The 72089-nt window shown below is 49.4% G+C and overlaps 1 protein-coding gene across 1 annotated transcript; it reads left to right on the top strand.

Moving 5' to 3' along the window:
• Positions 1-10416: 10416 nt before the first annotated feature.
• LOC119951024 (CD209 antigen-like protein E) lies at positions 10417-50402 on the top strand. The gene is made up of 7 exons (XM_038774058.1): positions 10417-10576; positions 17186-17272; positions 25590-25709; positions 30564-30626; positions 36275-36417; positions 49417-49524; positions 50166-50402. Exons 1-7 carry the CDS (start codon positions 10519-10521, stop codon positions 50400-50402), a joined length of 816 nt encoding a protein of 271 aa, XP_038629986.1. The 5' UTR covers positions 10417-10518.
• The last annotated feature ends 21687 nt before the right edge of the window (positions 50403-72089 follow it).

Genomic DNA, 72089 nt, shown 5'->3' on the forward strand with positions numbered 1-72089 from the left:
TACAAAGAAACAAAGAAACGGAATCAAATCCACTACAAATGACTGATGTCACCAGCATCAATGCAACATCAGATCATTCTCACCATTCTCTAGACGAAACATTCAATGTAACAGATACCACAAAGGACACTCGCACCAATAACTGTGACAATTACTCAAATTATCCACACGGGACACTCATTGAGCACAACAAGAAAAACAAAAACCACAAGAAGCAGAGCAGAACAACAACAGCAAGAACAAAAGCAACATGAAGCGCAATAAAAACAACAAAAATCGCAAGAAGCACTGCAGAAACAAGAACAACAACAAAAACTACAAGAAGAACAACAAAAACAACAAGAAGCATAACAAAGACAACAACAAGCACAACAAGAACCAAGACAGAAACGACAAAAACAGCAACAAGAACGACAACGAAAACAACAAAGACAGAAACAACAACAATGAAACTACGACTTGTACAAAATGGTACAACTCTGCACATGAAGGACAATGCCACTGCACACTGCAAAACAATGACAAGACTACAAACATGCCATGGGATGGCAACGAATTTCACAAACTCACATCTGCTCCAGAACAAGCAAGCACACCAGCTTTCAAGGCACATGACACACTAAATCTATACCACAAGCACAGAAAAAAGTCCATGTCAGTCAACATCAGTGGTTCGACCATGTAAACACCTCGGAATGACGTATTGGTTACTTAAAATAACAAGAACACCGACAACATTCACAATGGAGTTCCAATAGCAATATCACCACGTCAACAACGAAAAAGAAAAAACTCAATGAACAAATTCATCAAGTTTGGACTCATAAATGTTTTTATTAAAATTGGACTCATAAATATAAATTGGCTTTGTAAAATATGCAATAGCACCATCACTTGTATAGATACACATATCGTAAGTAATCTAACTGTTTTGTACAATTTTCTTTAACAATGTACAGAAAATATGTAAAGAAAAATGGGGGATGTGGTGATTGTATATCAGTGTAGATGCAATACAACTGAGCAAGCACTAGAGGGAGCACGGGAGAGATATAAATACAGAGGAACAGGAAGTGAGGACAAACTTCACAGAACGGGAACTGGGAGCTAGACACACACTAGCAGCATCGAGGTAACTTTAAGTTAAGCTCTGAAGACAGAACGAACTCACAGTAAAGCATCTACTTCAACTTTGAGACCACAAGCTTTATTAAGACACAAGGAACAACACAGGGTTGAAAGATGGTGTGAGAGACAGAGAGCGAGAGAGTTTGAAAAATGGTTAGAGACAGAGAGGCAGAGTGAGAGTCTGAATGATGGTTTGAGAGAGGGCTAGAGAGACAAATTGAAAGATGATGTTACAGAGAAAGAGAGAGAGTTTGAAAGATAGTGAGAGACAGTGAGAAAGGCACATAGAGTTTGAAAGATGCTGTGAGAAGAGACAGAGAATGTTTGAAAGATGGTATGAACGAGTCAGAGAGAGAGAATGGTGTGAGAGAGACAGAGAGAGTCAGATTTTAAAAGATGGTGACAGTGAGAGACAGAGAGTAAGTTTGAAAGGTGATGTGTGTCATAATATCCACTCATGTATATCATGAGATGCAGACAGGCAGTGATTGAAACACAGGATAAACAATGAACACACACGACACAGAACAACCAATCACCAGACAGGACACCACCACTATAAAGCCCACATGGCATTCAGGCTCTCCCTCTCTCACAGGACACAGCTAGGGAGATAGTCGCAGTGCACAGGCCAATGAACATTATCACCATTTGATAGAGAGCTAGTCTGGTTAAGCCAGTAGGAGGTTATCAGTTAGGTTAATAGAGTGTCAACACACAGCAGATTATGTACAGCAATCAACAGGTTCAATAAAACAGTGTTGGACCATCTCCTATGTCAGAAGCCTGTTTCTCATTTTACTGCATCCAGTTGCAGTCGATGTTAGACCAACACAGATAACACATGTGGTGAATGCATTATGCCAATAATCCACCAGTGTATTTGTATCTGTGCTATTCTGTTGCCCTTGTGAGCTTCTCCTCTGGGCCATTGTATGGCATTATCCATAGGGGAACATGTTGGGGCCTGTATGGGCTCCACCCATGGCTCCTCCCCTTGAAGGGAGGTATAAAGAGCAGTCGACATGTAGGCGGTTCTCAGTTTTGGATCAGTCGCAGGCAGGCACTGTTGTAAGTTGATTAAAGCCACAGTTTACTTCTACTCTTGACTCGAGTGAATTGATGGTCGCATCAATTTAATCAACTTAAACGCAACTATGGAATCGGCCCTCAAACCTGACTGACTGGAACTCGATCCGCAGGCCACGGAGGTGAAAGAAATTTTTTCACACTGGCTCCGCTGCTTCAAGGCCTATCTCACAGCCTTCTCCACGCCTTCCGTCACCGACGAACAGAAGCTGAGCCTCCTCCACGCGTGGGTGATCCATTGAATCTCTGTTCAACTCGACGAGGCCTCCTCCTATGCAGACCCCCTCGCGATGCTTGGATGCCTCTATGTACGGCCCGTGAACGAGGTCTATGCTCGACACATCCTCACCATTCGGGGAATCGCTAGAAGACTACCTACGCGACCTCAAAGTCCTCGCATGGAGCTGCAACTACCAGGCCGTTATGGACACTCAACATATGGAACTCGCCGTCCGAGACATCTACGGGAGTCCGGACCAACTACGTGAGACAGCGCCTACTCGAAAAGGGGGCCCTGGACCTGGATCAGATGGTAAAGTTAGCCTCCTCTCTGGAAGTAGCATTCCAGAGCCTTAGCGTGTTCCCGGCTGACCATGCGACCCCCTTGTGGACCCCCAACCAAAGACTACCCCTGGCCTGTGCCGCGCGGCTGCCCGCCCACCATGGGGGGCTACCCTGCTATTTCTGCGGCCAGCCCCAACACCCCCAGCAGCGCTGCCCGGCCCGTAACGCAAACTGCAGCAGCTGCGGAAAAAAAGGACAGCTCGCCAAAGTTTGCCTGGCCAGGTCCAAGAACTCTAACTCACAGACCCGATCCTCAGACTCACAGGCCCGTAGACCCCGCAGTGTGGCAGCGCGTCTGGCGACTCTGCCCCTGCAGACGCGTCATCAGGCTCGTACTATCCGTGGGGGCAGCCATCTTCCAACCGTCACAGCATGTGCGACTCATGGGGGCCACCAAGTTGGCCATTCTCCCCCACGGGGCCGGTCACGTGAGATCCATGGGGGCCGCCATCTTCCTCACCGCCCGCCACACTCGACCAACGGGGGCCTCCATCTTGGTCGCCATCTGCTACGCCGCTCGACGCGTACGATCAACAAGTGCAGCCATCGTGGTGCAGCCCCAGCACCTCCGACCACGCCGACTACCCGTAATTCAGCACGGTCACCCTGGACCAGTCGCGACCCAGGCACCTCCGGAACTCTATGATGACCGTCCGGGTAAACGGGCACGAGACGCCTTGCCTTTTTGACTCCGGGGGCACATAGAGCTTCATTGGCCCGGACATGGTAAGGCGCTGCTCGCTCACAATTTTCCCTGCGCATCAAACCATCTCCCTCGCCTCTGGGTCGCACTCGGTGCAAATCCGAGGGTGCACTACCGCAACCCTAGCAATACAGGGAGCCGAGTACGGCAATTTTAAATTATATGTGCTCCCAGACCTCTGCGTTCCTCTCCTATTGGGACTAGATTTCCAATGCAACCTCAGGAGCCTAACCCTGAAGTTCAGGGGGCCCCTACCACACTCACCATATGCAGCCTCGCGACCCTAAAAGTCGACCCTCCCCCACTCTTCGCAAACCTCACCACCGACTGCACGCCAGTCACCACCAGAAGCAGGCGGTATAGCGTGCAGGACAGGACTTTTATCAGGTCCGAGGTCCAGCGACTCTTGCGGGAAGGGATCATCGAGGCCAGCAATAGCCCCTGGAGAGCTCTGGTGGTGGTCGTCAAGACCGGGAAAAAGCACCGGATGGTTGTAGATTACAGCCAAACAATAAACCGGTGCACCCACCTGGATGCGTACCCCCTTCCCCGGATCGCAGACATGGTAAACCAGATTGCACACTACCGGGTGTTCTCAACGGTGGATCTGAAGTCTGCGCACCACCAGCTCCCAATCCGCCCAGAGGACCGCCACTATACGGCTTTTGAGGCAGACGGCCGTCTTTTCCATTTCCTCCGGGTCCCATTCGGCGTCACGAACGGGGTCTCGGTCTTCCAATGAGCAATGGACCGAATGGTGGACCAGTACGGGCTGCGGGCCACATTTCCGTACTTGGGCAATGTGCGGCCATGATCAGCAGGACCACGACGCCAACATCCACAGATTTCTCCAAACTGCCCAAACCCTAAATCTCAGGTACAACAAGGAGAAATGCGTTTCCGCACAACCAGACTAGCCATCCTCGGCTACGTCGTGGAAAACGGGGTTCTCGGACCCGACCCTGACCGTATGCATCCCCCTCCTGCAACTCCCCCTCCCCCACTGCCCCAAGGCCCTGAAGAGGTGCCTAGTGGGTCCCCAACTATGCGGACAAAGCCCGCCCACTAATCAAGGCCACCATCTTCCCAATGGCAGCTGAGGCCCGCCAGGCCTTTAGCTGCATCAAGGCGGACATCGCCAATGCCGCGATGCACGCGATGGACAAGCCCGTCCCCTTCCAGGTGGAGAGCGACGTATCAGATGTCTCTCTCACCGCTACCCTCAACCAGGCAGGCAGGCCGGTAGCGTATTTTTCGCGCACCCTCACCACCTCTGAAATTCGACACTCCTCAGTCGAGAAGAAGGCCCAAGCCAGCGTGGAAGCAGTACTGCACTGGAGGCACTACCTCACTGGGAGGAGGTTTACCCTTGTCACCGACCAACGATATCCACTATATCAAGGCCCGCAACCTGCCTTACTCCACTGAGGAGGTCAGAGCCATGACCAGGGACTGCCAGATCTGTGCGGAGTGTAAACCGCACTTCTATCGACCAGATAAGGCCCACCTGGTAAAGGCATCCCGGCCCTTTGAGCGCCTCAGTATCGACTTCAAAGGGCCCCTCCCCTCCAATAACTGTAATGCATATTTCCTCAATATTACTGACGAGTTCTCCCGCTTCCCCTTTGCAATCCCCTGCCCCGCCATGACCGCTGCCACAGTCATTAAGGCCCTGCATAGTGTCTTCACCCTGTTTGGTTTCCCCAATTATGACCACAGTGACCGGGGTTCCTCGTTCATGAGCGACGAACTGCATCAGGACCTGCTCAGTAAGGTCATCGCCTCGAGCAGGACTACCAGTTATAACCCCAGGGGAAACGGACAGGTGGACAGGGCGAACGCGACGGTCTGGAAGACCGTCCTACTGACTCTGCGGTCCAGAAATCTCCCAGTTTCCCACTGGCAGGAGGTCCTCCCTGATGCGCTCCACTCTAAAAGGTCCCTACTTGCACGGCCACAAAGGAGACCCCTCATGACCGCCTATTTGTTTCCCCTAGAAGATCCACCTCAGGGGCCTCGCTTCCATCCTGGCTGAAGTCACCGGGGCCAGTCCTACTCAGAAAGCACGTCAGGAGCCATAAGTCCGATCCTCTGGTAGAGAGAGTCCAGCTCCTACACTCCAACCCCCAGTACGCTTATATCGAACACCCCGATGGCCGACAGGATACGGTCTCCCTCTGGGACCTGGCGCCCGCCGGTTCTTCCACCACCACCACCACCACCATATCCCGCCCAACCTACCATGACCAGCGCCCCCACTGCTATATGGCTCCCGCGCTCCCTCCCGCCCCCTTCACCGACCCACAGGAATGAAGCTCCAGAAGAGACGCTCCCAGAGTCCACGTCTGTACCCGTACCGGCGCCCTCACTACTGATGCCAGGACGAGTTCGACACCCGGGCCAGCAACAACGCCAGGGCTTCAGCGATCACAGCGCACAATCCGTGCGCCGGACCAGCTGAACTTACAAACCCGTCACCCCCGCCGGACTTCATTTTTTTAACAGGGTGTGAATGTGGTGAATGTATTATACCAATAATCCACCAGTGTATTTGTATCTGTGCTGTTGCCCTTGTATTTGTATCTGTGTTATGCTGTTGCCCTTGTGGGCTTCTTCTATGGGCCATTGTATGGCATTATCCATAGGGGAACATGTTGGGGCATGTATGGGCTCCGCCCATGGCTCCTCCCCTTGAAGGGAGGTATAAAGAGCAGTCGACCTGGAGGCGGTTCTCAGTATTGGTTCAGTCGCAGGCAGGCACTGTTCTAAGTTGATTAAAGCCACGGTTTACTTCTACTCTTGTCTCGAGTGAATTGATGGTCGCATCAACACATCAATGTGAGAGAGACATAGAGTGTTTGAAAGATGACGTGAGCGGGTCAGAGAGAGACACACAGAGAGAGTGTGCAAGATGGTGTGAGAGAGAGACACACAGAGAGAGAGACAGAGTTTGAAATATGGTGACACTGAGAGACAGGGAGACAGTCTGAAAGATGATGTGAGAGATTGTTGCTGGGAAACTGCTGGACACGGAGTCAGAACAACCACAGAGTTTGTATCAGAGGAAGTGTCATTGCGAAAAGGAACAAAGAGGCCGAAACAGCTTTGAAGAAGTTCTCACACTGGCACTGAGTAAGAGGAAAGAGTGAGACACATCTGAGAGAGAGAAAAAGAGACAGGACAGGACTGGAGGAGAGAGAGAGAGAGACAGAGAGAGTAAGAGAGAGACCCTCAGAGACAAACCAGGGAGCAGGACAGCAGCTACATCAATATGAGAAACATCAGCAAAGACACAACACCCTGTGCAGTTAAGACAAATCTTTCAATAGAGGGAGAGAGACAGAGAGAGAGCGTGAGCAGGAGAGAGGGACAAAGAATGGGGAGGGATAGAGAAACAGAGAGAGAAGGAGAGATGGAGAGAGACATGTGTGATATTATCGTAACTATAAGAACTGCAAGGGTCAATGAAGTGCTGAGATTAGCCACTAGAGGGAGCTACAGTTACAGCCTTGTGGGAGGAGTTTGTGCAGGAGTTATCTAGAGAGAGTCAAAAGTACAAATAGTGTGAGTGAGAGCAGATCATAGTTTATATCAGTATTAAGATTAGTTGTAGATGAGTGTAGTTTAAATGTTATCAAATCAACTGTGGATTTTTAGGAGTATGTGTTGAATCCAAATTAGTAGTGTTAATAAATTCACAGCTTTGTTCAAGTTAAGGCTATTTTGTGGTCTTTGTGAACACTACGCCAGCCATCCTGAAATAAGCAACACAAAGAACACCACATGGAACCATCAGTCTATTTCTATTAGCAAGCAACAATTAGATTAGGAAAGATTAGCATAAGGAGATTGAAGAAACTACTGAAGAAACAGTCCAGAAGCTACAAAACTCAGAAAATCTACAGTGAAGAATAATCAGAAGAAGTAGGGTCTGAAGAACCCTGACAACTTCAGGACAACTGACAAACTATGCCAGAACTGGTCTATCTTTAGGCATCAGTTTGAAGTTTTCCTACCTGTCCCCACGCTTGAAAGTGCCTCAGACCAAAGGTAAATAGCACTCCTTTTAAATTTGGGTGGTCCACAAGCATTAGAACTTTATAATTCGTTTCAAAAAGAGTGCCTTGGTAATAGGCATCATGACATTTCATAACTATATATATGGGCTACCGGATTTCAGCGTCAAAAAGGATCACAGGATATTGGTAAATATCCGAAAAGACCTCAATGAGATGTCTCCGCGGTTGCAGCGAATTATGATGAAGCTCAGGTGATATGATTTTAACCTGGTCTATACACCAGGTGAAGACCTAGTTATGGCGGATACCATAGCCAGGGCAACCACTGATCAGAACCCGAGATAGTCCAAATAGTGGAATCTGGAACCACATTCTTTACCGAGACACTTGCAGTGTCTGACCGAAAAATACGGATAATCAAAGCTGAAACTGAAAAGGATTTGACGCTCCAGAAGCTGAAGAAATACCTGAAATGAAAAATGAAAATGAAAATCGCTTATTGTCACGAGTAGGCTTCAATGAAGTTACTGTGAAAAGCCCCTAGTCGCCACATTCCGGCGCCTGTCCGGGGAGGCTGGTACGGGAATCGAACCGTGCTGCTGGCCTGCTTGGTCTGCTTTAAAAGCCAGTGATTTAGCCTGGTGAGCTAAACCAGCCCAAAGAAGGATGGCCCAAAGGATGTCAATCTGCCTTTTGAGATATCAGAGATGACCTTTCTGTAATAGATGGTTTTCTTCTCAAGGAAAGTGATTCCTGCCAGTTTACGTCTCGGAATGCTGCAACAGATTCACGAGGGTCATCAGGGCATAGAAAAGTGTTGTAGGAGAGCCAGACAGTCAGTGTATTGGCTGGGAATCAATAGAGACATTGATCAATATGTACAAGAATGCACAATCTGCCAGATGCATCAGCCATTACAGAGCAGAGAAAACGTGAAAGAGATAGAAATCATCACCTGTCCATGGAACAAAGTGGGCATGGATTTGTTTTATTTCCAAGGTCGTGACCATTTGGTGTTCATAGCATATTACTCCAACTATCCAGAGGTGATGACGCTGAATGATTCGGCAGCAAGATCTGCCATAAGGGCAGCAAAATCAATTTTTGCATGCCATGGGATACTTTTACACGTTGTCTCTGACAATGATCCGTCTTTCTCAAGCTGGGAGTGGACGCAGTTTGCAGAGAAATACAACTTCAATCACATTACTCCAAGCCCATGTTATCCTCAGTCAAATGGCAAAGCAGAGAAAGGAGTAGGAATACTAAAGAAATTGTTCCACAAAGCGATTGATGATAATCAAGATCTATCGTTGGCGTTGTTAGCGTACAGAGCGACACCACTGTCACCTGGATTATCACCTGTTCAGATGCTAATGCGTAGATGACTTTCCACCACATTACCTGACATAACCATTGCAGACATGGATAAACCAAGAGATGCACACATGTATCACATCAAAGAAAAAGAAGCAAAAAGCAGACTATGATAAACAAACCAAACCTCTGCCTGAACTTCAAGAAGGTGACTTTGTACGAATTCAGAATCCTGAAGGTGATGGCACCACTGTGTTGAATGTAACATGGTAATTCACACTGTATCTTTGTAAGCGCAGTAGTGTTATCCGACACTAGGGGGAGTAGCTCTGGGAATGCTCAGGAGTTTGTACGGGGCTCCACCCTTGGCTCCGCCCACGACTCCTCCCCCTTGTGCTGCTGTATAAATACCCTTGTCCAGAGTCAGCCTGCAGTTCACCGAGAGTTCATCAACGGGTAACAGGCTGGCTCTGTAGTAAGTAGATTAAAACCACTGTTCATATCGGAAAGCACGTGTCTGGTGAATTGATGGTTCCATCAACCACATCACAACAGTTTTGAGACAAGTCGCACTAAGGTCATACTTAGTCAAAACCGTACATGGATCTCTGTTCAGGAGAAACAGAAGAGTACTGTTGCAAATCAAACATAATGCTAAACCTCTACCTCAGCATGTTATTAATCCAGATGACATCTTTAAGGACATTGACTTTCCCAATTCTTACTTGACACAAACACAGCAAGAGGATGTGGCAGAGTAATTGAATACCTTGAACACGCCTTTAAGAAGGTCCACAGGAAGAAGAACACCGGCTGAATGACTTAATTTGTGATGACTATATAATTAATCATTTCAGCATCTAAGTGATGTAACAGTTATTTACAAATTAATGTACCAAATTATAACAAGTTTATGATGAATACGAGCTAATAGTCAGATTCACACCTGAAATGTAATGGTTAAAGAAAATATCACAACCAATGTTATAAGAATTTTCTTTTATACAGAAAGGGGATGTGGTATTATCATCACTGTAAGAACTTCATGGACTAATGAAGTATCGAGAGTAGCCACTACAGGGAGCTACAGTTACAAGTATATAAGGGAGTGATAATAAGCCTTGTGGGAGAGTGTGTGCAGGAGTTAGCTAGAGAGAGACAGAAGTACAAATAGTGTAAGTGAGAGCAGTTCATAGTATATATCAGTATTAAGATTAGCTATAGATGAGAGTTATTTGCATGTTATTAATCAACTATGTATTCTTTAGGAGTATGTGTCAAATCCAAATAAATAGTGTCAATAAATTTATAGCTTTGTTTAAGTTCAAGCTATTTTGTGTTTTTTGTGAAGATTATGCCAACCATAGTAGGGGGGAGAGGCAGAGAGAGTTTGTAAGATGGAGAGAGAGAGAGAGACAGAGAATGAGCGAGGGGGAAAGAAACAGAGACAGAGACAGAGCGTGAGAGAGAGACATAGGCTGCTGTTCCTGGAGTCAGTACAAACAGCCTCTTACCCTGATCTCAGCAGAAGTAGCTGTGCGAATAGGAACAAATGAGGAAGAAACAAGTTTGAGGAAGTTTTCGTCATGTAAGTTCGTTAGTTTGAAGAAAGGCTGACAGACATGAGAAGGAGACAGGAGAGGAACGGAGAAGACAGAGAAACAGAGGCAGGGAGAGAGAAGCCCTCAGGCACAAACCATGGACTGCGACAACGATGCAAGAAACATCAGCAACGACAGACCTACACTCAGTGAAGGTAAGACAAACTTTTCAATAGAGAGAGAGGGAGAGAGCGAGACAGACAAGGGAGTGAGACAGAGACAAACCCTCAGAACAAACCAAAAACAGCGACAACATCAATATGAGAAACATTAGCAACAACACAACAACATCCAATGCAGAGAAGACCAACTTTTCAACAGAGGAAGATACTAAAAGAGAGGGAAGGAGTGAGAGTGAAAGAGAAATAGAGTGAGAGAGAGAGAGAGACAAAGGGAAAGACAGATAGAGAGAGGGACAGAGAGAGGGAGAGAGGACAGTTTGATCAGAACAGTATAGAGGGACCTTTACTCTGTACCTAACCCCGTGCTGTACCTGTCCTGTGAGTGTTTGATGGGGACAGTGTAGAGCGAGATTTATTCTGTATCTTACCCTGTTCATACCTGTCCTAGGAATATTTGATGGGGGCAGTGTAGAGGGAGCTTTACTCTGTGTATAACCCCGTGCTGCACCTAGTCTCGGAGTGTTCAATGGGGAAAATGTAGAGGGAGCTCTATTCTGTGTGGTGACTGTATTGCTGCGACCATTCACCACTGTATTGCATTACATTGTACTATTTTGGTGCCCTTGTGGGCTCCACCTATGGACCATTGTATTACATTACATTACATTGTATCATGTTGGTGACCTTGTGGGCTCTGCCCCTACCTCCGCCCCCTCTGGGGAGATATATAGATCTGCTGCCCTGTAGGCGGCACTCAGTACAGAGCAGTTGCAGGCAGGCACAGTTCTAGCTGATTAAAACCATTGTTCACTTCAACTCTCCGTCTCGTGTGAATTAATGGTCGCATCAATTTAATCAGCTACAACATCGCGATGGAAGCAGCCCTCAAACCTGATCGACTGGAACTCGACCCACAGGCCGCTGAAGCTAAAGGGATTTTTTCGAACTGGCTCCGCTGGCCTACCTTGCTGCTTCCTCCTCACCCTCCAGCACTGAGGAATGGAAACTGAGTCTCCTCCACGCCTGGGTGAGCCACAGAATCTCCATGCAAATCGAGGAAGCGACCACGTACGCAGACGCGGTCGCGATCCTGAAAAGGCAATACGTCAGGCCGGTGAACGAAGTGTTCGCGCGGCATCTCCTCACCACTCGCCACCAACGCCCCGGGGAATCGCTGGAGGAGTACCTACGCGACCTGAAAGTACTCGCGCGAAGCTGCAACTACAAGGCCGTCACGGCCTCACAACACATGGAACTCGCCATCCGGGACGCCTATGTAGCTGGGGTCCGGTCCAACTATGTCAGACAGCGCCTGCTCGAAAAGGGCGCCCTCGACCTAGAAGACGGTAAAACTAGCCACCTCTCTAGAAGTAGCATTTCAGAGCCTCAATGCTTTCCCCTCCTACCACGCGATCCCCTCTTGGACACACCAACCAAAGGGTGCCCCAGGCCTGTACCGCGCGGCCTCCCGCCCAACCCGGGGGGCTCCTCTGCTATTTGTGCGGCCAGCACCAGCACCGCAGGCAGCGTTGTCCGGCTCAGAACGCGACCTGTAGCGACTGCGGCAGGAAAGGACACTTTGCCAAAGTTTGCCTGGCCAGATCCAAAACCTCTAAATCACAGGCCCGATTTTCAGACTACAGGCCCGCAGACCCCGCAGCGTGGCTGCGTGCCTGCCAGCACCGGCCCCTCCAGACGCGTCATCTGCCTCATGCTGTCCGTGGGGGCAGCCATCTTTGACTCTACCCAACACGTGCGACTCATGGAGGCCGCCATCTTGGCTGCCATCTTCATCGCCGCCCGACACGTGCAACCGACAGGGCAGCCATCTTGGAACCACCCCACCACCTCCAACCACGCCAGCTACCCGCAACTCGGCGCGGTCACCCTCGACCAGTCACGCCCCAAGCACCTCAGGAACTCGATGATGACCGTCCAGGTCAATGGGCACGAAACCCCCTGCCCTGTTTGACTCCATGAGCACAGAGAGCTTTGTACATCCAGACACGGTAAGGCGCTGTTCTCTACAAATTTCCACTGTCTTCGAAACAATCTCCCTTGCTTCCGGATCGCATTCAGTGCAGATACGGGGGTACTGTGTCCCGTACCTCGTGATACAGGGTGCCGCGTACGCCAATTTTAAACTATATGTCCGCTCCAATCTCTGCGCTCCTCTCCTGTTGGGACTGGATTTCCAGTGCAACCTCAGGAGACTGACCCTAAAGTTCGGAGGGCCCCTACCCCCTCTCACCTTATGTAGCCTCGTGACCCTAAAGGTCGACTCTCCCCCGCTCTTCGCAAACCACACCGCCGACTGTAAACCCGTCGCCACCAGGAGCAGGCGGTACAGAATCCAGGACAGGACTTTGATCAAGTCGGAGGTCCAGCGGCTTTTGAGGGGGAGGATCATTGAGGCCAGGAATAGTCCCTGGAGAGCTCAGGTGGTGGCCTTCAGGACCGGGGAAAAGATCCAGATGGTTGTAGACTACAGCCAAACCATAAACTGGTACACGCATCTCAATGCGTACCCCCTCCCTCGGATAGCAGACATGGTGAATCAAATCGCGCACTACCGGGTGTTCTCCATGGTGGATCTGAAGTCCGCATACAACCAGCTCCATATCCCTCCGGAGTATCGCCACTACACGGCCTTTGAGTCAGACAGCCGCGTCTTCCACTTCCTCCGGGTCCCCTTCGGCGTCACCAACGGGGTCTCGGTCTTCCAAAGAATGATGGACCGAATGGTGGACCGGTACGGGCTGTGGGCCATATTTCTGTACTTGGACAACGTCACCATCTGCAGGATCAGCAGGACCACGACGCCAACCTTCAGAGGTTTCTCCAGACCACTCAAGCCCTCAACCTCACTTATAACAAGGAGAAATGCATTTTCCGCACAACCAGACTAGCCATCCTCGGCTATGTTGTGGAAAACGGAGTCCTAGGGCCCGACCCCGACCGCATCCCCCACTGCCCCAAGGCCCTGAAAAGGTGCCTCGGGTTATTTTCGTATTATGCCTAGTGGGTCACCAACTATGCGGACAAAGCCCACCCACTGATCAAAGGCCACCATCTTCCCACTGGCGGCTGAGGCCCACCAGACCGTCAGTCGCATCAAGGCAGATATTGCCAAGGCCGTGATGCGCTCGGTGGAGAGCGATGTGGCTACGGTCGCCCTCGCCCTTAATCAGGCGGGAAGGCCTTTCTCCCGTATCCTCAACGCCTCTGAGATTCAAAACTCCTCAGTCGAAAAAGAAGCTCAAGCCATTGTGGAAGCTGTATGGCACTGGAGGCACTACCTCGCTGGTAGGAGGTTCACCCTCGTCACTGACCAATGGTCGGTAGCCTTCATGTTCGATAATACACAGTGGGGCAGGATCAAGAATGATAAAATCTTGAGGTGGAGGATCGAACTCTCCACCTATAATTACGATATCGTGTATCCTCCTGTGAAACTCAATGAGCCCCCCGAGATAACCGACTCCGGGCCATCCACAACGACCTCTGTCACCCGGGGGTCGCCCACAACCTGCCCTACCCCACTGAGGAGGTCAGGGCCATGACCAGGGACTGCCAAATCTGCGCGGAGTGTAAGCCGCACTGCTATCGACCGGATAAGGCCCACCTGGTGAAGGCATCCCGACCCTTCGAGCGCCTCAGCATCAACTTCAAAAAGCCCCTCCCTTCTACCAACTGCAACGTATATTTTCTCAACGTCGTTGCCAAGTTCTCCCGCTTCCCCTTTGCAATCCCTTGTCCTGACATGACCGCAGCCACCGTCATGAAGGCCCTACATAGTATCTTCACCTTGTTCGGTTTCCCCACTTACATCCACAATGACCGGGGATCCTCGTTTATGAGCGACGAACTCCGTCAGTACCTGCTCGGTAAGGGCATTGCCTCGAGCAGGACTACCAGTTATAACCCCTGGGGAAACGGGCAGGTGGAGAGGAAGAACGCGACGGTCTGGAAGGCCGTCCTCCTGGCCCGACGGTCTAGGAGTCTCCCAGTTTCCTGCTGGCAGGAGTTCTACCCCGACGCGCTCCACTCCATTAAGTCATTCCTTTGCATGGCCGCGAACGAGACCCCTTATGACTGCCTATTTGTTTTCCATAGGAAATCCACCTCCGGGGTCTGGCTTCCGACCTGGCTGACAACACCTGGGCCTGTACTCCTCTGAAAACACGTGAGGAGCCATAAGTCTGACCCCCTGGTCGAGAGGGTCCAGTCGAGAGTCTTTAAGAGGAAAGTGTAGAGGGAGCTTCACTCAGTACCTAATTCCATGCTGTACCTGCCTGGGAGTGTGGGATGGGGACAGTGTAGAGAGAGTTTTACTCTGTATCTAATCCCTCTAACTGTCCTTATCAAACACTCCCAGGCAGGTACAGCATGGAATTAGATACTGAGTGAAGCTCCCTCTACACTTTCCTCGTAAACTCTGCCAGGACATGTGCGGCATGATGTTAGATACAGAGTAAAGCTCCCTCTGTACCTGTCCTGGGAGTGTTTGATGGAGACAGTGTAGAGTGAGCTTTACTCTCTTTCTAACCCCGTGCTGTACCGGCCCTGGGAGTGTTGGATGGGGACAGTGTAGAGGGAGCTTTACTCTGTATCTAACCCCGTGTTTTACCTGTCCTGGGATTGTTGGATGGGGACAGTGTAGCGGGAGCTTTACTCTGTATCTAACCCTGTGCTTTACCTGTCCTGGGAGTGTTTGAGGGGGACAGTGTAGAGGGAGCTTTACTCTGTATCTAACCCCGTGCTGTACCTGCCCTGGGAGTGTTGGATGGGGACAGTGTAGAGGGAGCTTTACTCTGTATCTAACCCCGTGCTGTACCTGCCCTGGGAGTGTTGGATGGGGACAGTGTAGGGGGAGCTTTACTCTGTATCTAACCCCGTGCTGTACCTGTCCTGGGAGTGTTTGATGGGGACAGTGTAGCGGGAGCTTTACTCTGTATCTAACCCCGTGCTTTACCTGTCCTGGGAGTGTTTGAGGGGGACAGTGTAGAGGGAGCTTTACTCTGTATCTAACCCCGTGCTGTACCTGTCCTCGGAGTGTTTGATGAGACAGTGTAGGGTGATTTACTCTCGTTTCACCCCATGCTGTACATGTCCTGGGAGTGTTTCATAGAGACAGTGAAGAGGGAGATTTGCTCTGTATATAACCCTGTGCTCTACCTGAGAGTGTTTGATCGGGACAGTGTAGAAGGAGCTTTACTCTGCATCTAACCCCGTGGCATTGATGTCCTGGGAATTTGTTATGGGCCAGGGTTTCGAGAACCCCAAAGTGTATCATGGAGTTCACCTGACCCACAAATATTAATAGATTGTGGTATGGGGAGCACACGGCCCACTCTACAGGTGTGGTACAGAAGAAATGGTAAAAGTATTTTTTAAAACAAAAGAATGTTTATTCTATGAACTCAAGTTAACCTTTTCAAAACATACAGTGAACATCTTAGCACCCATTATACTACCCCAAAGAATACAACACTAAATAATCCGTAAGCTTTCCTTTTAACATCCATAAGACTTAAAACACCGTTTACCAGAAGCACATCAGGTTAAAATCACTACTGTTATTACTTTTAAATCACCAGGATCGGTTTATAGTCTTTAGATTACAGAGAGAGATTCATGCACCTTCTGGCTGTGACTGCAGCTACATAGCTCTGAAAACGAAACTAAAACACACCCTGCAACCTGTTCAAAACAAAAGTAAAACGCTGACAGACAGCCCTGCTCCACCCACAGCTCCACCCACACTCTGACATCACTGATAACCACGCATTTCTTAAAGCTACATTTCAGAAGCACCCATTTCTTAAATGTACTCTCACATGACAAGTGTTTGATGGAGACAGTGTAGAGGAAGGTTTATTCTGTATTTATCTGTTTAAACAATGTTTAGTGTCTCTTTATTTGTCTTAGGTCAGTCTGATTTCGCGTATTCAGAGCTGAATTTTGCTGCATGCTCTAAGAGGTCTACGATCCGTACAGCAGGTCAGCTACTGACATCGTATGTCTGTCTTAAGAGGCAGATTTTGTGCATGTTACACCTTAGTTACATGTCTGTTACATCTTTGTTAAGTGTCTCTGACTCCTGTCTGTTGCACCTGAGTTAAGTGTATGTTACACCTTAGTTACCTTTCTGGGAGAGGTGGCATAGATGTGAGTTAAGTCTTTACTAAGTAACAATTATGTGTCAACTATCCGTGGCTGGTAAAGGAAGGCACAGTAAGAAATCTTACAACACTTAAAGACCAACAGGTTTGTTCTGAATCACCAACTTTCAGAGCGCAGCTTCTTCACTGAATGAATGAGCTCATTCACCTGCGGAAAGAGCTGTGCTCCAATAGATAATGATTCGAAAGAAACCTGTTGGACTTTAACCTGGTGTTGTAAGGTTTCTTCTTGTGCCCACCCCAATCCAACGCTGGCATCTCCACATCACAGTTAAAGACGGGTTTGAGATGCCCATGACTATGTTCCTGTGATGTCTTGGCGTGTGCCAGATCTGATGGTCACGGGAATGTGCGTGTTGTCACTGTGTCGGTGTCCTCTGCATACCAGCTACGTACTGAGCAGAAAGACTTAACGTTCCTCACACCTTCTCACTCTCTCTCTCTCTCTCTCTCGTAGCTGAACCGGAGACCACCTATGCTCAGATCAGCTTCAACTCACAGAGTACCCAACATAACCAAGGTCCAGAGGTGACATTGGACAAAGGTTAGTCATCCTTTGAGAGTGAGGGCAGAGGTCATGATGCTTTAGGACAGTCCAGCGGAAGGACATGGTGAAGTTGGATGGGATTCACTGCTTCACCCATATTGAGATTTACACTGGGAATCATTTTCACTCCCCAAATGTCTGTTCACATTTACATCGTAAATAAATCACGCAAATCAACCCCAAGCCTTCTATATTCGCCAGATTGTGTCACATCATATTGGCACCTTTACTATCTCTGTAACCTCCTCCAGACCACTACTTCCCTCCCTTCTCTAAATAATAATAATCTTTATTGTCACAAGTCGGCTTACATTAACACTGCAGTGAAATTACTGTGCAAATCCCCTAGTCGCCACATTCCGGCACCGGTTCAGGTACACAGGGAGAATTCAGAATTTCCAAATTATCTAACAGCACGTCTTTCGGGACTTGTGGGAGAAAACCGGAGCAACCGGTGGAAATCTGCGCAGACACAAGGAGAACATGCGGACTCCGCACAGACCCAAGCCGGGAATCGAACCTGGGACCCTAGCGCCGCGAAGCAACAGCGCCAACCACCGTGTCATCAGTTCACTAAAAGGACAAGGGTGCATCAGCTTGACAGTTGCGAGATTTTTTTTTTTGCTATTCAATTGTCATTTGACAACCAGGTGCACGTTTCAGCGAGGATCACTGAACAGCAATTAGAAGCAGGAAATCTAGTATGTTGTCCAAATTGTTAGACGTTTAGCTACTGTTGTATAAAGAGTCAAAGGTTATGCTCCTTTTCCACAAACACCTTTAATTTACTTCAAGAGACTCTGCACAACACTCTAACATCACATCAACTGACACAAAGGCCACCTGAAGTCCCTTTACATATCAGTGTCAATTATTGGATACTTAACATAAAATGAGACAACTAATTGGAATGTCTCTTAACCCATTACTTTACAGTCTCCCGTTCCTTGGAGAAAAAAATAATTAGGTAAAAACAAAATTACAAGAAACTCAAACACACATGCAATTTCCCCCCTTCTTTTTTTTTCATTTTTGGAAGAAAAGAAAACAGTCACAGAAACAGGTGCCCTTCATTAACAATATCCAAACGTTTCTGTGAGCTCGCCCCTCTTTTTGTAAAACAGTCTGACAATTGGTAGCTACTGTCAACCAATTTAATTTTTGCTATTTCCCTTCTTTCCAACATCTGCTTCAAACTTGCAATGTCTATCCTTAACTATTTTTCAGTAACACTTTTTTGTAGATTACACATTTTCCCACAGGGATTTATTGTCAATGTGACATCCAAATCCCCTAACCTCCAAATTTCTGTCAATATCTGAGATATATAAAAGGCCATATCCAACGCCTCTACAAGGCTTAACGTCTCAGCAGCCAAAGTGTATTTGACCACTCTCCTAATTTTCTTTGTTTCACACACAAGAGGGCAACATTTACCATTGTTCCCCAAAAGGAAAATTATAAAACCTCCTGTGCTTGAAACCCCATCACAAAACTTTGCATACGATGCATCACTATAAACTATGAGTTTCAAGTGTCTAAGGTCACCTAAAACAGGGAACCTCAAAACACACTCCTGCATTTTTAGTTTCTCCAACGCTTTATTTGCTCTTATTATGTCTTCCACTTTGGTATCATTCATTTTTGTACTCAACTCTAAGACATCAAAACTCACGTCCGGTCTAGTCTGTCTACCTAACCAATTCAGTTGCCCAATTAAACTTCGCAGTTGCTCTTATTCTATCTTTGAAACCATTGCGGTTTTTTGTGAAACCCGGCCATGCCTAATTGCTATTGGCTGATGCTTTCCAAATAAGGTTGCTGACGTAAAGTTGCCCTGAACTTAGTCTGTCCGATTTCCAGTCCAATATATTTAAATGCACCGGAAGCCTGACTTCCAACCCTGAATTCTTTCCTCAAATTACAATTACAGAGATTACAATAGCTTCGAAATCACTAGTCCCACCCCACAAAAAAATCACTGACATGCATCATAAAGATGCAAGAAAAATTTCCTTTATAGTGCCAGTAAAACATTGCCGGATCTGCTTTCAACTGGCAACAGCCTAACTTTAAGAAAACTGAGCTTACCGAAAAATACCAGTCTCCAGACGCATCATTTAATCCAAATACACATTTATTCAACTTCCAGAGTACCCCTTCTGTGTTAGCTGCCTCTTTAGGATTACGGAGAAAAATGTCTCTCTGGAGCTGATGCCCCTACAAGAAGGCAGCTTTTTTATCTATAGATTTGCATTCCCATGCCTTTGTGGCTAATAGAGCCAAGAAGAACTTTAAAATAACCTTTACTGCCGTAGGTGAATCTATCCTTAAATCCTGATCTTCTAAGTTTTCTTCAAATCCCCTTGCCACAAGCCTGGCCTTTGCCTTACAAGTTCCATCTGGAAGAACCTTTTCTGTGCATCCATCTGTGAGAAAGAGCTGTTTGTCCCCTATCCGGTACTTCCGTGTATACCCCAAATTCATTCCAACTGTGCAGTTCTTGCTGTTTGGCATCTTTGATAACTTTTTCATCTAACTTATTGGAAGCCACCAAAATTTCACATGCATGTGGGCTACTACTCCTATTAGTATTCGTAGTCTTACTCCTGTTCCGAGATCTTGATAAACTACGGCCCCTCTCCTGCCTGGTATCTCATTCTGTACTGCTACTGCTTGATCCTTCCCTTCTGCTGTGGGATGTCCTTTCAATAGTTCTCGACCTTTTCCTGCAGACCTCATCACTATCCGATGTACTATCTGAACTTGTCATGTGCTTTTGTGTCCTCCATTTTTGAACTTTGTTTTCCCAATCCATTGCCTTGACACCCTCCCCTGAATGCTGTACATTCAACCAATGTTTATACTTTCCAGTGGCCTTCCCTGCTCTACTAATAACAGTTGCATCCTTCCATTGACTAGACCCTTCAGGAAAGTATGTCACTTTTGTACCAACTTTTGGCAGTTGTCCTTTCGGAAAAATGGCCTGTTCTAAATCATCAGAAGTGTTGTGTTCCTCTACAGAAACCCTGTCTATATCAGTTAACTGGTCCTCATACTTCTGGAATACATGCATACCTGATGACCATGGTGCCTCGTCATGTCTGTCTGCTCTGTCTAAATTTGAAAATTTGTAATCTGTATCCATTATCCTTGATGAATGTACCCTAAGAGATTGATTGCCATGTTGCAAAAATAATCATTTTTCCATCTATGCCTATGATGTTTCCTGGGCCTTTCCATTCATTAAAATTGTCTTTCTTATAGATACTATGTCTCCTTGCTCAAAAATGGTATATGGTGGCCGTACATTATGCCTCAAATTCAGAGACTTCTGCTTCCAAAAAAGCGTTTCTACTGCTAGGTATTGCATTTAAATCCTCAGCAAAGGCAGAGCTAATTGTAGTCCCTTCTCAAGCTGGAGACTGGTCATCTAAAATGGACGGAATTTTAGGATTTCTCCCAAACACTACTTGATAGGGGCTATAGCCCCCAACCATCTGCAATGAATTCTTTGCATGTACCGCCCATGCTAAAGCTGAATTTAGCTTGCAGTTTGGTCTATCTGCCAAAATTTTCCGGTGCATGTCATCTATTACCACATAGTTTCTTTCACACACACCATTACTAAATGGGCTTTCCTCAGCCGTATTCATAACTGTGATATTCACGTTTTCACACATATCCCTAAACTCATCATTAGCAAATTTTCCCCCATTCTCTGTAAGGAATTTTGCCAGTCTGCCCATTCCTGTCCCTATCCATTTTTCCACGATTTGATCCAGAATTACTCTCTTTTCTTTACTTCATACAATCGTTGATTGACTAAGTCTGGTTGCTAAATCTACAAAATGCAAAATAAATATATTATTGGCTTTATCCCAGATCTTCAGGTCCATGATTGATACCTGGTCTGTATGCCATATTTTATGCTTTTCGTTTGCATTTTTGAATGCCTAAGTGGCTGTCATGAATCTTCTGTAGAATCATGGATCATGGAGATTGCGATATGATGATAATGTTTTGTCTGAGTAAGAACACATTGGCTGCACTTAGCTCCGCTCGAATGTTGTAATATTTGGAACAGGATCCTTTTAGCCATCCCTCACTAGAGTTTTTTATGATCCTTTGTAGCATTTTATCCATCTTGGTTTCTTATTTGACCAAGTTTGATTTCGCGTCAGACACTGGAAGTGTCTCTGGCACAAGAGACACTTTAGAGGCAGCGTGGTGGCGCAGTGGGTTAGCCCAGCTGCCTCATAGCGCCTAGGTCCCAGGTTCGATCCCAGCTCTGGGTCACTGTCCATGTGGGGTTTGCACATTCTCCCTGTGTTTGCGTGGGTTTTGCCTCCACAACCCAAAGATGTGCCGGCAAGGTGGATTGGCCACTCTAAATTGCCCCTTAATTGGAAAAAAAGAATTGGGTACTCTAAATTTGGGGCAGCACGGTAGCACAAGTGGGTAGCATGGTGGCTTCACAGCGCCAGTGTCCCAGGTTCGATTCCCCATTGGGTCAATGTCTGTGTGGCGTCTGCACGTTCTCCCCGTGTCTGCGTGGGTTTCCTCCGAGTGCTCCGGTTTCCTCCCACAGTCCAAAGACATGCAGGTTAGGTGGATTGGCCATGATAAAATGCCCTTCGTGACCAAAAAGGTTAGGAAGGGGTTACTGGGTTATGGGGATAGGGGGAAGTGAGGTCTTAAATGGGTTGGTGCAGACTCGATGGGCCGAATGGCCTCCTTCTGCACTGTATGTTCTATGTTCTATGTTCTAAGGTTTAAGTGTACTTGGACATCTTCATCCATACATCGTTCTTCCACCATATCTGTAGCTCAGCAACTATGATATGTTTTCCTGGAATATAACTAAGATTGAAGTCGTACCTCTGGAGTTTCATCATCATTCTCCGTATTCGCGGTGACATCTGATTCAAGTTTTTCTTTAAATTGCTACTCGCGGTCTATGATCTGTTTCAAACTCTTCCTCATGCCTTTCAAACTTTTTGATTATTTCTCGTCAGCATGTCATTTTTGCTGATAAATTCGGAATTAATTTACCTGTGAAATTTATCATAAGGGCTGGTTTAGCCCACTGGGCTAAATAGCTGGCTTTTAAAGCAGACCAAGGCAGGCCAGTAGCGTGGGTTCAATTTCTGTACCAGCCTCCCCGAACAGGCGTTGGAATGTGGCGACTCAGGGCTTTTCACAGTAACTTCATTTGAAGCCGACTTGTGACAATGAGCGATTTTCATTTAATTTCACCTAGAAACCTGAGAACTCCTTTTTTGTCTGTTTGACGTGGCATGTTGTACACCTCGAGCAGACAACTTGTCTCCAAAAATGTAATCTCTTCAACACCAAACCGCCATTATTTAACCTGAGACCATTTCTTTTATGCTTGTTAATACTTTAATGGGCCTGTCATTGTGTTCTTCTTTTATTGAACCCCAAACGATGATATTGTCTACGTACACTCTAACATGTGGAATTCCTTCTTCAACGTGTTCTATTTCCCTCTGAAAAATTTCAGATGCTGAAATAATGCCAAATGGCATTCTGAGAAAACAGTATCTCCCGAATGGAGTATTGAAGGTGCACTCCTTTGTGCTCTCCTTATCCAACTTGAGTTGCCAAAAACCCTGCGATACATCTAGTTTGCTGAAGCATGTCGCTCCTGACATCTCACATGTAATCGCTTCTCGTTTTGCAATTCTCACTTTATATTTAAGTTGAGGTCTTTAGGATTCATGCAGATTCTCAAGTCATTGTTTTGTTTCTTCGCGTTCAGCATGGAGTTCACCCAATCCGTTGGCTCTTCAATTTTTTTATCACCCCCAGATTTTTCATCGTCTCCAGTTCATCCTTCTGCCGATTCTTTAATGGTGCTGGTAGTCACCTTGGAGCATGTATAATGGGTTGTGCATTCTTTTTCAGCTGGATCCGATAAGTGAATGGCAAAACTCTGAATCCTTGGAATATTTCTGGAAACGCTTTAATGATGTACTGTGTGTGGTTAAAGCAGTCAGTTCTGAATACTCTCTGTACATTCAAGTACTTCACAGGCTTCCACACCCAGTAGTGATTCATGATCTGTTTCCACAGTCGAAAATTTTACTTTATGAATTTTGATTCATTTACCATTATAATCTTTTAAAAGTATTGATTTGTTCAAGATTTTTGGTTTAACTTTCATTTCTTGAATATATGACAGACTTATAAGATTAGCTCTCGCTCCCCTGTCCTGTTTAACATTGACTAATGCTTGATTAATCATTAGAGAAACTGTCCAGTCATCTTGAGTGGGCAGCACGGTAGCATTGTGGATAGTACAATCGCTTCACAGCTCCAGGGTCCCAGGTTCAATTCCGGCTTGGGTCACTGTCTGTGCGGAGTCTGCACATCCTCCCTGTGTGTGCGTGGGTTTCCTCTGGGTGCTCCGGTTTCCTCCCACAGTCCAAAGATGTGCAGGTCAGGTGGATTGGCCAGGATAGATTGCCCTTAGTGTCCAAAATTGCCCTTAGTGTTGGGTGGGGTTACTAGGTTATGGGGATAGGGTGGAGGTATTGACCTTGGGTGGGTGCTCTTTCCAAGAGTCGGTGCAGACTGAATGGCTTCCTTCTGCACTGTAAATTCTATGTAAATCTTTATGAACAATCATAATTTCATTACTATTACTGTAGATTTGCTTCAAAGACTTTTCAGTTTGCTTTGATTTATAAAACCTGTCTTCGCTAGATACAACATCGATAAAAGATGTCTTCCAGATTTATATCATCAACAACATTTATTGACTTGTGCACCCCTATTTTCTATTCGAAAAGCACTGATTTGCAAAGTGATTCTTGCCTTTGCATTCAGCACACACTTATCCGAAAGCTGGACATTGCCTTTGCAAATGCCTGTTGCTGCATCATTTGCACAAAATGGTGGCATGGGGTAATCGTTTAAAATGGCCGCCGCTGTTGAGCCCACGTTTTGCCTTTGGGTGAGTCACAACATCAATGGTGTCGGCAGCATCTTTGATTTTTGCGCCAAAGTTTCTTAGGTTTAAGGTACTAATCTGCTGTGCAGCTAGCTCGCTGGCAAATTTTAATGGCATCGTCGAACTGGAGTTCATTCTACCTCAACAATCTTTCATAAACTTTTGTCATTGCTTATGCCGAACACAATCTGATCTCGGATCATGGATGCTTGCAAAGTTTCAAAGGTACATGTTTGAGCCTTCAACCTCAAATCTGTTAGGAAGTTGTCCAACGATTTGCCTGCCTGTTGTGGGCACGTTCAAAAAATGCACCGTTCAAAAGTTTCATTCTTTTTAGGTGTGCAGTGTCGATCAAATTTTTTTCTGATTTTGTCAACATTTTTCTTAGTTGCTTCGCTATCAAACGTGAAGGTATTAAAGATTTCAATCACCTGTGGACCTGCTGCAGTGAGCAGCAACGCTGGTCTCCATTTATCAGGCTGTGTCTGAAGACCTAGAGTTGCCACGTAAAATGTGGATTGCTGTTTAAAAGCACGCCAATTCGCATCTAAATTACCAGTAACTTGAAGCTGGTGGGGTGTCTTAAAACCACCCATCACCGATTTTGATGACTAGTAGTGCATTGAGCTGTATTCTGTCAATGCTCTTCGTGGTTAGTAGAATTTTTTCCTTTCCTCTGTGTTACCTTGGTCTTTGGACTTTCAGATCCTTAGATCCCCAATCCTGGTACCATGTTACGCTTTAGTGCTTGGCAGGAAGGAAATAGTGCACTAGAGAATGTCTAGTTTGTGACTAGTTGAATGTTTATTGATTAACAATAATGTGGATCAGATCACAACGTGAAAACTACTAAAACCACTAACTATTAAATTACTATTCTCGAATTATCCAAGAGCTATTACAAATGTGATTATTCATTACGACAACTATCTCTAGACTCCCCGAAGTTGCAGTGTACATGGCTATTCTTTACTGCCACCTGCTGATTCGAGATTGTATCTGTTAATATTTACATAACTGCTTATGCATATCATCACATCTCTCTCTATTGCTGTCTCCATCGCACTCATCCATTCGCCCACTCTTTTTGTCTCTCTCTCTCTCTCCTCTTTTAAGACACGCCTCAATCCAAGCTGTGTGACCGAGCTGTTGGGACCTGTCTCCATGATCTCACTTTGCGACTCGGTGTTAGATTTTCGTTGCTAATTTTCCTGTACGGGGTGCTGGGATGTGATAGGAGAGTGATAAATGGCTGTTGTTTATCTTTTTAACGGATGTAGAGATGTCAACATTAGTTACATAAGATTTGCAACATACTCAGCTTCTATATTCCAGATAAAATCAGACAGGAGACAGCTCGAGGAAGATGTTCAGTAGCTTCGACACATCTCGGCCAAGTCACCCTCATTGCCTTAATCTCCTTTCTCATAATTATTATCGGACTCACCGTATATGGTAAGTAGAAAAACATCAGTCAAAAAATTCTGATATGCACCACACCCCTTACTGTAACACTCTGATAAACCCCAAACCCCTCACTGTAATCTTCAGATATATAACACACCCCTCACTGTAACATTCCGATACCCCACACCCCTCACTGTGACACTCTGATATATCCCACACCCCTCAATGTAACTCTCTGATATATCCCACACCCCTCACTGTGACACTCTGATATATCCCACACCCCTCACTGTAACTCTCTGATATGTTCCACACCCCTCACTGTAACTCTCTGATATATCCCACACCCCTCACTGTGACACTCTGATATATCCCATACCCCTCACTGTAACACTCTGATATATCCCACACCCATCACTGTAACATTCCGATACCCCACATCCCTCACTGTAACTCTCTGATATATCCCACACCCCTCACTGTGACACTCTTATATATCCCATACCCCTCACTGTAACTCTCTGATATATCCCACACCCCTCACTGTAACTCTCTGATATATCCCACACCCCTCACTGTGACACTCTGATATATCCACAACCCTCACTGTAACATTCCGATACCCCACAGCCCTCATTGTAACATTCCGATACCCCACACCCCTCACTGTAACACTCTGATATATCCCACACCCCTCACTGTGACACTCTGATATATCCCATACCCCTCACTGTAACTCTCTGATATATCCCACACCCCTCACTGTAACATTCCGATACCCCACATCCCTCACTGTAACTCTCTGATATATCCCACACCCCTCACTGTAACATTCCGATACCCCACATCCCTCACTGTAACTCTCTGATATATCCCACACCCCACTGTAACATTCCGATACCCCACATCCCTCACTGTAACTCTCTGATATATCCCACACCCCTCACTGTAACATTCCAATACACCATACCCCTCACTGTAACATTCTGATATATTCCACACCCTTCACTGTAACTCTCTGATATATCCCATACCCCTCACTGTAACTCTCTGATATATCCCTCACCCCTCACTGTAACATTCCGATACCCCACATCCCTCACTGTAACTCTCTGATATATCCCACACCCCTCACTGTAACATTCTGATATATCCCACAGCCCTCATTGTGACATTCTGATATATCCCACACCCCTCACTGTGACACTCCAATCTATTCCACACCCCTCACTGTAAAGCTCAAATATATTCAATATCCGGTAGCACAATGGTGCAGTGGTTTGCACTGCTGCCTCACAGCGCTGAGGTGGCTCTGGGTCACTGTCCGTGTGGAGTTTGCACATCCTCCCCATGTTTTTGTGGTTTTCGTCACCACAACCCAAAGATGTGCAGGGTAGGAGGACTAGCCATGATAAATTGCCCCTTAATTGGAAAAAATTAATTGGGCACTCTAAATTTATTTTTAAAAAGGTATATCCAACATCCCTCCTGGTAATACTCTGATATATCTGATACCCCTCACTGTGACACTCTGATATCTCACACATCTCACACCATAACACTCTGATATATTCCACAGCCCTCACTGTAACACTCTGATATATTCCACAGCCCTCACTGTAACACTCTGATATATTCCACAGCCCTCACTGTAACACTGATATACCCCTGACTCCTCACTGTAACACTCTGATGTATCACACATCTCTCACCTTAATACTCTGATGTATCCCACACAACACACTGTAATACCCTGATATATCCAATCACGTTCACTATACCAAACTGATATATCCCAAAACCCTCATTCGAACATTCTAACATATCCACCGGCCCACACAGTAACAGTCTGATATAGCCATACCCTCCATTGTAATACTCTGATATATCACACACACCTCACTGTAACTCTCTGATATACTGCAGAAACCTCACTGTATCTCTCTGATATACCGCAGAGACCTCACTGTAACACTTTGATATATCCAACATCCCTCATGGTAACACTCTGACATATCTCACAACCCTCACTGTAACACTCTGATATAGCCCACATCCCTCACTGTATCACAATGATGTATACCATGGCCATCATTATAACACCCTGGTATCTATCACATCCTGCAATGTAAGACATTGATATATCCCACAGCTCTCACTGTAGCTCTCTAATATACCCCACCACACTCACTGTACCACACTGATGTATCCCCAAACACCCATTGTAACACTCAGATATATCCCACAGTCCTCACTGCAACACACTGATATTCCCCATGTCCCTCATTGTAACACTCTGATATATCCCACATCCTTCACTGTAACACTTGGATATATCCCACACCCCTCACTGTAATACACTGAAATACCCCACACCTCTAACCGTAACAGTCTGATATATCCCACATCCCGCGTTCTAACATTCTGATATATCCCACACCCTGTAGTGTCACACTCGAGTACATACAACATCCCTCACAATAGCACTCTGTGTGGGATATACCCCACGCACTTCACTGTAGCACTTAATATACCCCTCACTGTAGCACTCTGGTATATCCCACACCCCTCACTGTAACACTCTGATATATCCCACACATGTCACTGTGACACATTGTTAAACACCAAAGCCCTGTTGCACTCTGATATATCCCCACCACTCACCATAATACAATGATATATCCCGTAACCCGTGCTGTAACAGGCTGATTATATAGCACAGCCCTCACAGTAACACTGACATATCACACACCCCTCTCTTTAATACCCAGGTATTTCACACAGCCCTCACTGAACACCCCCTCATACATCTCACAGTCCTCACTGAAACACTGATATATCCCACACCTCACTGCATCTTTCATATTAAACACACCCCTCACTGTAACATTACAATATTTCCCATACCCCTCACTGTAACACACTGATATGTCCTACATCCCTCATTCTAACGCTCTGATATAACCCACACACCTGACTGTAACTCTCTGATATATCCCACACTCCTTACTGTAGCACTCTGATATATCCCACACCCCTCACTGTAACACTCTGATATATCCCACACCCCTCACTGTAACACTCTGATATATCCCACACCCCTCACTGCAACACTCTGATCTATCCCACACCCCTCACTGTAACACTCTGATATATCCCACACCCCTCACTGTAACAGTCTGATATATCTCACACCCCTCACTGTAATACACTGAAATACCCCACACCTCTAACCGTAACAGTCTGATATATCCCACATCCCTCGTTCTAACATTCTGATATATCCCACACCCTGTAGTGTCACACTCGAGTACATACAACATCCCTCACAATAGCACTCTGTGTGGGATATACCCCACACACTTCACTGTAGCACTTAATATACCCCTCACTGTAGCACTCTGCTATATCCCACACCCCTCACTGTAACACTCTGATATATCCCACACCCCTCACTGTAACAGTCTGATATATCTCACACCCCTCACTGTAATACACTGAAATACCCCACACCTCTAACCGTAACAGTCTGATATATCCCACATCCCTCGTTCTAACATTCTGATATATCCCACACCCTGTAGTGTCACACTCGAGTACATACAACATCCCTCACAATAGCACTCTGTGTGGGATATACCCCACACACTTCACTGTAGCACTTAATATACCCCTCACTGTAGCACTCTGCTATATCCCACACCCCTCACTGTAACACTCTGATATATCCCACACCCCTCACTGTAACATTCTGATATATCCCACAGCCCTCATTATAACATTCTAATATATCCCACACCCCTCACTGTAGCACTCTGCTATATCCCACACCCCTCACTGTAACACTCTGATATATCCCATATTCCTCGTTATAACATTCTAATATATCCCACACCCCTCACTGTAACACTCTGATATATCCCACACCCCTCACTGTAACACTCTGATACATCCCACATACCTCATTGTAACACTCTGATATATCCCACACACGTCACTGTAACACTCTGATATATCCCACACCCCTCACTGTAACACTCTGATATATCCCACACATGTCACTGTGACACATTGTTAAACACCAAAGCCCTGTTGCACTCTGATATATCCCCACCACTCACCATAATACAATGATATATCCCGTAACCCTTGCTGTAACAGGCTGATTATATAGCACAGCCCTCACAGTAACACTGACATATCACACACCCCTCTCTTTAATACCCAGGTATTTCACACAGCCCTCACTGAACACCCCCTCATATATCTCACAGTCCTCACTGAAACACTGATATATCCCACACCTCACTGCATCTTTCATATTAAACACACCCCTCACTGTAACATTACAATATTTCCCATACCCCTCACTGTAACACACTGATATGTCCTACATCCCTCATTCTAACACTCTGATATAACCCACACACCTGACTGTAACTCTCTGATATATCCCACACCCCTCACTGTAACACTCTGATATATCCCACACCCCTCACTGTAACACTCTGATATATCCCACACCCCTCACTGCAACACTCTGATATATCCCACACCCCTCACTGTAACATGCTGTTATATCCCACACCTCTAACCGTAACAGTCTGATATATCCCACACCCCTCACTGTGACATTCTGATTTATCCCACACCCCTCACTGCAACACTCTGATATATCCCACACCCCTCACTGTGACATTCTGATATATCCCACACCCCTCACTGTGACACTCTGATATATCTCACACCCCTCACTGTGACACTCTGATATATCTCACACCCCTCACTGTAACACTCTGATCCATCCCACACCCCTCACTGTAACACTCTAATATACTCCACACCCTTCACTGTAACACTCTGATATGTATCTCCCTTTTCCTCACTCACTCCATTTCTCAGTCCTACAGGTTCAGTGTGATGAAAATCATCGCAAACTCTGCAAAGTTTTCCAACAGTATTCAGGTCAGTACAAACTCTGGAGAATTGATAGATTAAAGATTCTAAGCAGACAGCTTGGGGGTGAATGAAGGCACTAGTTCGAGAGGGGCTGAGTAGAACTTCTCCTGTTCATGTGTATCAGGCACCAGGGTAGCTGAATGGGCCTCCTCCTAGTCCTATGTAACAGCATTGAGAGGGGCTGAATGGACCTCCACCGTTCATGTGTATCAGGCTCCAGAGGGGCGAATGGGCCTTCTCCTGTTTCACTGTAACAGGCTCGAGAGGGATGAATGGGCCTCTTCCTGTTACTGTGTAAATGGTTGAGAGACACTGAATATGCCTTCTCATGTTCCCGTGTAACATAGTTTGACAGTGGCTAAACGGGCCTCCTCTTGTTCCTGCGTAACAGGCTGGCGAGGAGCTGACAGGGCTTCCTTCTGTTCCTGTGTAATAGGCTTGATAGGGGCAGAATGCCATCTTCCTGTTACTGTGAAACAATCTCGAGAGGGGCTTAATGGGCCTCCTAATGTTTCTGTGTAACAGAATGAAGAAGGGCCAGTGTAACAGTCTCTGGAGGGGCTGAATGTGCATCCTCTGGTTCTATTGTAACAGACTCAAAAGGGTCTGAATGGACCTCCTCCTGGTTCTGCGTAACAGGCTGGAGAGTGGCTGAAGGAGCCTCCTAATGTTCCTATGTAACAGGTTCGAGAGGAACTGAATGTGCCTCCTCCTGTTCCTGTGTAACAGGCTCGAGAGGGTCTGAATGGCCTCATCCTGTTCCTGTGTAACAGGCATGAGAGCAGCTGAATGGACCTCCTCCTGTTCCTGTGTAACAGGCTCGAGAGGGTCTGAATGGCCTCATCCTGTTCCTGTGTAACAGGCATGAGAGCAGCTGAATGGACCTCCTCCTGTTTCTGCCTAACAGACTGGAGAGGGGCTGAAGGGGCCTCCTAATGTTCCTGTGTAACAGGCTCGAGAGAGAGGCTGAATGCTCTGCCTCCTGTTCCTGTGTAACTGGCTCGAGAGGGGCTGAATGCTCCTCCACCTGTTCCTGTGTAATAGGCTCGAGAGGGGGCTGAATGGGTCCCGTTCTGTTCCTGTGTAACAGGCTCCAGATGGGCTGAATGCTCCTCCTCCTGTTCCTGTGTAACAGGCTCGAGAAGGGTTGAATGTTCCTCCTGTTCCTGTGTAACAGGCTCGAGAAGGGTTGAATGTGCCTCTTGTTCCTGTGTAACAGGCTCGAGAAGGGTTGAATGTGCCTCCTTCTGTTCCTGTGTAACAGGCTCCAGAGGGGGCTGAATGGGTCCCATCCTGTTCCTGTGTAACAGGCTCGAGAGCAGTGTTTTTCAAACTTTTTTTCCCTGGACCATTTTTACCAACTGGCCATCCTCCTGGACCCACGCCCGCTAACCTTCACGACGTATGCCAGCCGACCTTCATGACCCACGCCCCCGAACATCACGATGCACCATTTCCGCTAACCTTTAATGTGACAGGTGAACTTGATTGGTCCTCACGATCTCACTTGCTTTGTCATTCAATGTTACATTTCTGTTAAGGACTTCAGCTGATGATTTAAGATCTCACTGCATCCGTTGAAAAAATGAAGAGGTTTGTCTTCGAACTCGCCATGCTTTGTTTTTAAATCCCTTTGAGAATTTGAGAGTTTCCATCTTTAATTTGCCTGAACTTCGCTGCACATGATACACATGAACTTTGCATCCTGATTTGCTGTGGCACAATGAATAAACCCAGACCTCAAGAAATCTATTTGAGACTGCTTTGTTGCTGCTTTCAGCTTCTTCTTCATGAGTTGTTCACCAGAAGCCCTGGAGTTCAGACCAGCACTGCTGGCAGCTACAAAATGGAGCAATCTCTCTCACGCCCAGAGCACATGACATCAGTGTACGGGCCCGTGACCTGCTCTCTGGAAGTGTCCATCGATATTTTTTGAAGAATATGCTCCTGAGCCAGCGCGCTGATGTCAGGAGAAGGCGTTCTGCCTCACTGGGCTCCAGGCCTATGCGTTGCTGAAGGGCCACCCATGCGCCTGGCGTGCGGCATTCTAAACTCCAGTTGCAGCCGGCATTCTTAAAAGCCTATCGCGTGTGTCGTGATCTCTGTATAGGTTAATACATGATTAATTGATGTGCCGTCAATACAGTCAGATGGTCACTAGATGGCAACACTAACAGGAACTATATAAAGAGTTTCCCGCTCTTTTCCTAGTCAGTAGGCGTGTGTGTGTTGTTGGAGAGAGTACAGTGCTGCTCGAGTAGAGACGTGATCAGCTCAGAGTGCAGTGTATTATATCAATTGTTAGTTTAATTCAATCTTAGTTAATTATATTACTCATCAAAGTATTAAAGGAAAAGAACTCACAAGTATATTATTTTGCTACTCAATAAATAATTTTTCCTCGACTGGAAGACTTTGTCCGTTTATCATCAAGTTAATACAACTCGGCAAGACAAATGAGTAGCATATATAATACATCCTTTGTAATATAACAGTGTGTTGGGCACTTATTTCTGCGATCGGGGAGACCACAGTTGATAGCCCCCGACCCACCTGACACTCAATCATGGAACTGAATAAGCCTCCTTCTGACTTTGAAAATGACTGCTCTGAGGGGTTGAATGCACACCCTCCTGTTGCTTTGCAATAAACTCCAGAAAGATTAAATGTGCATCTTGCTGTGTAACAGGTTCGAGAGGGGATGGATACAGGTTCGAGATGGGATGAATGGGCCTCCATCTGTTCCCGTGTTACAGGCTCGAGAGGCACTGAATGGGCTCCTTCTGTTCCTGCGTAACAGGCTAGAGAAGGGCTGAATGAACCTCCCATTGTTCCGGTGCAACATGCTCGAGAGGGGCTGAATGGACCTCCTCCTGTTCCTGTGTAAAGGGCCAGAGAAGGGCTGAATGGGCCTCCTAATATTCCTGTACAGAAGGTTCATTTAGGGGCTCAATGGGCCTCTTCCTGTTCCTGCATCGCATGCTCAAAAGGAACTGAATGGGCCTCCTCCTGTTTCTGTGTGACAGACTCGAGAGGCACTGAATGGACTTCCTCCTGTTCCTGTGTAACAGACTCCAGAGGGGCTGAATGGGCGTCCACCTGTTCCTCTGTAATAGGTATGAGGGGGCTGAATATGCCCCCTCCTGTCCCTGTGTAATGCTCAAGAGGGGTGGAATGGGCTTCCTCCTGTTCCTCTGTATAAGGTTTGAGGGGGCTAAATAGACCTCCTCCTATTCCTCGGTAATAGGTTTGAGGGGGCTGAATGGACCTCCTCCTATTCCTCGGTAATAGGTTTGAGGGGGCTGAATGGACCTCCTCCTATTCCTCTGTAAAAGGTTTGAGGGGGCTGAATGGGCCTCCTCCTGTTTCTGTGAAATCGCCTCGAGAGGTGCTGAAAGGGGCTCCTCTTGTTTACGTGTTAACAGGTTCGAGAGGGGCTGAATGGGCCCCCGCCTGTTCCTGTGTAACAGGGGAGAGGTGGGGTTGAATAGGCCTCCTAACTTTGCTGTTTGAGGGGCTGAATGAGCCTCCTCCTGTTCCTGTGTTGTAGGCTCCAGAGTGGCTGAATGCATATCCTTCTGTTCCAATGTGACAGACTCAAAATGAAATGAAAATGAAATGAAAATCGCTTATTGTCACGAGTAGGCTTCAATGAAGTTACTGTGAAAAGCCCCTAGTCGCCATATTCCGGTGCCTGTCCGGGAGGCTGGTACAGGAAGCCAAAGGGGTTGAATGGCCCTCCTCCTGTTCCTCTGTAACACACTCTAGAGAGGCTCGATGGGCCCACTCCTGTTCCTCTGTAACAGACTAAAGAAGGGCTGAATGGTGGCATGGTGATGCAGTGGTTAGCACTGCTGCCTCATGGCACTGAGAACCCGGGTTTGATCCCAGCCCCTGGTCACTGTCTGTGTGGAGTTTGCACATTCTCCCCGTGTCTGCGTGGGTCTCACCCCACAACACAAAGATGAGCAGGGTTGGCGAATTGGACACATTAAATTGCCCATGGAAAAATGAATAATTGGATACTATAAATTTCTTTTTTAGAATGGGCTGAATGGATCTCCTCCTTGTCATAATATACACCAGTATATCATGGTGCAGACACACACACTGATGGACACACAGTAGGACCAATCAACACGCACAACACCGCAGCCAATCACCAGTTAGAGCACACTCACTATAAAGACAGAGGGCATCAGTTTTCCCGCTCATTCGGGATGCTGCCTTTCAGAAGGACAGAGCTCACAGCTTGTAGCACAGATCTTTACCATGTGCTGATAGTATAGACTGGTTAGAATTGGCATAGGTCTTTAGTTTAATCTAACATAGTGTCGACCCACAGTGAAAGTATGTTCAAATATTTCTAGCTTAATAAAATAGTGCTGTACTATTTCAAGTGTTGGTAGCCTGTTTGTGTTACTGCTGAGGTAAACGCAGTCTCCACGGATCCAGAGTACCCAACACATCACTCCTGTCCCAGCACAACATGTTCAAGAGGGGCTACCGCCTGATCCTGTGTAAAAGGATCGCGAAGTTCTGAATGGGCTTCCTCCTGTTCCTATGAATAGGCTCGAGAGGATCTGAGTGCACCTCCTCTTGATTCTGTGCAACAAGCTCGAGAGAGGCTGACTGTGCCTCCTTATGTCCCTATGTAACAGGATAGAGAGAGGCTAAATACACATCCCCCTGTTCCTGTGTAACAGACTCAAGACTCCTTGGGTAGCACGGTGGGGCAGTGGTTTGCACTATGGTGTTGAAGACCTGGGTTCAATCCCAGCCTCGAGTCACTTTCTGTGTGGAGTTTGCACATTCTCTGTGTCTGCGTGGGTTTCACCCCCACAACCCAAAGATGTGCAGGTTAGGTGGATTGGCCACGCTAAATTGCCCTTAATTGGAAAAAACAAATCCTTGGGTACTCTAAATTTAAAACAAAATATGGACATCCTCCTATTCCTGTCTAACATGCTCCAGGGAGGATGAATTGGTCTCCTAATGTTCCTGTGTAACAGGCACGAGAGGGGCTGAATGGGACTCCTGTTCCTGTGGAACAGGCTCGAGAGGGGCTGAATGGGACTCCTGTTCCTCTGGAACAGGCTCGAGAGGGGCTGAATGGGACTCCTCCTGTTCCCATGTAACAGGCTCGAGATGGGCTGAATGGGGCTCCTCCTGTTCCCATGTAACAGGCTCGAGAGGGGTTGAAAAGGTCACCTGTTCCTGTGTAACAGACTGGAGAGGGGCTCAATGGGACTCCTCCTGTTCCTGTGTAACAGGCTCGAGAGGGGCTGAATGGGACTCGTCCTGTTCCTATGTAACAGATTCTAGATGGGCTCAATGGGACTCCTCTTGCTCCCATGTAACAGGCTCGAGAGGGGCTGAATGGGACTCCTCCTGATCCAATGTAACAGGCTCGAGAGGGGCTGAATGGGACTCCTGATCCAATGTAACAGTCTCGAGAGGGGCTGAATGGGACTCCTCCTGATGCAATGTAACAGGCTCGAGAGGGGCTAAATTGGACTCCCATACCAGCCTCCCCAGACAAGCGCCGGAATGTGGTGACGAGGGGCTTTTCACAGTAACTTCATTGAAGCCTACTCGTGACAATAAGCGATTTTCAGTGTATCCCACTGATTGAAGTATTTATTATTTCTCAGAGTCTGCCTGTCCGTGTGGTTGGCAAGCTCATAACAAAAGCTGCTACAGATTCTTAACAGATGAAAAAGACTGGAACACGGCAAAACAAGAATGTGAATCCCTAATCTCACATCTCATCATCATAAATACACCAGAAGAACAGGTGAGAATGACTCCAGCATCTGTCAGAATGAGTTAGACAGAGAATCTCCCACTACAAAAGGGGGCCTCATGGTAGCATGGTGGTTAGCATCAATGCTTCAAGGCTCCAGGGTCCCAGGTTCGATTCCCGGCTGGGTCACTGTCTGTGTGGAGTCTGCACGTCCTCCCTGTGTGTGCGTGGGTTTCCTCCGGGTGCTCCGGTTTCCTCCCACAGTCCAAAGATGTGTGGGTTAAGTGGATTGGTCATGCTAAATTGCCCGTAGTGTAAGGTTAATGGGGGGATTGTTGGGATACGGGTTACGTGGGTTTAAGTAGGGTGATCATTGCTCGGCACAACATCGAGGGCCGAAGGGCCTGTTCTGTGCTGTACTGTTCTAAAAGAACAAAGAAAAGTACAGCACAGGAACAGGCCCTTCAGCCCTCCAAGCCTGCGCCGACCATGCTGCCTGTCGAAACTAAAATCTTCTACACTTCCTGGGTCTGTATCCCTCTATTCCCATCCTATTCATGTATTGTCAAGATGCCCCTTAAACGTCACTATCTCCTCTAAACCTCGCACCTTAAACCTATGCTCCCCAGTAATTGAACCCTCTACACTGGGAAAAAATCTCTGACTTGGGGGGCCTCACGGTAGCAGGGGGGCCTCACGGTAGCATGGTGGTTAGCATCAATGCTTCACAGCTCCAGGGTCCCAGGTTCGATTCCCGGCTGGGTCACTGTCTGTGTGGAGTCTGCACGTCCTCCCCGTGTGTGCGTGGGTTTCCTCCGGGTGCTCCGGTTTCCTCCCACAGTCCAAAGATGTGCGGGTTAGGTGGATTGGCCATGCTAAATTGCCCGTGTAGGGTTAATGGGGGGATTGTTGGGTTACGGGTATACGGGTTACGTGGGTTTAAGTAAAGTGATCATTGCTCGGCACAACATTGAGGGCCGAAGGGCCTGTTCTGTGCTGTACTGTTCTATGTCTATGACTATCCACTCTGTCTGTGCCCCTCATAATTTTGTAGACCTCTATCAGGTCGCCCCTCAACCTCCTTCGTTCCAGTGAAAACAAACAAGTTTATTCAACTTATAGCTAATGCCCTCCATACCAGGCAACATCCTGGTAAATCTCTTCTGCACCCTCTCTGAAGCCTCCACATCCTTCTGGTAGTGTGACGACGAGAATTGAACACTATACTCCAAGTGTAGTCTAACCAAGGTTCTATACAGCTCAAAAACAGCTTCTTCCCTGCTGTTACCAGACTCCAAAATGACCCTCTTATGGACTGACCCCATTAACACTCCACCCTGTATGCTTCATCCGATGTCTATGTAGTTACATCGTGTACCTTGCGTTGCCCTATTATGTATTTCATTTTATTCCCTTTTCTTACCGTGTACTTAATGATCTGTTGAACTGCTCGCAGAAAAATACTTTTCACTGTACCTCGGTACACATGACATTAAACAAATCCAGTCCAATCCAATCCAACATGACTTGTCAATTTTTACACGCAATGCTCCGGCCAATGAAGGCAAGCATGCCATATGCCTTCTTGACTACCTTCTCCACCTATGTTACCCCTTTCAGTGACCTGTGTGTACACCTAGATCTCTCTGACTGTCAATACTCTTGAGGGTTCTACCACTCACTGCACATTCCCTCCCTGCATTAGACCTTCCAAAATGCATTACCTCACATTTGTCTGGATTAAACTCCATCTGCCATCTCTCCGCCCAAGTCTCCAAACGATCTAAATCCTGCTGTATCCTCTGACAGTCCTCATCGCTATCCGCAATTCTACCAACCTCTGTGTCGTAAGCAAACTTACTAATCAGACCAGTTATATTTTCCTCCAAATCATTTATATATACGATGAGCAACAAAAGTCCCAGCACTGATCCCTGTGGAACACCACTAGTCACAGCCCTCCAATCAGAAAAGCACCCTTCCATTGCTACTCTCTGCCTTCTATGACTTAGCCAGTTCTGTATCTATCTTGCCAGCTCACTTCTGATCTCGTGTGACTTCACCTTTTGTACCAGTCTGTCGTGAGGGACCTTGTCAAAGGCCTTACTGAAGTCCATATAGACAACATCCACTGCCCTACTGCATGAATCATCTTTGTGACCTCCTCGAAAAAGTCTATCAAATTAGTGAGACACAACCTCCCCTTCATAAAACCGTGCTGCCTCTCGCTAATACCTCCATTTGCTTCCAAATGGGAGTAGATCCTGACTCGAACAATTTTCTCCAGTGATTTCCCTACCACTGACGTAAAGCTCACCGGCCTGTAGTTCCCTAGATTATCCTTGCTACCCTTCTTTAACAAAGGAATAACATTGGCTATTCTCCAGTCCTCTGGGACATCACCTGAAGACAGTAAGGATCCAAAGATTTCTGTCAAGGCTTCAGCAATTTCCTCTCTTGCCTCCTTCAGTATTCTGGGGCAGATCCTATCAGGTCCTGGGGACTTATCCACCTTAATATTTTTCAAGACGCCCAACACCTCGTCTTTTTGGAGCTCAATGTGACCCAGGCTATCTATACAATCTTCTCCAGACTCAACATCTACCAATTCCTTCTCTTTGGTGAATACTGATGGAAAGTATTAATTTAGTACCTCGCCCATTTCCTCTGGCTCCACACATAGACTCCCTCCCCTGTCTTTCAGTGGGCCATCTACACTGATCAAACTCTCCCAGGTACAGCACAGGGCTAGATACAGAGTGAAGCTCCCTCTACACTGTTCCCATCAAACACTCCCAGGACAGGTACAGCACGGAGCGAGATACAGAGCGAAGCTCCGTCTGCACTGTCCCCATTCAAGACTCCCAGCACAGGTACAGCATGGGGTTAGATCCAGAGTAAAGCTCCCTCTATACTGTCCCCATCAAACACTCCCAGGACAGATACAGCATGGGGTTAGATACAGAGTAAAGCTCCCTCTATACTATCCCCATCAAACACCCCCAGGGCAGGTACAGCACGGGGTTAGATACAGAGTAAAGCTCTCTCTGCACTGTCCTCATCAAACACTCCCAGAACAGGTACAGCATGTCGTGTTAATCACCCTGGGGTAATAGGGACTGCAGCTGGATAAAGTTGTACTTGAAAGTAGATTCCAAACTTTGATGTTACTTCAATACACTTTATTGAACTGTTAAGCAATGCACACAGTTCGCTGTGGGTTTGACACTCTTCTGATCTAAGCATACTTACTATATCTAACTAGAGCAGGCTAGCTCTGAGCCACGTGAAGAAGGTGCGAACTGATATATACACCCTGACTGTCACTACAGTTGTCACCAGTGGAAAGAGGCAGAGTGCTGATGCCTCGTGTGTTTTATAGTGGGAGACCACCCTCTAGTCTTCTGCTTGGTAATTGGTTGTGTTATGTCCTGTGTTTTGATTGGCTATACTAGGTGTCTGTCACTGCCTGTATGTATCTCATTATGTACATGAGAGCATATCATGATATACCCCTTTAAAAAAATTGTTTTTGGTTGCTTGGAGCATATGCGACTGTATTTACATGCAGAACTATTTACATTAAATGGCGAGTGGATGAATATATACATGAGAGGTGTCCAGCATGCAGATACAGAACAAAATTTCCAAGATAAATGTCTATAGGTCCAATCTTTGGGGTTTGCATCGGATCCTTGCCGACCGCCTGAGAGGTGGAGGTAGGGACGACGGCGCCTTGAGAGGCGGGATTGCTGCCAGGTTGGTGGCCTCATCATGCGAGATGTCCGGATGAGGCATAACAACATCTGGAAAAGTAAGATCTGGTGGTGGGCTGGCAATTTTGTGCAGTGCCCTTCTGTTGCGCCTGACAATGGAACCATCAGCCATACGAACTACAAACGATCTGGGAGCAGACTGTCGAACAACACCAGCTTCCATCAGGTAGCTTGATCCGAACAACATCCGAACAACACCTTGCGGAGATAGCACCGGCAAATCGGTAACATGAGCATCGTACATCAGCTTTTGCCGGTTCCTGAGTTGTTGCACCTTTTGCAGCAGTGGGAGTTGATCCAGTTCTGGTAAGTGTACGGCTGGAACAGTCATCCGCAGGTCTCTATTCATGAGGAGTGAGCCGGAGACATACCGGTGGACAGAGGGGTTGCCCTGTACACCAACAGCACAAGGTTGAAGTCAGAAGCTGAGTCCGCAGCCTCCGCAGTTGCTTCACTATATGGACCCCTTTCTCAACCTTCCCGTTGGACTGTGGGTAGAGTGGACTTGAGGTAATGTGGTTCAATTGGTACGATTTGGTGAAATTGGACCACTCTTGGCTGTGGAAGCAGGGACCATTGTCACTCATGACAGTGAGTGGAATACCATGCCTGGCAAATGTCTCCTTGCAGGCCTTGATGACTGTCCTTGATGTGAGGTCTGACAGCTTCACAACTTCCAGGTAATTTGAGAAATAATCTGTGATGAGCACATGGTCACACCCATTGGCGTGAAAAAGGTCAATTCCCACCTTGGACCACGGAGAGGTCACGATCTCGTGTTGCTGGAGTGTTTCCTTTGTTTAAGCAGGCTGAAAACGCTGGCAGGTCGCACAATTGAGGACCATGTTGGCTATGTCCTGGCTGATTTCAGGCCAATAGACAGCCTGCCGGGCCCTGCACCTACACTTTTCGACACCTAGGTGTCCCTCGTGGATTTGTTTGAGCACTAAGCTCTGCAGACTGTGAGGAATAACAATACAATCTAGCTTGAGGAGGATCCCCTCGACGACTGTCAGGTCGTCCTTCACATTAAAGAACTGAGGGCATTGCCCTTTTTACCAGCCATTTGCAAGGTGGTGCATTGCATTACACGCTGCAGAAGAGGGTCATTGGCAATCTCTTCACGAATGCTAATCACTCTTTAATCTGAGGCCAGGAGGTTGCTGGCACACAGCTGCACCTGTGCCTCAATGTGGCGGATGAAGTCAACCTGTTCACAGGGTGAGGTGATGGAGCGGGACAGGGTATCCACAATTATCAGCTCCTTGCCTGGTCTGTATACTAACTCAAAATCGTACCTTTGTAGTCAAAGGAGAATGCGCTGAAGCCTGGGCGTCATGTCATTCAAGTCCTTATGAATGATATGGACCAAGGATCTGTGGTCAGTCTCCACTGTGAAGGTTGGTAGACCGTAGACGTAGTCATGGAACTTAACAATGCCGGTTAGGAGGCCCAGGCACTCTTTTTCTATCTGGGCATACCTCTGTTCAGTAGGAGTCATGGCCCTTGATGCATAAGCAACTGGAGCACAGGACGAGGAGTCATCCCTCTGGAGGAGCACCGCACCAATGCCGTCCGGCTTGCGTCCGTGGAGATTTTTGTTTCCCAGTCCAGGACAAAACTTTTTAGTACCGGAGCAGTGGTGAGCTTTGCTTTGAGCTCGAGCCACTCTGCTTGATGTGTGGGTAGCCACTGGAATGCAGTGGACTTCTTCACCAGATGCCTGAGAGCCGTGGTGTGTGAGGCCAGGTTGGGAATGAACTTTCCCGAGAAGTTTACCATTCCGAGGAAGCGTAGTATCGCCTTTTTGTCTTCCGGGGTCTTCATGGCATTAATGGCCTTGACCTTGTCCGAATCTGGTCGCACACCCTGCTGGGTTTTCTGGTCGCCCAAGAACTTAATGGTTAACGTGCCAAAGGAGCACTTGGCCTTGTTCAGCTTGAGGCCATTTGCATGGACACGTCGAAAGAGATATGTGATCCTTGGGGGTCGTGGACCATATGATTACATCATCTACATAGACACGCACACCCTCAATGCCCTCCATCATCTGCTCCATGATCCTATGGAAGATTTCAGAGGCTGAGACAATGCCGAAAGGCATGCGGTTGTAACAGTACTTTCTGAAAGGTGTGTTGAATGTGCAGAGCTTCCTGCTGGGCTCATCCTGTTGCATCTGCCAGAAACCACGCGATGCATCTAGCTTCGTGAAGAATTTGCCGTGTGCCATCTCACTGGTCAGTTCCTCCCACTTCGGGATCGGGTAGTGATCCCGCATTATGTTCTGGTTAAGAACTTTGGGATCTATGCATATCCGCAACTCTCCTGAGGGCTTCTTCACACAGAACATCGAGCTGACCCAGTCAGTCGGTTCCGTCACTTTAGAGATGATGCCCTGGTCTTGGAGCTCCTGTAGCTGTGCCTCTAAACGTTCCTTCAGAGGGGCCGGAACCCGGCGTGGTGCATGGATCACAGGCATAGCATCAGGCCTGAGTAGGATCTTGTAGTAGTATGGCAGAGTGCCCATTCCATCAAACACATCTGGATATTGAGCAAGGATGTCATCAATGTCAGCCTGAAGATCCACATTGGAAGAAGACATGGCATGGACTCGCTGTACGAGGTTGAGTAGCTTTCATGCATGGGCACCGAGCAGGGATGCCTTATCAGGCTTGATGATTTGAATCGCAGTGTGACATTGATGGTCTTGTTGGAGATGAATAGATGACAAGATCCTAGTGCAGTTAAGGCATTGCCATTATAATCAAGGAGCTGGCAGGCTGGTGGAAGAATTTTGGGTTGCTTTTTAATGCGGTCAAAATCAGCTTGAGAGATAAGATTGGCAGAAGCACCAGTGTCCAGCTTGAACTGGATGCTGCATTGATTTACGTGTATGACAGCACGGCATTCATCCGCGGAATCCACATTGACGATAGATAGGAGTCTTGCTGAATTTGAGGAGGCATACTCACAGGTAGTTATGATGCCCACACGATAGGGGACTCCAGGCAGCCGTCCTCTGGATCCGTAGTACGACCAGGATCAGAATCCAGTAAACCTTGCTGTACACATCGAACGCGCTTGCGTTGGAATTGGGATCGCTGGCCCTTGACTGGTGGTGCAGACCTGCACAAGGCTGCATAGTGTCCAGGCTTCCCGCAATTTTGCAAAGTATTGCCGCTTTAAGTGGATGGTGCCGTAGTTCCAGCACGTCATGACGTTGATGTCGTTATGCTCCGTGCATCGTCGCACATGCGCAGTGTGGTCAGCCAACATTCACACCTGTGCAGTTTGGTTTTCAGCCGCTTCGTGGTCCCGTTCGTGTTGCCCATGCGTGGTGCCCCGGGAAAAGTGCGCAAAATGCTCACTTTCATCGATACTGAGGCGCTGCATCCGGGCGATGGCCTGTGTACTCTTTGCCTTGTGGGAGGCAAGTTTTCGTATTCTGCCGATTTGAGATGGGAGTACTGATTTCACACACGTTCATGCACTTTACACGTCTTGATTGCGACTGGCAGGGTCGTGCTTAATTTTGAGGAGTTGCTCCCGCAAGGAATCGGAGTGCACCCCAAACATGCTCTGATCCCTGATGATGGAATCAGTGGTGAGCACAGTAAGAAGTCTTACAACACCACGTTAAAGCCCAACAGGTTTGTTTCAAACACGAGCTTTTGGAGCACTGCTCCTTCCTCAGGTGAATGAAGGGGTCTGTTCCAGAAACATATATATAGACAAAGTCAAAGATGCCAGACAATGCTTGGAATGCGAGCATTTGCGGGTAATCAAATCTTTACAGATCCAGAGATAGGGGTAATCCCAGGTTAAAGAGGTGCGAATTGTCTCAAACCAGGACAGTTGGTAGGGTTTTGCAAGCCCAGGCCAGATCCTACCAACTGATATATACATCCTGACTGTCACTACAGTTGCCACCAGTGGAAAAAAGGCAGAGTGCTGATGCCTTGTGTATTTTATAGTGGGAGACCACCCTCTCGTGTTCTGCCTGGTGACTGGTTGTGTTCTGTCCTGTGTGTTGATTGGCTGTACTGGGGATCTGTCACTGCCTTTCTATATCTCATTTTGTGCATGAGTGCATATCATGACACAGCGTACGGTTAGATCCAGAGTAAAGCTCCTTCTACACTGTCCCCATCAAAGACTCCCAGGATGGGTACAGCATACGGTTGGATCCAGAGTAAAGCACTCTCTACACTGTCCCCATCAAACACCCCTGATACCAATTGGTTCTGTGACATGATGGTGGTAATGATGTACACAGACCATCTGGTTGTTTATCTAGAAAGATGATTTATTAACAAACACATGGAAAGATAACTAACAAACTATAATACACATAACAAACTATAATACACATAATGGCTACTAAAGTAATTCAGTGAATTTTTATGGAGCTAATCTAGGTCTGACTATCCTCTTGTACGTCTTACTACCAACTGCTGGGTGTCTCAGATCATGTGATGGAGCTCTATCACCACCAGCTGGTTTGAGGTCGCATTGCTAACAATATACAGAACTATGCACAGGCATAAAACCACATCCTCCTTCCCCTGGAACTGTTAACATTTACATTCAAATATAACTGTGTCTTACAAAACATGATCTGCATTATCATTTTACACACATCATACCACAGATGCAACTGTGCTTTATACAGTTGCATCTGTGATAATTTGAAACATGTCTCTTGTGCACAGCTCATTGGACATTCACAATGACATCGTCCCGTTGGTCTTGTGAACTTTGATTGGCTACTCGGTGTCACTTTAACTTCCCGAAGACCGGTTTTCTGGCTGGTGTTCTCCGTGTCACCAGCTTTTTCACTTTTCTAACGCGATGCCTCCTATTACGTCTTCATGCGCTTTCTTGCCTGTTGCCTACATTGCCGATGCCTTCATCTTCTGTGTCGCAGGTACTACCCGGTCTATCCTCAACTCTTTTCTTCTCATGGGAGGGATCCTCTGTCTGTGTCTTTTCTTCTGGGCTTTAGTGCCATCCTTCTTGCCACTGGCCTCCACCATCGGACTAGTTGCTTGTGTTACTTTTGTCATAGTAATTGCATTTGGATCGTCTGCTGTGCAGGCTGACCCTGGCTCTTCTGCCACCATAGCTGATTTTGGAGCCTTAGCTGAATCAATGAGCTTTGGTTGATCCATGGTTATGTCCACATGCTGAGCAGCATGCCAATCACCTGGTGAAACGTCCAGTGTATACTTCTGGATGATTGCACAGTTGCAGTCAAGTCTACAACTTCAGGACCAATCTGCAAAGCCTCACCCTCTGGTGTCTTTGCTGGATCAATGTTCCTGGCGTTGATCAATTGGCGTTGCTTCTTCATTTATTGTTTGAGCCTCACTTGCTGGCTCATCCTCACTTGATATGATTATGTATTGTTCATCTCTCACCACCACAGGGGCTGGTTTAGCTCACTTGGCTAAATCGCTGGTTTTGAAAGCAGACCAAGGCAGGCCAGCAGCACGGTTCGATTCCCGTACCAGCCTCCCCGGACAGGTGCCGGAATGTGGCGACTAGGGGCTTTTCACAGTAACTTCATTGAAGCCTACTTGTGACAATAAGCGATTTTCATTTCATTTTCATAAAACTGCACGCATATGCATTCATCTGCTCTTCTAGCGCGTCTTTTGGTGGAGTGGCCTTGAGTATTGGGGGATCCGCTGCAAGAACCATTTATTTGCAGGAGATGATTCACCCTATGCCTCTGCAGCAAGTTTCTCCAGAATGGGGATTATTCCTTCAGTTACCAGCCCGTTCGCAGTTTAGTCATCTGAAGTGTCTGCTATTGCAATCTCGCTTCCAGCCTCTGCATACACCATCTTTGAACTTTCACACTTATCGTTGTGCTGTGCAGACCGGGCATCCCTTGTGATCACCTCGTCACTTCTGACAAATCACCTGAATAGCATTTCACAGTCGCACACATCTAGCTCACCACCTGAGTCTCCATTTTCCTCATCCTAATCATGGTTGTCGGAATTATCATTGTAGTAATCATCACTGGAGTCATTATCATCTGCAATGGCTTTACCTGTAAAGTTTGACACCGCACGTAGAATTATGTGTTTACACAAGAAGTGACTAATTTCAAAGTCAGCAGTGGGTTTTGCTGCAGAACTTTCATCCAACTCTGCCTGCTCTGGAACTATTGGAGGCTGAAGAAATTGAAGAGTCATTTGGTACACGTTTCATAACTGTTCTCCAGTGCCCTTATGCTTCGTTTTAATGATTTCAGTGTGACATTTTTACCTTTCTTCCAGTTGATCTGGCACCCTGTGCATCCCGTGATTTCATGGTTGGTCAAAGAATAAAAGGTCGAACTCGTTAGGCCGTGATTCCAGCTGGTATACTTTTGTGATAACCTCATTTGTGAAATACTCATTTGGCTCAAACTTAAACTCCAGAGTGAAGCTCATTGGCTGTTCAAGCTCTGAACATTTTACATTTACATCTTGTAGATGCTTTAAGATAGGCCCATAATGCTCCTGTGTCACACCATTGAGCAAATGCACATTCTTGAAGACTGTTAACCAGAATTCTGGAATTCCGTTTGGCTCCTTCGTCTCTTCATCTGGTTTTGCTTGAATCTCATCAGATAACTGTGGCATTATCACTCGTTGCCAGTCACAATTATCCTCTTTCGCAGCGCTGCCTGAAATGTACAGCCGCTCAACTAGGTTCAGGGCCTAACATGCATCCGCTCCTATGATGGACTTGGGTTCCGTGTCCGCAATGGAAAATGGTACGCTGTGACATCTGTTCTGTCCCCATGCTTCAAGCTCACATACACCCAGCGCCGCAATCTCATTCACATTGTAGTCTTTCAGCAGTCTCGTTTGATTGACAACTTTTGGTTTAACTCGCAGCCCATGCAAATCAGATAAAGTGAGGAGGTTGGCCGTCACTCCTGTGTCGAGCTTGCGTTTTATCAACGTTTCATTCAGCACAACTGTAATTGTCCATCTGCCTTTGATGATATCAGCTTCATCATCACTATTGCCACAACTGATCAGTAAGACTTCTTCACTTTTCATATTCAGACACATCGTGTCCTTGGTCAAAATCAGATCAACAAAAGACAGTACTCAAGGGATATGTCATCAACTGCATTGACTGATCCTGTTTGGTCCACTGTTGGATGTGAAAAGCATTGCTTCACAAAATTACTTGTACGGCGACACTTAGAACATACATATCCATATTCTATCAAAAGAGAAACTATTGTATATTTCTATCGCTTGAGGACCTGCCGCCATGTGCAGCAATGCAATACGCCTCACGTCAGGCTGTGCCTACAGGCCAAGGGCTGAGACATAGAGTCTAAATTGCTGCTTGAAAACATGTTATCCGAGATTTGAAGTTGATGTGGTGGCTTCAAACCTTCCATGTCTAACTTCACAGTCTTTCGTTGCGTTGAGTTCCAGATGGCCGTAGTTCACCAGGTTGGCGGACAAATTTTATCTTTTCTCTCTTCAGCCTATTTTGCCCCATCTTCTCCATTGTTATCTTTAATTGTTCTGAACATCTGGTACCATGTTGTGTTCTGTGTTATGACGGTGGTACTGATGTCCACAGGACATCTAGTTGTTTCACTAGAAAGATGATTTATTAACTATAATACAGACGATGGCTACTAAATGAATTCAGTGAATTCTCCTGGAGCTAATCTAAGTGCTGTGGTGATATACCTGTGAATAATATTGTATACACTTAGCAAAGTGACCTCCAACCAGCAGGTTGCGTCAGATATCGACCATGCAACAATCGGCTCACGGCAGAAGGTTGTAAGGTATACATAAATAGTAACTCAAATAGTAACTTAGTCTGTACAGCATTCTGATTGTTACCTTACCATTTCTAAATCAATAAAACATCATTCTAGTTAAGTCACCAGCAGTTCTGTATGAATCAGTGCAAAGACAAGGGGCTGGTTTCTCTGTTTTTGGGACTATGTCCCCACAGCGTCGTCAAAACTGAGGACTTTCACGCCAGAAAAACACCAGCGAAAATCTAGCAGCGTTTGCAGCAGATACAGGCACCGGGTCGGAGGCCGCGCATGCGCATGGCAGCGGCCGCGCCGTGCTCCATGGCGGACTCAGACCACAGGGCTGGACATTAAAAATAGACCCCCGATTGGCCACTCGTCTGACCCTGACCGCCCGCCCGAATATTGCAGCTTGCCACCGACCAGGGCGGCTGCGGGAACTGCCGCCGGTTCCCGATTTCTTGCGCCAAAATTGATTCTCCGCCCCGGCGCCGGTCACAATTTCGGCGTCAGGATGCGGAGAATCCAGGCCAAGGTCACAGAACACAACAAGTGCGACTATCATCCTGTACATCTCACTACCAACTGCCGGGTGTCTTGAGCCACATGACAGATCTCTGTCGCCACCAGAAGGTCGGAGGTCGCAGTGCTAATTATATACAGGACAATGCACAGGCATATCACCACGAACAGGGTTAGATACAGAATAAAGCTATCTCTACACTGTCCCCATCAAACATACCCAGGACACATATTGTATGCTGAAAGATACAAAACAAAGCTCCCTCTCCACTGTCCCAATCAAACGTTCTCAGGACAGGTACAGCACAATTTTAAATACAGAGTAAAGCTCCCTCTACACTGTCCCCATCAAACAGTCCCAGGACAGGTACAGCATGGGGTTAGATACAGAGTAAAGCTCCCTCTACACTGTCCCCATCAAACACTCCCAGGACAGGTACAGCACGGGGTTAGATACAGAATAAAGCTCCCCCTACACTGTCCCCATCAAACACTCCCAGGACAGGTACAGCATGGGGTTAGATACAGAGTAAAGCTCCCTCTACACCGTCCCCATCAAACACTCCCAGGACAGGTATAGCATGGGGTTAGATACAGAGTAAAGCTCCCTCTACACTGTCCCCATCAAATACTCCCAGGACAGGTACAGCACAGGGTCAGATACAGGGTAAAGCTCCCTCTACACTGTCTCCATCAAACACTCCCAGGACAGATACAGCACGGGGTTAGATACAGATTAAAGCTCCCTCTTCACTGACCCCATCAAACACTCCCAGAACAAATCCGGCACATTGTTCGGTACAGAGTAACGCTCCCTCTACACTGTCCCTGGCAAACACTCGCAGGAGAGGAAAGACACAGGGATAGGTACAATGTGAATACAGAGATACAGAGCTGTGAGTGTGAATTGAGGCTGTAAGAAAAACTGCTCAAATTGCATTTTTATTTCGGCTGCAGAATTATACCACTGAATCCATCAAGGACAAGAAAGATAGTTATTGGATTGGAATAACGGATCGCATTGTGGAAAATGAATGGAAATGGGTGGATGGGAGCCCTGTAAAGGTGAGAGAATGGTCAGAGGGGTTACAGGGCCATGGGGCGAGGGTGGGACAGTGGGATTAGTTTAAGATTGATATCGGGCTATGGGACAGAGTGGAGAAGTGGGCCTCATGTTTGATTGATACAGGGCAATGGGGAGAGAGTAAGATAGTGAGATTAGTTTGGGGGTTTATAATGATAATCTTTATTGTCACAAGTAGGCTTACATTAACATTGCAATGAAGTTACTGTGAAAAGCCCCTAGTCGTCACTTTCCTGCGTCTGTTTGGGTACACGGAGGGAGAATTCAGAATGTCCAAATTACCTAACGGCACGTCTTTCGGACTTGTGGGAGGAAACCGGAGCACCCGGAGGAAACCCACGCAGACACGGGGAGAAAGTGCAGACTCCGCACAGACAGTGGCCCAAGCGGGAATCGAACAAGCGACCCTTGTGCTGTGAAGCAACGGTGCTAACCACTGGTACTACCGATAGAGGGCTTTGGTGAGAGAGTGGCACAGTGGGATTATTTGGGATTGAGACAGGGCAAAGAGGGAGAGAGTGGGGAAGTGGGTTTGTTTGGGGAATTGCACAGGGCAATGGTGAGAGACTGGGACAGTGGGATTAGTTTGGGATTGATACCAGACATTTCACACTTTGTGCAGGATTTGTGTGGAATTTTAATGGATATTATTGTTCCCGTATTCTCCAGTTCTAATTATTGGAGGAAAAACCAACCAGATAATTCAAATAATGAAGACTGTGCCACAATCGGGGAAGAAACCAGGGACGGTACATTTGGCTGGAATGATGACAATTGTAAAACACCTCATCCTTTTATCTGTGAGAAATGGGCTCTGCCCCAGATCGACGCTGCCGACTTTGAGAAATTCTATTCCTGAAGAGAGACTGGGACACAGAACGAGAGACTCAGGGTTGTGTAAAGATTCCCCACCCCCACCTCCCTTCCCCCACCTCCTCCACTTCCCCACCCCCTCCTCCCTTCCCCACTGTCCCCACCCCCTCCTCCCTTCCCCACCGTCCCCACCCCCTCCTCCCTTCCCCACCCCCTCCTCCCTTCCCCACCCCCTCCTCCCTTCCGCACTGACCCCATCCCCTCCTCCCGTCCCCACCCCCTCCTCCCTTCCCCACCCACTCCTCCCTTCCCCACCCCCTCCTCCCTTCCCCACCCCCTCCTCCCTTCCCCACCCCCTCCTCCCTTCCCACTGTCCCCACCCCCTCTTCCCTTCCCCACTGTCCCCACCCCCTCCTCCCTTCCCCACCACCACCTCCCTTCCCCACCCCCTCCTCCTTTCCCCACTGTCCCCATCCCCTCCTCACTTTCCCACCTCCTCCTCCCTTCCCCACCCACTCCTCCCTTCCCCACCCCCTCCTCCCTTCCCCACTGTCCCCACCCCCTCCTCCCTTCCCCAAGCCCTCCTCCCTAACCCACTGGACCCACCCCCTCCTCCCTTCCCCACTGTCGCCCCTCCTCCCTTCCCCACTGTCCCCACCCCCTCCTCCCTTCCCACTGTCCCCCCCTCCTCCCTTCCCCACCCCTTCCTCCCTTCCCCACTGTCCCCACCCCCTCCTCCCTTCCCCACTGACCCCACCCCCTCCTCCCTTCCCCACCCCCTCCCCCCTTCCCCACCCCCTCCTCCCTTCCCCACTGTCCCCCACCCCTCCTCCCTTCCCCACCCCCTCCTCCCTTCCCCACCCCTTCCTCCCTTCCCCACTATCCTCACCCCTCCTCCCTTTCCCACCCCCTCCTCCCTTCCCCACCCCCTCCTCCCTTCCCCACCCCTTCCTCCCTTCCCCACTATCCTCACCCCTCCTCCCTTTCCCACCCCCTCCTCCCTTCCCCACCCACTCCTCCCTTCCCCACTATCCCCATCCCTTCCTCCCTTCCCCACCCCTTCCTCCCTTCCCCACTGTCCCTACCCCCTCCTCCCTTTCCCACCCCTCCTCCCTTCACAACCGCTCCGCCCTTCCCCATCCCCTCCTCCCTTCCCCATCCCCTCCTACCTTCCCCACTGTCCCCACCCCCTCCTCCCTTCCCCACTGTTCCAAACCCTCCTCCCTTCCTCACTGTTCCCACCCCCTCCTCCCTTCCCCACTGCCCCAGGTCACATCCAAAAGGTGAAAGTTTATTTGTTCCCCTTCCCGCAGTCTGTGGCTCCTGCAGCGCCATGAGTTGTGGGAGGCTGTAATGACAGTGTGACATGTGACATTGGGAAATCCCAATATAAATCCAGGCACAGATAGAGTGAAACTGCATTGAAAATCCAGGTGGATACTCAGCTAATCTGCCCACCATTCCCCAGTGCATCTTCTCTCTACATCTCTCTGTTCCTCAGAGTGTCCTCTCCCTACATCTTTCAGTTCCCCAGTGTGTCTCTCTCTCTATATCGCTCTGTTCCCCAGTGTGTCCTCTCTCTCTATCCCTCTGTTCCCCAGTGTGTCCTCTCTCTCTATCCCTCTGTTCCCCAGTGTGTCCTCTCTCTATATCCCTCTGTTCCCCAGTGTGTCGTCTCTATATATCCCTCTGTTCCCCAGTGTGTCCTCTCGCTATATCCTTTTGTTCCCCAGTGTATCATCTCACTATATCCTTTTGTTCCCTGGTGCGTTTTCACTTGATATCCCTCTGTTCCCCAGTGTGCTCTCTCTATTTATCCCTCTGTTCCCCAGTGTGTCCTCACTCTATATCCTTTTGTTCCCCAGTGTATCCTCTCTCTATATCCTTTTGTTCCCTGGTGCATTTTCAATTGATATCCCTCTGTTCCCCAGTGTGTCCTCTCTCTATACCCTCTGTTCCCCAGTGTGTCTCTCTCTATATCCCTCTGTTCCCCAGTGTGTCCTCTCTCTATATCCCTCTGTTCCCCAGTGTGTCCTCTCTCTATATCCCTGTTCCCCAGTGTGTCCTCTCTCTCTATATCCCTCTGTTCCCCAGTGTGTCCTCCATCTATATCCCTCTGTTCCCCAGTGTGTCTCTCTCTCTATATACCTCTGTTCCCCAGTGTGTCTCTCTCTATATCCCTCTGTTCCCCAGTTTGTCCTCTCTCTATATCCCTCTGTTCACCAGTGTGTCCTCTCTCTATATCCCTCTGTTCCCCAGTGTGTCTCTCTCTCCATATCACTCTGTTCCCCAGTGTGTCCTCTCTCTATATCCTTTTGTTTCCCAGTGTGTCCTCTCTCTGTATCCCTCTGTTCCCCAGTGTGTCTCTCTCTATATCCCTCTGTTCCACAGTGTGCCCTCTCTCTACATCCCTCTGTTCCCCAGTGTGCTCTCTCTTGATATCCCTCTATTCCCCAGTGTGTCCTCTCTCTATATCCCTCTGTTCCCCTGGGTGTCCTCCCTCTCTAACTGTTCCGCAGTGTGTCCTCTCTCTATATCCCTCTGTTCCCCAGTGTGTCCTCTCTCTATATCCCTCTGTTCCCCAGTGTGCCCTCTCTCTATATCCTTCTGTTCCCCAGGGTGTCCTCCCTCTCTAACTGTTCCCCAGTGTGTCCTCTCTCCATATCCCTCTGTTCCCCAGTGTGTCCTCTCTGTATATCCCTCTGTTCCCCAGTGTGTCCTGTCTCTATATCCCTCTGTTCCCCAGTGTGTCCTCTCTCTATATCCCTCTGTTCCCCAGTGTGTGACTCTCTATATCCCTCTGTCCCCCAGTGTGTCGCTCTCTCTCTATCCCTCTGTTCCCCAGCGTGCTCTCTCTTGATATCCCTCTGTTCCCCAGTGTGCTCTCTCTCTATATCCCTCTGTTCCCCAGTGTGTCCTCTCTCTATATCCCTCTTTTCCCCAGCGTGTCTTCTCTCTATATTGTTGATGTCTGTTCTTCGAAGGGTCTCGCTGTCTCTGTCAGTCAAATCCTCGTCATCCACTCCCCTACCCCCACCCCGGTTGACTATTTAAACTCCTCGTCTGTATACAGTTCACCATTTGTTATGGGATCTCCCAAACTGGAAGCTTCTTGTTCTGGGTGTTGGGATTCAGTAACATGGAGAGTGGGAGGGGGGTCACCAACTACACATCAGCCCAAACCCACCTCCTGGAACTTGCCAGAACCTTATCTATGCTGCAAATGGGCGCGATTCTCCACTCCCCATGCCGGGTGGGAGAATAGCGGGAGGGCTTCCCGACATTTATCACAACCTCCCGCTATTCTCCCCCCCCCCCCCCCCCCCCCCATGCCCGCCCCACGCCTCGAATTGCCGCTCGCCGTAACACAGCACCATAACGTTGTGGGGTTGTGCTCTGTCGGGTCGGTTTAGCATGCCTGGCTGTTGTTTATGAAGCATTTTTGAACCTCTGACCCAGCTGAGAGGCTTTTGAAAGCAAGAAATCCCTGAGGTTGATATAGAGAGAGCCTTGCTGAATACTTGAACTTTAATAGGACCCAATTTAAAAAAACAACATACGGCAATTTCTGTTCGTGGCCTCTGGGCCTTGTCAGCCTGTTTTCAGTACCACACAGGGTTGTGTAAAACAAAAACAGGGTGAAAGTCTTTAAAAAAAAAATTATTTTACATAAATTTAGAGTACCCAATTATTTTCTTCCAATTAAGGGGCAATTTAGCGTGGCCAATCCACCTAACCTGCACACTTTTGGGTTGTGGGGGTGAGACCCACACAGGCATGGGGAGAATGTGCAAACTCCACACGGACAGTGATCCGGGGCTGGGATCGAACCTGGGTTCTCGGCGTAGTGAGGCAGCAGTGCTAACCACTGCGCCACCGTGACGCCCTAATCAGGGTGAAAGCCACAGGGAAAAGGTTAAGCTGGGGTGAGTATGGTGGATTCAGTTTAAGGTAGCTGCTCACATTATTTCCAATCATCTTATTCGCTCCGTGTATCTATTTTGTCGTTATTGTTCTTGGTTTTGGAAAACATCAAACATTTCAACAACAACCCGCATGAGACGCATAGGGGCAACACAATCAATCTCCCCTTGGAACCCGTGGAGTACAATCTCCCACCGCTGAGAAGCGGAGGCCCAACAATAGATCTTGTTAATTTCCCGAGATAAAAGCCGGCCCAAGAGGGAACCGGCATCTCAGGATGGTCCCGGCTTGAAATTGGGATGTTCCTTAGTTGCTGAAAGTACATTTGACTGGGCTTTTCGGGGCTCCTTACTAACTATAATATTCAGCCTTGAAAATAACCAACAAATTCAACAACCTCAACATTGAAAAACACCAACAGACTATCGGTGACGGGGATGTGCTGAGCGATGGCTCTCCACCTGCAAACTTGAATTTAGGCATGTAGTAGGGCAAATCCAGGGTGTGCCTGTAGCAGCAGGGAATAATGTAAGGGAAGGGTTAAAGAGACAGTGTCCACACTCAAACTGGACACACACAAACCATTACCATATCTCAGAGAGCAAACACAGTACACCCCAGGTGAGAACTTTGTGAGGCTCTGGCGACAATAAAGACAGTTCAGACAGGCTCCACTAAGTCTGGAGGAGCCATTGTGCCTGCAAACTAGTCAACTGTCAGAGAGACGGGACAATTACTACATCATCAGAGTTTGCTGTCCAAACTCATTGCTTTGTATTGTAAAACAAGAAAACAAGAGGTGTCCGGAAAATGATTAAAATAAAGCTCACAGGACAATGGATCTGCATAATGTGATCAGACCAACTCAAATTCTATCAGTATTGATGACTTGATGTAATGTAAAACTCTGTCACTGGTAGAAAGGACTGTGTAAAAACTGTTTTCATTAGAGTGACTTACAGCTTCCAATTCAGCTCTCCCTCATGCATGTTGAATAAATCTGTCTTTGCTGAAGTTTGATACAATCTCAAGGACTCAGTTTGTTTATTCCCTTTAACAAATTGGCGCTGCGAGCAGGGCCATTGCATTGGACGCCCGATGACTATGTGGCTCCAATTCAGATGAGTATGTTTAATTTACCACCCACAGTCAGTGGAGTGATTCCACACGAGTGTTGGGATGGCTGTAAGTTGTGGTACAAAAGAACCATACAGAGGAAGGGTCTGACCGTGTGAGCTTGAATAAAACCGTAAGGGGAATACCGGGGTATAGATTTGGGAAATAAGAAAACTAATTAGGGGTTTAAGAGGGCCTGGATAAAAAACCCATGCTGTAGAATTCCGCAGGAAGGAAGGATTGAAGGGTCTTGCTTACAGAGAGGAGGAGTAGCCGCGAAGGCTAATTCCACGAGAGGGGAGGACCGCGAAGGAGAATTCCGCAAGAGTAGAGGGTGTAAGGAATGCTATGATGGCTGGAAGTGATAATAGTGTAGGGGATCTACACTGGCGGCCCTACAGACGATAGTAAATCGGAAAATAAAATTTATTAAGAAGGTGAGAGTGAAAGGGACACAATCCAACACATCTGCTGCAGACCAAAATGCCCGGTGGATGGGTCAATCAAAGAATAAATATGAAGAAAGGGGTATGATGTGCGCTTTTGGCAGTCAAGTGATGAATAAAGACAACGGAGGTATAGATTAGGGAAATATGTGTTTTCAGTTGAAAAAAACGCTAAATTAACAATTGCAAAGGTATTGAATTATATTCTGAATGCATATTTGAAAGAATTGGGAAATTAATGGTTTTAATTAATATAAGGTTAAAAGATAGTCTGCAGACTTTAATCAACTCATTCAGAGCTATGGCTGGAAAAATAAGAGTGTACTTGTGTTCAGTTGCTGTTTGTATGTTAGTGTGTGTGAGTTTTCTAAACCTGTCTAGTGCCTGTGTCACTGAAGGACCCCTCTGTGGTCTGGTTTTGTTCGTCATTTCGAAGTTGCTTGTTTAATGTATGTATGTAGTTGTATTTTGAATAAGATTAATGAGCAGGATTCGTTGTAAAGTGGGAGAGTGGCAATTCTGGGATAAAGGAAAAGTCCTTCTGGCTGCAAAAGAGTTTAAACTTACTGGGTGGGATTTTCCGATCCAGCGGCTAAATGTTGACGTCGTCGTAAAGATTGGAGCGTTTTACGATGGCGTGAACGGGCCACTGTGAGTAGCGATTCAGGCCCGCAAGAGGGGCTAGTATAGAACATAGAACATAAAACATTACAGCGCAGTACAGGCCCTTCGGCCCTCAATGTTGCGCCGTCCTGTGAAACCCCTCTAAAGTCCCTCTACACTATTCCCTTATCGTCCCTATGCCTATCCAATGACCATTTGAATACGTTTAGTGTTGACGAGTCCACTACTGTTGCTGGCAGGGCATTCCACGCCCTTCCTGAGTAAATAACCTACCTCTGACATCTGTCCTATATCTATCTCCCCTCAATTTAAAGCCTCATCCCCTCGTGCTGGACATCACCATCAGAGGAAAAAGGCTCTCAATGTCCACCCTATCTAACCCTCTGATCATCTTGTATGCCTCAATTAAGTCACCTCTTAACCTTCTTCTCTCTAACGAAAACAGCCTCATGTCCTTCAGCCTTTCCTCATATGATCTTCCCTCCATACCAGGCAACATTCTTGTAAATCTCCTCTGTACCCTTTCCAATGCTTCCACATCCTTCCGATAATGCGGCGACCAGAACTGCACGCAATACTCCAAATGCGGCCGCACCAGAGTTTTGTACAACTGCAACATGACCTCATGGCTCCGAAACTCAATTCCTCTACCAATAAAAGCTAACACACTGTATGCCTTCTTAACAACCCTCTCAACCTGGGTGTCAACTTTCAGGGATCTATGGACATGGACACCGAGATCTCTCTGCTCGTCCACACTACCAAGAATCTTACCATTAGCCCAGTACTCTGTCTTCCTGTTATTCCTTCCAAAATGAATCACCTCACACTTTTCTGCATTAAACTCCATTTGCCACCTGTCAGCCCAGCTCTGCAGCTTATCTATGTCCCTCTGTCACTTGTAACATCCTTCTGCACTGTCCACAACTCCACCTACTTTAGTGTCATCTGCAAATTTACATCCCCATCCTTCTATGCCCTCCTCCAGGTCATTTATAAAAATGACAAACTGTAGTAGCCCCAAAACAGATCCTTGTGGTACACCACTAGTAACTGAACACCAATCAGAACATTTTCCATCAACCACCACCCTTTGTCTTCTATCAGCTAGCCAATTTCTGATCCAAACTGCTAAATCACCCTGAATCCCATGCCTCTGTATTTTCTTCGATAGCCTACTGTGGGGAACCTTATCAAACGCTTTACTGAAATCCATATGCCCCACATCAACTGCTTTACCCTCATCCACCTGTTTGGTCACCTTCTCGAAGAACTCAATGAGGTTTGTGAGGCACATCCTACCCTTCACAAAACCATGTTAACTATCTCTAATCAAATTATTCTTTTCCAGATGATTATACATCCTATCTCTTATAAACCTTTCCAAGATTTTTCCCACAACAGAAGTAAGGCTCACTGGTCTATAGTTACCGGGGTTATCTCTGCACCCCGTCTTGAACAAGGGGACAACATTTGCTATCCTATGGGCGCCGCGAGAAGCGGGGGAGGGAGTGGCCCGAGACCACTGTCGGATAGACGTGACGCGTCAATGACGCTGGCCCGCGTTGCTTAAGTTGCGCGTGAGGCGCTCAGTCTCTCGCGTGACCCGCAAGGTGGCCGCCGCCTGCTGTGCCGCCCTGAGGTTCAGGGATCATGACTTGGTCATGCTGCGGGACGCGGTGGAGGGGAGGAGAGCGGTCCTGTGCCCCAGACATAGACACTACCACCTGCGCAGCACCGTCCGGCGTTTGTGGAGGGAGTTGGTCAATGCTGTCAGCGCCGTGGGGCACACCCCATGGACTGCCGAACAGTGCCGCAGGAAGATAACCTCATGAGGGTTTGCAGGGTGAGTACACAGTGTCATGCCCCTGGCACCACCCTCGCATACCCACACATGTGAAAGGTGTCCCACCCCAAGCCCCGCCCCGGGGGCCGGAGCAACTCCCTACCTGGCCCACATGGGCTGCAACAACCCATGCCAGGCACTTTGGCCGGGTGCCCCATGCTGCCATGCCATCGTTTCCCCAACATCTGCGCTGCCTGCGTTGGATCGTCGAACACTGATGTTTGTCCCCCCCCCCCCCCCTCCCAGGATAAGACTGCTCACAGCCACAGGAAGCGGGAAAGAACCGGAGGGGATCCACCCATACTGCACCCACTCACCGTCCATGAGCAGAGTCATTGGACCTCGCAGGCAGAGCCGAGGAACGGGAGGTTGCTTGTTGCCAGGTTGGAGACGAACCAGCAAGTGAGACGCACCCCGCGCCTGGCTCCACCCCCCACCCCATACCCCATTGCACCCCGTCACCCCATACCCCACTGCACCCCCGTCACCCCATACCCCACTGCATCCCCTCACCCCATACCCCACTGCATCCCCTCACCCCAGATCCCACTGCATCCCCTCACCCCAGATCCCACTGCATCCCCTCACCCCAGATCCCACTGCACCCCCTCACCCCATACCCCACTGCACCCCGCACCCCATACCCCACTGCATCCCCTCACCCCAGATCCCACTGCACCCCCCACCCCATACCCCACTGCATCCCCTCACCCCATACCCCACTGCACCCCCGTCACCCCATACCCCACTGCACCCCCGTCACCACATACCCCACTGCACCCACTCACCACATACCCCACTGCAGCCCCCCACCACATACCCCACTGCACCCCCTCACCCCATGGCCCACTGCAGCCCCCCACCCCAGGTCCCACTGCACCCCCTCACCCCATACCCCACTGCACCCCCATCCCATACCCCACTGCACCCCCCACCCCAGATCCCACTGCACCCCCTCACCCCATACCCCACTGCACCCCCCCACCCCAGATCCCACTGCACCCCCCACCACATACCCCACTGCATCCCCTCACCCCATACCCCACTGCACCCTCACCCCATACCCCACTGCACCCCCACCCCATACCCCACTGCACCCCGCACCCCATACCCCACTGCACCCCCCTCACCCCATGTTCCACTGCACCCCCTCACCCCATGTCCCACTGCACCCCCCTCACTCCATGCCCCACTGCACCCCCTCACCCCATGGCCCACTGCACCCCCTCACCCCATGGCCCACTACACCCCCCTCACCCCATGGCCCACTGCACCCCCTCACCCCAGGTACCACTGCACCCCCTCACCCCATTCCCCACTGCACCCCCACCCCATACCCCACTGCACCCCCACCCCATACCCCACTGCACCCCCCACCCCATACCCCACTGCACCCCCCCCACCCCAGATCCCACTGCACCCCCTCACCCCATACCCCACTTCACCCCCTCACCCCATACCCCACTGCATCTCCTCACCCCAGATCCCACTGCACCCCCTCACCCATACCCCACTGCACCCCCCCACCCCATACCCCACTGCATCCCCTCACCCCATACCCCACTGCACCCCCCACCCCATACCCCACTGCACCCCCCCACCCCATACCCCACTGCATACCCTCACCCCGTACCCCACTGCACCCCCCTTACCCCATGTTCCACTGCACCCCCTCACCCCATGGCCCACTGCACCCCCCACCCCATACCCCACTGCATCCCCTCACCCCATACCCCACTGCACCCCCCTCACCCCATGGCCCACTGCACCCCCCTCACTCCATGTCCCACTGCACCCCCCCCCCACTCCATGCCCCACTGCACCCCCCTCACCCCATGGCCCACTGCATCCCCCTCACCCCATGGCCCACTGCACCACCTCACCCCATGGCCCACTGCACCACCTCACCCCATGGCCCACTGCACCCCCCTCACCCCATGCCCCACTGCACCCCCTCACCGCCGTCCGCCTGTGTAATGATACATGCTGTCTTGTGTCTTACAGGACCACCCGCCGGTGGTCCCGGCCCGTCTGGCATGCCCAGGGCCAGTGCCAGGCCCAGTGGCCCTCAGGGGTGCAAGCCACGGTGGACTGACACCCAGGACATTGACACACAGAGCACGGCAACCCAGAGGACTGACACACATTTGCCAGCCCAGCCCGGAGAACCGCAATGCTACTTCTGCGGCCAGGGCCAACACCCCCGGCAGCGCTTCCCAGCCTGCTCAGCGACATGCAGCGACTGCGGGAAAAAGGGGCACGATGTGAGAGTCTGTCTGGGCCGACCTAAGGCACAGGAATCGAAAACGCACCAGGCCCGACCCATGGACTTGCAGCCCCACAGACCCCGTAATCTGGCTTCGTGCCTGCCCAGAACGCCCCCTCCAGATGCGTCATTGGCATCGTGCGAATCATGTGGGCCGCCATCTTGGCCGCCGATCCAATACCAACCGACACGTGCGACTCATGTGGGCCGCCATCTTGGTCGCCGACTCCAGCACCGACCGATACGTGCGACCGATGGGGGAGGCCATCTTGTCGCCATCTTCGATCCCGTCCGACATGTGCGACACATGGGGGCCACCACCTTGTGACTCCACCGACCATGCAGACCACCCACAGCTGGGCACGGTGACCCTCGACCAGCCGCGGCCGAAACCACTGATGAACTCCATGATGGCCGTCCAGGTCAACGGGCATGATACCCCTTGCCTCTTCGACTCTGGGAGCATGGAGAGCTTTGTCCACCCTCACAGGGTGTGGTGAATGTGTAATGCACACTGTACCTTACTGTTGTCCCTGTGGGCCCCATCTGTGAGCCACTGTGTGGCTCTGCCCACAGGGGGAGATGAGGAGCATGTAAAGGGCTCCGCCCTAGGCTCCGCCCCCTTTAGGGAGAATAAGTGCTGCGTTCCTGCGAGCCTGCATTCAGTTCAGTTAGTCGCAGGCAGGCTCAGTTGTCAGCCGATTAAAGCCAGCTTACTCCAACTCGTGTCTCTGAGTGAATTGATGGTCGCATCAATTTAATCGGCTTAAAGAACTACTGTGGAATCAGCCCTCAAACCTGACCGACTGGAACTCAATCCACAGGCCGCAGAGGCAAAGGAAATTTTTTTGCATTGGCTTCGGTGCTTCAAGGCCTACCTGGCTGTGTTGACGACTTCCTCCGTTACAGATGAACAGAAACTGTGGGCGAGATTCTACGCAAATGCAGAGAATCGTAAAGGCTGCCGTGGGACAGGCCTTGACCCACGGCAGCCTTCACGGCCACTTCCGGGGCCGATTCTCCCCCCCGGGCGGGGCTAGGAGCGCGGCCCCGTGCGTCACGTCAAGCGTCACGGCGGCTGACACGGCCGATGACGTCAGCCGCGCATGCGCAGGTTGGACAACGCAAGACGTGGCGGCTTGATCTTGCCGGGCGGCGGAGGGCAAAGAGTGCGTCTGTTTTGGACGCTGGCCCGATGATCGGTGGGCACCGATCGCGGGCCTGTCCCATCCCGAGCACAGTCATGGTGCTCCCGTGCCAACGGGCCTCTAGATGCCCCAAACGGGCAACTGGCACCCGTTTCACAACGGCAGCGAGCAGGTGTGTTTGCTGCCGTGGCGAAATGGGCGTGAAGGGCCGGCCGCTCGGCCCATCGGCCTCAGAGAATCGCCGCTCGCTGTGTTACGGCGAGCGGCGATTCGTGGCGTGGGGCGTGCGTGGGGGGGGAGAATAACGGGAGGTTGTGATAAATGTCGGGATGCCCGCCCGCTAATCTCCCACCTGGCATGGGGGGGGCGGAGAATCGCGCCCATTTGCAGCGTAGATAAGGTTCTGGCAAGTTCCAGGAGGTGGGTTTGGGCTGACGTGTAGTTGGTGACCCCCCTCCCACTCTCCATGTTACTGAATCCCAACACCCAGAACAAGAAGCTTCCAGTTTGGGAGATCCCATAACAAATGGTGAACTGTATACAGACGAGGAGTTTAAATAGTCAACCGGGGTGGAGGTAGGGGAGTGGATGACGAGGATTTGACTGACAGAGACAGTGAGACCCTTCGAAGAACAGACATCAACAGGAACTGTGCAAATGCAGACATTCAAAAAACACAAATTCACAAAACTGAATGCACAGGAGGAAGAAAGAGACTGGAACATTTGCAAATTAAACATCTGACTCTTCAACAAAGAAGTGAACAAGGAAATACACTGTGGGTTGAGAGAACACGCTGGGGAACAGAGGGATATCAAGAGAGAGCACACTGGGTAACAGAGGGATATCAAGAGAGAACACACTGGGGAACAGAGGGATATAGAGAGAGGACACACTCGGGAACAGAGGGATATAGAGAGAGACACACACTGGGGAACAGAGGGATAGAGAGAGAGGACACACTGGGGAACAGAGGGATATAGAGAGAGGACACACTGGGGAACAGAGGGATATGGAGAGAGAGACACACTGGGGAACAGAGGGATATAGAGAGAGCACACACTGGGGAACAGAGGGATATGGAGAGAGAGACACACTGGGGAACAGAGGGATATAGAGAAAGGACACACTGGGGAACAGAGGGATATAGAGAGAGGGCACACTGGGGAACAGAGGGATATAGAGAGAGAACACACTGGGGAACAGAGGGATATCAAGAGAGAGCACACTGGGGAACAGAGGGGCGTGGCGTGGGGGGGGGAGAATAGCGGGAGGGCGTGAAAAATGTCGGGAGGCCCTCCCGCTATTCTCCCACCCGGCGTGGGGGGCGGAGAATCGCGCCCTAAGTCTTCTCCACGCACGGGTGAGCCATTGTATTTCTACTCAACTTGATGAAGCTAACTCTTACACCAAGGCCCTCGCGATACTTGACCACCTGTACGTGCGGCACGCGAACAAAGTCTACGCGCGACACATCTTCACAACTCGTCGCCAGCACTCTGGGGAGTCGCTAGATGACTATCTACTCGACCTCAAAGCCCCAGCATGTGACTGTAACTACCAGGCCGTGGCAGCCACTCAGCACATGGAACTCGCCGTTCGAGACGTGGACGTTGCGGGGGTCCGATCAAATTATGTGCGGTGGCGTCTCCTTGAGAAAGGGGCCCAGGACCTTGAGGACACAGTAAAACTAGCGACCTTGCTGGAGGTCGCTTTCCAAAGCCTAACTGCGTTCCCGGCCAATCACGCGACCCCATCATGGACCCCCGACCAAAGGCTGCCCCAGGCCTGCGCCATTTCTGCTGCCAGCTCCAACACCCCCGGCAGCAATGACAGGCCCGTAACGTGAACTGCAGCAGCTGCAAGCGAGCAGGACACTTCGCTAAGGTCTGCCTGGCCAAATAAAAAAAACTCAAACCCTAACTCGAACACTCGCTCCTTCGACTCTCAGGCCCGCAGACCCCGCAATATGGCAGCGTGTCTGCCGGCTCCACCGCCACACAACATGTGCGACCCATGGGGGCCACCATCTTGGCCATCCTCCCCCACGCGGCCAGCCATGTGCGATCCATGGGGGCCGCCAACTTGGGTGCCATTTTCCTCGCCGCTCGCGACGTGTGATCCATGGGGCCGGCTATCTTGGACGCCATCTTCCTCACCGCCCGCCACGTGTGATCAACGGGGGCCGCCATCTTGGCCATCACCCGCTACGCCACTCGAAGATTACGACCTTCACGCACAGTCATCGCGGGGCCGCTCCACCACCGCCGACCACGCCACTGACTATCCTCAACTCAGCGCAGTCACCTTGGACCAGTCACGGCCCAAGCACCTCAAGAGCTCCATGATGTCCGGCCGGATCAACGGATACGAGACACCGTGCCTGTTCAACTCCGGGAACACTAAGAGCTTCGTTCACCCGGATCTGGTAAGGCGCTGTTCGCTCCCGATATTCCCGACACAGCAAACAATCTCCCTCGCCTCGGGGTCACACTCCGTCCAGATACAGGGGCGCACTACTGCGACTCTGACCATACAGGGCGCCGACTACACCAATTTCCAATTTATGTGCTCCCAGACCTCTGCGCCCCCCCTCCTCCTAGGACTGGATTCCCAGTGCAACATCAAGAGCCTCACACTCAGCTTTGGCGGACCCCTGCCCTCACTCACTATTTGCAGCCTAGCAACTCTGAAAATCGACCCCCCCCCCACCCCCTCCACTCTTCGCTAATCTCACTGCCAAATGCAAACCAGTGGCCACTCGCAGCAGGAGGTATAGTCTACAGGACAGGGTTTTTATCCGATCTAAAGTCCGGCGTATTTTGTGTGAAGGAGTCATCGAGGCCAATAATAGCCCCTCGAGAGCTCAGGTGGTGGTCGTCAAAACCGGGGAAAAGTTCCGGATGGTGGTTGATTACAGCCAGACCATTAACGGTTCACGCACCTTGATGCGTACCCCCTCCCCAGAATTGCAAACATGGTGAATTAGATCGCCCAGTACCGCATCTTCTCCATGGTGGATCCGAAGTCTGCATACCACCAGCTCTCAATCCGCACGGAGGACCGCCACTACACGGCGTTCGAGGCAGACGGCCGCCTCTTCCACTTCCTCCGGGTCTCCTTTGGCGTCGCAAACGGGTTTTCGGTGTTCCAACAAGCAATGGACCGAATGGTGGACCAGTACGGGCTGCGGGCCACTTTTCCGGACTTGGATAATGTCACCATCTGCGGCCATGACCAGCAGGGCCCCTTCCTTCAAACCCTCTCCGCTTCGGAACTTCGACACTCCTCAGTCGAAAAGGAAGCCCAAGCCATTGTGGAAGCCGCGCGGCACTGGAGGCACTACCTCGCGGATAGGAGATTTACCCTCATCACCGACCAAAGATCGGCTGCCTTTATGTTTGACAACTCGCAGCGGAGCAAGATCAAGAATGACAAAATCTTGCGGTGGAGGATTGAACTCTCCACCTATAATTACGATATAGTATATCGTCCTGGGAAGCTCAATGAGCCCCCAGATGCCTTGCCCCATGGCACATGCGCCAGGGCGCAGGACGACCGACTACAGGCTATCTACAATGACCTCTGCCTTCCTGGGGTCACCCGCCTTGCCCATTACATCAAGGCCCGCAACCTGCCCTTCTCCACAGAGGAGGTTAAAGTCGTCACCAGGGATTGCCCGATCTGCGTGGAGTGTAAACTGCACTTCTATAGATCAGACAAGGCCCACCTGGTAAAGGCATCCCGGCCCTTTGAACGCCTGAGTATTGATTTCACAGGGCCCCTTCCTTCGAACAACCGTAACACCTACTTTCTCAACATTATAGACTAGTTCTCCCGTTTCCCTTTTGCCATCCCATGCCCCGATATGACCACCCCCACGGTTATCAGAACCCTGCACAGCGTCTTCACCCTGTTCGGTTTCCCCAACTATGTCCACAGTGACAGGGGTTCGTCGTCCATGAGCGATGAACTGCATCAGTACCTGCTCAGTAAGGGCATAGCCTCGAGCAGAACTACCAGCTATAACCCCAGGGGGAACGGGCAGGTGGAGAGGGAGAACGCGATGGTCTGGAAGACCGTCCTACTGACCCTACGGTCCAGGAATCTCCCGATCTCCCACTGGCAGGAAGTCCTCCCCGACACGCTCCATGCTATTAGGTCCCTCCTTTGTACGGTCACAAATCAGACTCCTGATGATCGCTTATTTGTCTTCCCTCGGGGAACTACCATGGGGGCCTCGCTTCCATCCTGGTTGAGGACACTGGGCCCTGTCCTCCTTCGGAAACACGGCCAGACACATAAGACCGACCCCCTGATAGAGAGGGTCCAGCTCCTGCACTCGAACCCCCACTACGCGTATGTTAAACACCACGATGGCCGGCAGACACTGTTTCCCTCCGGGACCTGGCACCCGCAGGCTCTACCACCACTACCGCCGATACACCCTCCACACTACACCCCACCTGACCTCCCATGACCCCCGTCCCCGCACCTATTTGCTTACCGCGCTCCTTTCCACTCCGCACACCAGTCTGCAGGAGCGAAGCTCAGGAAGAGCCATCCCCGGAGTCCACCCCTGGACCCGCACCGAACATCCTTCCACAGCCATCCGAAACGGCTGCAACACCAGTGCTTCGTCGGTCGCTACGCACGATTCAGGCGCCAGACCGACTGAATTTGTAAACCCGCCGGACTTGATTTTTTTAACAGGGGGTGAATGTGTAATTGATAATTTACACTGTACCTTACTGTTGTCCCTGTGGGCCCCATCTGTGAGCCACTGTGCGGCTCTGCCCACAGGGGGAGATGAGTAGCATGTACAGGGCTTCCCCGCCCTTTAGGGAGTATAAGTGCTGCGGTCCTGTAAGACCGTCCTCAGTATCGTGCAGTCAGGCTCAGTTGTAAACTGATTAAAGCCACATTTTACTCCAACTCATGTCTCTGAGTGAATTGATGGTCGCATCACATGGTAAGGCGCTGCTCCCTCCACACCTACCCCGCCTCACAAACAATCTCCCTACCCTCTGGGTCTCATTCGGTCCAGATCCCGGGGTACTGTATTGCCAACCTCGCGATGCAGGGCGAGGAGTATACCCGTTTTAAGTTCTACGGCCTCCCCCATCTCTGCGCCCCCTACTGCTCAGATTGGATTTTCAGTGTAATCACCGAAGCCTGACCCTACAGTTCGGCAGACCCTTGCCCCCCCCTCACAGTATGCAGCCTCGCGACCCTCAAGGTCTCCCCCCCCACTTCACTCTTTGCGAACCTCACTCTGAACTGTAAGCCCATTGCCACCAGGAGCAGGCGGTAGAGCTCGCTGGACATGGTATTTATCAAATCAGAGGTCCAGTGATTGTTGAGAGGCCAGCAACAGCCCCTGGAGAGCGCAAGTGGTGGTTATCCGGACCGGGGAAAAGAATGGGGTGGTTGTGGACTACAGCCAGACAATTAACCGGTTCACACAACTGGGTGTGTACCCCCTCTTCTGCATAGCGGAGATGGTCAACCAGATCGCGCAGTACCGTGAGTTCTCCACGGTCGATCTGAAGTCGGCCTACCACCAGCACCAGGACCAGTGGGTCCCCAACTACGCAGACAAAGCCCGCCCGCTTATTCAAACCACCAGTTTCCCCCTGACAGATGAGGCCCGCTCAGCCTTCAGCCGCATCAGGGCCGACATCACGGTACCGTGGGCACCACGGTAGCATGGTGGTTAGCATCAATGCTTCGCAGCTCCAGGGTCCCAGGTTCGATTCCGGGCTGGGTCACTGTCTGTGCGGAGTCTGCACGTCCTCCCCGTGTGTGCGTGGGTTTCCTCCGGGTGCTCCGGTTTCCTCCCACAGTCCAAAGATGTGCGGGTTAGGTGGATTGGCCAGGCTAAATTGCCCTTAGTGTCCTAAAAAATAATGTTAATGGGGGTTGTTGGGTTACGGGTATAGGGTGGATACGTGGGTTTGAGTAGGGTGATCATTGCTCGGCACAACATTGAGGGCCGAAGGGCCTGTTCTGTGCTGTACTGTTCTAATTCTAATTCTAATCACCAAGGCCGCAATGCACACGGTGGACGAGTCCATCCCCTTTCAGGTAGAAAGCGATGCGTCAGACATCGCTTTGTCCGTTAGCCTCAACCAGGCGGGCAGGCCAGTAGCATTCTTCTCTCGGACCCTCCACGCTTCCGAAATCCCACACCCATCAGTCAAGAAGGAAGCACAAGCCATAGTGGAAGCCGTGCGGCACTGGAGGCACTACCTAGCCAGTAGGAGGTTCACCCTCATCACTGACCAGCGGTCGGTCGCCTTATGTTCGACAACGCACAACAGGGGCAAAATAAAAAATGGTAAAATCCTGAGGTGGAGGACCGAACTCTCCACCTACAATTACGATATTAGGTATCGTCCTGGGAAGCTCAACGAGCTCCCAGATGCCCTGTCCTGCGGCACATGCGCCAGCGCGCAAGATGACCGACTTCGGGCTATCCACAATGACCTCTGCCACCCGGGGGTCACCCGGCTTACCCACTTCATTAAGGCCTGCAATCTGCCCTACTCCTCCGAGGAGGTCAAGGCCATGACCAGGGACTGCCAAGTCTGCACGGACTGCAAACCGCACTTCTACCGGCCAGACAAGGCCCGTCTGGTAAAAGTTTCCTGGCCCTTGGAATGCCTAAGTGTTAATTTCAAAGGGCCCCTCCCCTCCACCAACCGCAATACATATTTTCTCAGCGTCATCGATGAGTACTCCCGCTTCCCCTTTGCCATCCCCTGCCCTGACATGACCTCGGCCACTGTAATAAAGGCAGTGCACAGCATCTTCACGCTGTTCGGTTTCCCTGCGTATGTCTACAGCGACCGGGGCACATCGTTCATGAACGATGAACCGCGCCAGTACCTGCTCAGCAAAGGGCACCACATCGAGCAGGACTAGGAGTTATAACCTGCAGGGAAAAGGGCAGGTGGAGAGGGAGAACGCGATGGTATGGAAGGCCGTCCTTCTGGCCCTCAGGTCGAGAAGTGTCCCGAACCCCCGCTGGCTGGAGGTCCTCCCCGACGCCCTCCACTCCATTAGATCGCTCCTCTGCACAGCCACGAATGAGACCCCTCACAATTGTTTGTTTATCTTCCCCAGGAAGTCCATCTCGGAGTCGCACTTCCATCTTGGCTGACAACTCCGGGACCTATCCTCTAGAGGCACGCGAGGAGCCATAAGACCGACCCCCTGATCGAGAGGGTCCAGCTGCTCCGCGCCAAACCCCAGTATGCTTACATCGCGCACCAGGACGGACGCAAGATACGGCCTCCCTACCAGACCTGGCACCAGCTGGTTCCCTTGCCAACGCGCCCCCCCCTTCGCCCCCCCCCCCCCCCCCCCCAGCACAGCGTACGCCCCCCTGGGTCTCCTGTACTGTCCCACGCAGACACTGCCACTACCCACCACCCCCCTGACTACCCCCACATCCCAACCGTCTCCAACACGCCGGACTGAGGCTCAAGCTCCAGACACAACGCCCCCGGACTCACCACCTGCAACAACCGTGCCCGCTGCACGCCAGAGCTGAGGAGGTCAAAGAGAACAATCTGGCCTCCAGATAGACTGAATATATAATAACCCTACGTCAGCCCCGCTGCACTTCATTTTTTAACAGGGATGAATGTGGTGAATGTATTCACCATAATGCATGACACTGTAACCATTGTATCCACCTAATGTAACCTATGACCTGGAAGTGGTGATACGAGCTGCTTCCAGGTACTGTTGTGTAACCCCGATGGGCTCCGTCTCTGGCTCCGCCCCCACCGGGGCCATATATAACCCGGCCACCTGCGGGTGGCACTCATCTGCACAACCGACTCTGGCTAGGCAAGTTCATGACTAATAAAGCCTTATGTTCACTCGCTCTCTCTGCCTCTCTGTGGATTGAAGGTATACCAATGTGCATGCGTCATCCGTGGCCCAGGACACGTCTGCCCTCTCACAGGCAACCATATGCCAGAGCCACCTGGACACCTCAGCCGTGCTCCGCAGTCTGGCCGAGTCTCAACAGGCCATCGCTGAGAGCATCGGCGACCTGGCCCAGATGGAGGCGGCGCAGTCCCAGACAGGGATGGCCTGAGCTCCATTGCTGCTGACATAAGGACCCTGGTCGATACCACAGCGGGTCTCCAGGACTGGCAGCGCCAGGTGTCGGTGGTGCCTTGGGGCTTGTCTCTGCTCACCCCCCCGTCTCACAGAGAGGCCCCGGGGCCACCGGGCACCCCGAGGGAGGATGGGGACTGGGGTCCATGCCGGTGACACCTGCAGGGGAGGTCCCGGAACACCGCAGCACCTCAGACTCCCCCTGTTCCATCCCTGGTGCATCTTGTGGGCAGCGGGCAGAACAGGGTGGCACCACGCCATCCAGGACGCCCGAGCAGCAGTCTGGCCCATCCAAGCTGGGCCGCCCCAGAAAGCGAATGCCAATGGGGAACCAAGTCGCAGGGCAGGAGTCTCAGCAGTTCGCCTCTACTCTTGCTATACCGTCTGGGGAGGCACAGATATGTAGAGATAGGCCCGTAAAGCCAGGAAGTTAGACAACTAGTAAGTTGGCACAGGTGCAGGGCACAGCTTAGTTATAGTGGCTGGGCACGTGTATATAACCTTTCTAATTAAACTCACTGTTACACCAATGCAAGCTGCCTCTGTGTCCGATACTTGCTGGGCCGGGTAGGGGACTGAGAACAAAGATCAAAGGAAACTACAATACAGGAAAAGGCCCTTCGGCCCTCCAAGCCTGTGCCAACCATGCTGCCGGTCTAAACTAAAATCTTCTGCACTTCCGGGTCCGTGTCCCTCTATTCCCATCCTATTCATGTATTTGTCAAGATGCCCCTTAAACGTTACTATCGTCCCTGCTTCCACCACCTCCTCCGGCAGCGAGTTCCCGGCACCCACTACCCTCTGTGTAAAGAACTTGCCTCGTACATCTCCTCTAAACCTTGCCCCTCGTACCTTAAACCTATGCCCCCCAGTAATTGACCCCTCGACCCTGGGAAAAAGTCTCTGACTATCCACTCTGTCAATGCCCCTCATAATTTTGTAGACCTCTATCAGGTCGCCCCTCAACCTCTGTCGTTCCAGTGAGAACAAACCGAGTTTATTCAACCTCTCATTATAACTAATGCTCTCCATACCAGGCAACATCCTGGTAAATCTCTTCTGTACCCTCTCTAAAGCCTCCACATCCTTCTGGTAGTGTGGCGACCAGAATTGAACACTATACTCCAAGTGTGGCCTAACTGAGGTTCTACACAGCTGCAACATGACTTGCCAATTTTTATACTCAATGTCCTGGCCAATGAAGGCAAGCATGCTGTATGCCTTCCTGACTACCTTCTCCACCTATGTTGCCCCTTTCAGTGACCTGTGGACCTGTACACCTAGATCTCTCTGACTGTCAATACTCTTGAGGGTTCTACCATTCACTGTATATTCCCTACCTACCTTCCAAAATGCATTATGAGTGCCGCAGTGGTCGAGTGGTGAAAGAATGTTGAACCTCTGGGGTCTTCATGGCGTTGATCGCCGAAACCTTGTCAACATCTGGCCACACACCTTGCTGCGAGATGTGGTCACGAAGGAATTTGATTTCTGATTGACCAGATGAACATTTGGCTCTGTTGAGTCGGAGGCCATGCTCGTAGATCCTGTGGAATACCTGCTTGAGGAGATCGATGTGTTCTTGAGGAGTTGTGGACCAGATTATGATATCGTCGATGTACACTCGCACCCCCTCGATGCCCTCCATCATCTGTTCCATGATGCGGTGAAATACCTCTGAGGCAGAGATGATGCCAAAGGGCATTCGGTTGTAGCAGTAGCGACCAAACGGGGTATTGAATGTGCACAGCTTGCGACTGGACGCGTCCAGCTGTATTTGCCAAAACCTCTTGGAGGCGTCTAGCTTCGTAAAGAATTTGGCATCAGCCATCTCGCTGGTCAACTCTTCTCATTTTGGTATCGGGTAATGTTCCCTCATGATGTTGCGGTTTAGATCCTTGGGGGGATCGATGCAGATCCGAAGCTCCCCTGACGGCTTCTTGACGCAGACCATGGAGCTAACCCAGTCCGTGGGTTCCATGACCTTTGATATGATGCCCTGGTCCTGGAGGTCTTGCAGCTGCTGCTCGAGGCGGTCATTGAGGGGTGCCGGCACCCGACGTGGTGCGTGAACCACAGGGGTGGCGTTTGGTTTCAGTAGGATTTTGTATCGGTAAGGGAGCGTGCCCATACCTTCAAACACACTATGGTATTGCGCTATGATGTCATCAATTTGAGCCTGGAAGGTTTCATCAGGTAAGGCTGTCGCCTGTGAGGATGACATGGT

The sequence above is a fragment of the Scyliorhinus canicula genome, chromosome 16 (assembly GCF_902713615.1).
Source record: "Scyliorhinus canicula chromosome 16, sScyCan1.1, whole genome shotgun sequence".
Classification (NCBI taxonomy): Eukaryota; Metazoa; Chordata; class Chondrichthyes; order Carcharhiniformes; family Scyliorhinidae; genus Scyliorhinus; species Scyliorhinus canicula.

Excerpts from the sequence above, each read along its gene's own strand:
- LOC119951024 (XM_038774058.1), top strand. The coding sequence starts at position 10,519 with ATGGACTGCGACAACGATGCAAGAAACATCAGCAACGACAGACCTACA. Across the intron at positions 30,627-36,274 it reads AGTTTTCCAACAGTATTCAG|AGTCTGCCTGTCCGTGTGGT; the intron begins GTCAGTACAAAC and ends ATTATTTCTCAG. Across the intron at positions 36,418-49,416 it reads TAAATACACCAGAAGAACAG|AATTATACCACTGAATCCAT; the intron begins GTGAGAATGACT and ends TTTCGGCTGCAG.